At 44.5% G+C, this 55,675-nt stretch overlaps 1 protein-coding gene and 1 long non-coding RNA gene across 2 annotated transcripts; both read right to left on the bottom strand.

Moving 5' to 3' along the window:
- Positions 1-2,322: 2,322 nt before the first annotated feature.
- Positions 2,323-5,758, bottom strand: LOC117060954. Its single transcript, XR_004428045.1, has 3 exons — positions 5,638-5,758; positions 4,691-4,747; positions 2,323-2,404 (listed from the first exon to the last, which is right to left on the bottom strand). It is a non-coding gene; the product is annotated as an uncharacterized LOC117060954 (long non-coding RNA).
- A 7,621-nt stretch (positions 5,759-13,379) lies between these two features.
- LOC117051296 (membrane-spanning 4-domains subfamily A member 8-like) lies at positions 13,380-27,306 on the bottom strand. Its single transcript, XM_033157529.1, has 7 exons — positions 27,079-27,306; positions 21,762-21,968; positions 21,251-21,370; positions 20,289-20,345; positions 18,526-18,657; positions 14,830-14,943; positions 13,380-13,618 (listed from the first exon to the last, which is right to left on the bottom strand). The coding sequence occupies exons 1-7, from the start codon at positions 27,166-27,168 to the stop codon at positions 13,490-13,492; spliced, it is 849 nt and encodes a 282-aa protein (XP_033013420.1). The 5' UTR covers positions 27,169-27,306; the 3' UTR covers positions 13,380-13,489.
- Positions 27,307-55,675: the final 28,369 nt, after the last annotated feature.

The raw sequence follows: 55,675 nt of genomic DNA on the forward strand, positions 1-55,675 counted from the left end.
CCAAGAAGCAGTGCCCGCCTGAGCTCTGCTGCCTGCCCTGCTTCCAGCGCAAAGTGGCAGAAGTGGCGCTGGAAGCAGCGCCAGTTTCTAGCGTGATCCCATGAGATCTCACCAAAATCTTCAGCAAGGTCTTACCAGAAGTCAACACTGACACAAGCGTTTTGCAGGTGCCACTGGTGGTGCTTTGTGGACACCCCCATGCCATACAGGCAAGAGAGGCGTGGTACTGGTGGGGTGGTGGCGGCGACAAGGGGGCAGGACGGCAGCAGGGGGTGGCAAGCTCCTGTTTTGCCTCCAGCGGCAAAATGGGCTGCGATGCCCCTGATAAGGTGTCACAGTACATTGCCCAGATTTCCCTTTTTAACCAAAGACTAAGCCAGGCTTCCTCAAACTTGGCCCTCCAGATGTTTTGAGACTACAATTCCCATCATCCCTGACCACTGGTCCTGTTAGCTAGGGATGATGGGAGCTGTAGTCCCAAAACATCTGGAGGACTGAGTTTGAGGAAGCCTGGACTAAGCTAACAAATCATGGGACCAGGGTAGGGTTGTGGGTTAAATCACAGAGCTTGGGCTTGCCAATCAGAAGGTTGGCGGTTCGAATCCCTGTGATGGGGTGAGCTCTCATTGTTCAGTCCCAGCTCCTGCCAACCTAGCAGTTCAAAAGCACATCAAGAGCAAGTAGATAAATAGGTACCGCTCTGGCGGGAAGGTAAACGGCATTTCCGTGCACTGCTCTGGTTCGCCAGAAGCAGCTTAGTCATGCTGGCCACATGACTCGGAAGCTGTACACTGGCTCCCTCGGCTAGTAAAGCAAGATGAACACCGCAACCCCAGAGTCGCCTGCGACTGGATCTAATGGTCAGGGGTCCCTTTACCTTTACCTTTAAGCTAACAAGTAGCACCTGCCCACTCTTGAATATAAGTCAACTGGCATTGTTAAATTGCAATCATGTTGTCCTTTAAGAGCAATAGTAAAAGGTAAACGAATTCAAAACTGTCTGGGACTTCCTTCTCTAAAAAGATTCCTACCCTCAGGGCGGCAGTCTGATCATTCACTCTCACTTTAGATATAAGCTGGGTTATTTGTTTGGGGTTCATCTTTCCTTTTAAAGGAGTGTTTATGATCAACACTGGATTCACAGCACTACACTCCAGGTATGAACATCTATCTGCGCAAGTTTACTCACGACAGAAGTCCTCAGTAACAGGGTGCAATTTTTCTTGATTGTATTGTTTCATGTGTTCAAGGAAAATATTCCGCACATTTTTACACTTCTTATAACCATGATAAAATAATGGCATAGACATGTAGGTTCCCTGGGCAAAAAATGGCTAGTAAAGTTGTTGGTTATGAAGCTTCCTCGGTTATGAACAAGATCTGCTAAAACTCTAAGCAAGGTATTAAATGCTTACCTGGTCATTGGAACAGCAGATTAACTGGTACCCAAAATGTGCCAATGAGACAGCGATGCAGAACTCCAGAATGCTGAACAAGAGAACAATGGCAAGAGCAATACTTGCAGCCTATGGAGCACAGAAGCGTGTGGAAAGGCATTTATCATACAGTTCAAGTACTGTCAATTAAGTTAAGCTGAAACATAAAAGTGTCCGTCTCCATCTTCTATGTAACTTAACCTTCTGGGAATCAGCCTGGGAAAATCTGCTGGTAATGGTGACAATTTTGAATAATTTGATTAAGGTGTCTGCTTCACATACCTCTTGAAACGTACAATTTTAAAACCAAGGATACAGTGCCATAGCTACCTTTAGCTTTTTTATTTTTTTGCCCCAGATGAAGCCTCTAGAAGGCCACCATGAACCTGGGCAGAGACCTTCATAGCATGTTGGTGTTTTGCAGCATCCCAAAGCAGGGCTACCAACCCCTGCTTGACACTGTTTGGTAGACAATGGAACCTGGAATGCCTTCATATAACTCTACACATGGTCATTTGAGCTTCAGTTATTTATTCCAATATGCCCAGTAAAACAGCAGACACAAAAAAACTTGAAATAAGGTGTATCCCTCTTTCTGGATCCTGCCCATAAAGACATCAAACTAAATCATTGCAGTCATGGGAGGACTTCTGTGAGTACAACAGAACATCTCCCTCTTTTTCTTCCTCTCACCCCACACCTGCAGATTTGGAGGGGGGGGCACACAGGGAGAGGAGAGGAAGGGGAAGTTCCGCCAGGTTCACATAAATCATTTCTCACATACGCTGATTAGTTGGATACACTCCAAAGTTGTGTATGGCATTCTTTTCACTTACCTTTGTCCAATAATATTCGTAATCATTTGAACTGTAATTAAAATGACTGTCAGACAGCCCTACCAAATACAGAATGATGCCAACTAATGCCATTACAGCACTTGTGATATTCATTCCTACGCTGCCTCGCACCTGAAAGAAACAAAGAATGTCAGTTGCAGGCTCCAAAAAATACAAAGCAAGCATAGTGTTACACACCACCCCAGTCTCCAAGTGGTGCGGGATTCCAGGGGTCCAGGCACTTACCTGAAAACACCTGGGTCCATGTTTCATTTAGAAATGAGGCACAGCGGAGACTGTGATGTCTTTATGATATATGGTTTAATTACACGTATAGATATACAACCTGAGCCTGCAATGGGGAAGCTTCTAGGATTAAACGTTAACATTTACTAACCCCAAGTATGAGAAGAGGAGCCCAGGCACCCCACAGACTCATAACACAAGGTTACCTTAAAGTTAAATTAGCTGATAAGAACATGAAGTTGCCCATCTTGACTCTTCTGTGAGAGAGCTTCTAGTAGTTCTGGCAATATTTTGAATTAAGGTAACCCCCATAAAATAATTTCATGTTAGTTATTGAGCTCATTCAATATTGTGTCATTTTTGTTGTATACATTATACGTATATTACATATAACATGCAGCCCACAAAGCCCAATCTGTTTCAGACCTGCCGTGGGTCATTCCAATTTGATTTGTTATTTGGGTTAGAATCCGATTAGTGAAATCCAAAGCTGTTTTGCCCCCATATTCTATAGTGGAGAATCTAAAAATGGTTGCCATTTTTTTTTGCTTTTCACATAAATGGATAGGATTTGCATATACCAGTGAGGTGTAGTGGTTAGAGTGTCAAATTAGGATCTGAGAGATCAGGGTTCAAATCCCCACTTGGCCATGAAGCTCAGTGGGTGACCTTGCAAGTCTAACCTACCTCACAGGGTTCTTGTGGGGATTAATTGAGGAGGGGGAGAGTCATGTATGCAACACTGAACTCCTTGAAAAGAAGGTGGGATATTGTGGGAATATACCTTGCAGGTGCGCTCGCACCTGTGGTTATTTGTGTTTATTTGTGATTATTTGTGCTTAATTTTACTGTATCCTTCCACCTGGAAGGAAAGGTAGCAGCAGGATCCGGCAGGCGATTCACTGCTGGGATCACTCCACGGGACTATTAGTGGCTCCAAACTTTGAATTAGGCAACAGTCAGTTAATCTGCTTCCCGCCCAATTTAGGGCAGCAACAGAGTTGTGATTGGTTAATGTATTGATTATGACGTTGGTTATTCACTCAATAAATAGCTGCCGCTCCCTGTTTGTGGTGTGGAGATGAGCGGAGAAGCCCAGTGAGAAGAACGTTGCATGACAAGCCTAGGCAAAAGGAAAGCGAAACCATCCACGCAGGGCAGCTAAAGCCATTTTCCCATCAGACTGCAGTCTCAGTTGTTTTATTTTCACTTTTGCTTTAAAAGTCTTTTATTTGGCCGTTTAGTTTTGGCCACCTTTAGCTTTATTTTCCTCTTCGGAGCTTTTTGGACCAGACAGACGCTTGCAACCATTTACGAGGCAAAATCTTCACGGACTCACAGAACTCAACCCTCAGATTGCAGCCAGCGGACTCCCTTCTTTCACGGCGCGGTGGGAGCAGGCTCCAGGATTACCGGCCATCCCGTCCGCAGGCTACCCCAACAACCGGTGCCCCGTGTACAGCTACACGAGGGGCATCGGTTGTAATTATCCCCACAGGATATAAATGAAATAAATAAATGGCCCACAATTTGTCACAGCAAAATCCCTTTGATTTGTTTGAGAGCCAGCATGGTATAGAAGCTAGAATGTGGGACTAGGCCTTGGGAGACCACAGTTCAAATCCCCACTGAGCCATGAAGCTCACTTGGTGATCTTGGGCCAGTCACCATCTCTCAGCCTAACCTGCCTCTCAGGGTTGTTGTGAAGATAAAACAGGGAGGAGGAGAACTACCTTGAGCTCCTTGGAGAAGAGGTTGGATATAAATATAATAAATAAGTAGCAAATAAATAAATTTGCAGAGGAGCTACTTCAAGCCTCATGATGCAACATGTTCTAGCACGATGAAGGGAATATCAGAAGGGGCACAGCAAATGCACAGTTCCTTGCTAGAGTGATGAAAGAAGGGCAACAGGTCCAGCTGGTAGACTCAAGGCTGCCTCTGCGTTCTCCACTGGTCAAATAGGGTCCTCATTTCAGACAAAGGCTGGTCTGGTCAAGATGGATGTTTATGGGAACAGAGGGTGGGACTTGATGGAGGCTCCTTCTTCCAGAACTTGGGCTTAAAATAAATGAAGATCTACAGAGGAAGCTGCCAATATGGCCTTGGATTTGTAATAAGAAGGAAGCACATTAACTGAGATTAAAACTGTCACATTTCTCTCTCTCTTACCAGACAGGGAGTTGCACGTTTCTCAGCTAACACTGACAGGGATCCAGAAATAATGAACTGCACAAAACACAGAAAAAGACACATTTCATTCAAAATTTTCAAAAACATGCTCTCTAACTGGGTTATATCAGAGTTATATCAGGTAACAGAACCTTCAATCCCTTGAAGTTCACAAGTTTATCCTTCTAGGAAGAGAAGCATTATTTATATCATATTAGAAGCACATACATGCATAATTACACATATTCAAATAGTGGCCTGAATTGTATAAGTAGCTAGAGTAACACCATCCACACAAAAGGCACATGGGGGACGGTATAAGCAAGCTTGTGAAAACCCAGTGCAAAAAATATTTGGGGTGGGGTGATAGGAACTGAAAAGAGGAAGGAAAAAACCCAGATCAGCCTAGTGAGCACTGAGTCTGGTTGGCAACCTCAGAGTGCTGGCTGAAGTGGAATTCCCACAGAGGAGAGGGATGGAATGAAGAGTGCTCGAAGAAGGCATAGCTGGCAAGAGCCCTACAACTCCCAGTAGCCCTAGCCAGCATAGCCAATAGGCAGGGATGATGGGAGTTGTAGTCCAGGAACAACTGGAGAGCCACAGGTTAAACACCACTAGCTTACTTAATCCAAATGCTTTCTAGAAAAACTGCCTGATGATGAAAAAAGAAGCAGAGTGTTAGAAAATAAAGTAATTTCAGGTATAAACTCAAGGAATGAAGTCATGTCTACAATTCCAAATCTGTTATTAATCCTTAAAATGAGTAGAGTGCACTTCAGGGAAAGCCTTCTTAATGACACAACTATTCTGTTACAGGTTGCCCATTCTCCACACGCAAGGAGTCACCATCTGAACAGGGATTTGGATGCAGAACGGCAAATTCTAAATTCAAAATCATAGGCAATGATACAAGCTGTCGCTCAAAAGGAAAATGATATTCTACTTACAAATAGTCCACCCCAGAATGGGTAACCTAAAGTAGTAGCAAGAGTTGATATCCAGGTACAAAGAACAGCTGAGACACTCCCAAAGCCAATGTGTATGAAACCAATTAAGATCTGGATGGCCTGTAGGAACAAAATGCACAAAACAGCACACCAATTTCCCTTTGGTAAATTGAAACATATTCTCTCCACCTCACGATCTTGACCCAGGTCCCCTATTATAATGCATTTCTGTATGTCACTTTAATTAATATATGTATCTGTAGACACCTGTTCCCCTAACATGTGCATTTCTTTGGTTGGAGAACTGGATCACAAAATTCAGAGAACTGCATTTTAGTCTGCCTGTTGTTTTGGGAAGTGCAAGTTTGGTTGGTTTCCAGGGAAAATGCAAACCCAACTGGTTTTCTCCCTCACAGGTAGCAACGGTGCAATTATATGTAATATTCATTTAATTCATTGGGACTTATTTCCAGGTTAATATGTATAGAGTTGTAATCAAAGCTCCACTGAACTCAGCAAGACTTACTTCTAAGTAGAAAACATGACCCCAAGCATTGGACCTCCATGTTGGCAGATCTCAAATAAACTTACCCCCAGAGTCTTGTTCTCCACTTTGGAAAGTTTCTCCATCCACCCTGCTTGAGGCTGGTTGTTGGGGCTTCCAACCTGTTGGCCTGTTAATTTTATGTATTGTACCATCCCTGATGGCAGGGCAGCAGCACCAAGAACTCCCTGGCCTGCTTGGCTAACACTGGCATTAGTTTGGGGAATCAGCACCACGGTTGTATTAGCCATTATCTGCAAAAGGACAAACAAAAACCAAAGAAACCATTTTTAAAAATAACCACTCAGATTTTGGCAAATGTTACAAACCCTGCTGCCGCCACTGCTGCCCGAACACACCCAAACACAGACTCATACATGATATATACTAAAACTGAACTCGGGCAGCTCAGCTCCTGCCAGTGGGTTGGCTCATGGGGATAAAGTCAGCAGGGCAATTGTTTGTGGGTAAAGCCTGTGCTGCTCTTTGCACTTCAGAAGGAAGTTCCTAGACAAAAGGAGAATTAAAAAACGGTTCCCCCTTTTATGCCCCAGAAATACATACATATATAAATAAAACGTGAAGGAAGCCAAGTCTCCTAACAGTAGCAGATGGCATGGGATAGGGTGGACAGCTGACAGCCGAGTTGCTGCCATTTACCAGGAGGGAGAGGAGGAGGGGCAATCAGCTCAGTGTGGCTGGCCAGCACCCCTCCCCCATTGATTGATATTGCCATTCAGTGTGTGTGTGCCATGTCTTCTGATCAGGGTGGATAAAAATCCATGGTTTTTAAATAAAAAATAGGGTTTTTAAAATTTAAATCAATTTTTCTTTAATTTAAATCAAAAAAATTTAAATAAAATGCTTTCGGAGGAATTTCCCCCCCTTAAGATAGTTTTCTAGTTAAGTTACATTATAGTCCAAAGGCTATTCATCAGGAAATAAGGATTTGTTTTTAATTATGTAGCATGAGGCTTTATATGCAATGTTTAAATTTCTGGTAAATTAATTCTGTTAATCCGTTCACAATGCCATTCTCTTCCAGATGTTTCTATAAGATTATTTGGGGCAGTTTTTCTAACAAGAAGATGCTTGTATTTGCAGTTCTTAAAAGTGTGAATTTGTGGCTGCAGAGATAACATACCTTTTCTTAACAGGAAAGATGATATAAAATAAACATACAGAGTTGAGGGGAAACCTTAATCCCATTGTTCCTTTGCAGATTTATATACACAGAATCAACTCCTTACCTCTTAAATGCTAAATTCCAAGAGGTTCAATGAATAGTTTGTTTGGAGTGGAAGAGATCTGCACAAGTAGCTAAGTGTGAAGCAGGAGAAAATAAATATCCAACCTTGTGAGCAGAATACTCCACAAGTCTTGGGATCTTTGTGTAATAATTGTGCAAGTGTGCAACTCAGACTTGGGGCAAGTGCTGAAGGCACTTCAGGTCTGGCAACCTCTTTCCAATCCTACTGGGTTCCAACAACTGCACTAACACTTAAATGTACAGAATAGGCACCTGAATGCAGAAGCAAATCCAAAAGGTGGTGGTGGTGGTGGAGGAAATAGTAATCGGAATTGTTTTAAGTTAAACAAATTGTTTAAATTGTTATTAAGGAAATGATTTTTTTTCTCCTTCCAACAAAGTACAGCGGAAAAGTTGTCCAAATACGTATAAACAGTTAACTTATTAAAGCTCACAATAATTTCATAATTATCTGTCTATGTATTTCTTTTTTTAACCATAATTTTATTAGATTTTCTCATACATATATAACTTATAGATAACATTTGGATCTTATAATTCATTTCTTTATATACAAGAAATTCTAAATTTCTATATTACAATTTTATTTCATTATACATTGAAAGAAAGAAAACACACACACAACAATCCCATACCCCCTCTCACTTCCCCCCTTTCTTCCTGTTTTATTTTGTAATTCTACTTAAATCTCAGTTTTACACTTCTTTATTGCCTTTGTCATCTGTCATATATTATTACCCTAATAACACCTGTATAAACCCATTTCCAATTTATTCCCATTGAACTTACTTTGCATTTTTTGTAGATTTTACTTATATATGTTAAAATACTGAGTATTATATTTTTATTTCATTTATATACTCCAATCCACAATATTGTTGTTTTAATTCATTTTGTCTCTATGATCAATATCTTGTCATTTTTTTCCATTTTAAGTTTCCAATAAAGAATTTTATATTTAATTATCTGTCTATGTATTTCTAATAGTATAACCAAATCAGTAATTTTTGATATAACTGTAAAAGCTACTCTGAAAATTTATTACTCCAGGCCTTCCTTATTCTTCAGCCCTCTCTATAAAGTTTCATTTTGCATGCCATACCATGTAAGACATTGTCTCTCCCTTCCCTTTAGCATGGGTTCAGAAAAACTCACTATAGTAACACTGCAGAATGCTTTCTTTTTAAAAAATGTATTTTTATTAAAAAAATTCTTGATTTACAAAAGTATTGCAATGTCTCTCTCATATTTTTTTTTCATGTAACATTTTTACAAATCAGTTTCATTTGTTGAGACATTAGGAAGAAAAGGGGGGGAAACGATTTCTAAGGTGAGATGCTTGAGAGAGAGAAGCGACTTGCCCAGGGCTTAATTTTCCAAAGAAAAGACTTCTACACACTGGCAGGGATAAAATAGGGGCCTTCTGTTCCTTCTTGGGGTTCAGGAGCGGGAAGCTCTTTGCTCATGTTCAGCAGAACCATTTTATTCTTTCTCTCCTTTCCCAGTTGAGCCCTGGATCAAATCAAATACTGTCCCCAAATCAATTTAATTAACCCTGTCCAAAAGTACTTACGTTACACTCCTTGATCTGCTCACAGTGTGCGCCTCAGGTATCACCAGAAAGCAACAGAAAGTGAAAGCAATAGGTGTTAAAAAAAAGGGGTGTTACACAGCACAGGACCTCCCCTTTCCTTCCTGTTGTTTCATTTCACTGTTGATTACTCTGGACTTTTCAGGTTTGTTAAATATATATATAATATTATTATTATATTTTCCACAAAGATAACAAAAGTAAAAACAAACAGCAAAAAAAGAAAATAAGCACGAAAACAATATCAAATCCAAAAAATGGGATTCTCTGAATCCTGTGACTTCCCTCCACTCCCTCCCCTGGTTCCTTAGATTACCTTTTCAACTGCATATCGTTACTACTCCAGATTTCTTTTCCTCCTACTATCTCTAAAGTAACAAGTGGTCTTAAAATTCTGCCAGTGTTTTAACCTGTTTACAATACTTTTGCAAATACATAATAAACATTTCCCATTATTTTAAATTTCTTGTCATCTTGATTTCTGAGTTTTCCTGTTAATTTCACCATTTCAGCATAGTCCATTAACTTGGTTTGCCAATCTTTGGTTGGGACTGCTTCCTCTTTCCATCTTTGGGCTAAGAGTATCCGAGTGGCCATTGTCGCATATACAAACAAATTTTTATGGTCTTTTGGAACCTCCACTCCCACAATTCCTAATGGAAAGGCTTCTGGTTTTTTAACAAAGGTTTATTATCTGTATTGTCCCTGTTATACCCAATTGCAAATTCAAATGTATCCCTATCGTGTTTTATGACTTCCCTGAAATTGTATGTGAGCTGGAACTGGTCTGTGACCAAAATAAAAAAGTTATTTATTTATTTATTTATTTATTTATTTATTTATTTATTTATTTATAAAGGTTCCTCTGAACATTTTTTTCATTTCATTATAAATCATTTCCCCCTTTTTGGGGGGCAACCTCACATTTCCACCACATATGATAAAATCTACCCTCTGTTTCTTTACATTTCCAAAACTTATTAGATCTTGTTCTATATATTTTCATAATGTATTTTTAAATCTGGCAGGGAGATGCCACCTCTATCTTTAGAGTCTATTAACAACTTATGCCTTATTCTTGTCCGTCTGTCCCCCACCATATAAACCTTGAAATATCCCCTTGCCATTCCTTAAAGGGTCCTGCCCCGCTGACAACCAGAACTGATTGGAACAGAAATAACATTCTCGGCAATACATTTTTATCACAGAAATCCTTCCCTCAAATGATAAATTCATCCTGCCCCAAATCTCCAAATTCCTCTTTATTTCTTTCCACACAGGCAGATAATTATCCTTTTATACAAATTGATATTATTTGCTATCAGTCACACTCCTAAATATTTGACCTTTTTATTTATTACCATATCACTAACTTCTCATAGTTATTTTTATTTTGTTCTGTCATGTTTTTCACCAACAACTTAGTTTTGCTTTTATTAAGCTTAACAAAACAAGCCCGGCTAGTCTTTCCATTTCATTCCTGCCTGGAAGAATCTTCTGTCTCTGAATTCAGACCAGAGACAGCCTTGAGGAGCTGTGTGGGAATATGCTTTGCAGGTGCATTTGCACCTGTGGTTATTTATGTTTATTTGTGGTTGTTTGTACTTGTTTTTACTGTGTCCTTCCGCCTTGGAAGGAAAGGTAGCAATAGGATCCAGCAGGCGACTTACTGCTGGGATCCCTCCGCGGGGAAAAAGTGGCTCCAACTTTGAATTAAGCAACGGTCAGTTAATCTTCTTCCCGCCTAATTTAGGGCAGCAACAGAATTCTTATTGGTTGTTGTATTGATTATGACGTTGGTTATTCCCTTAATAAATAGCTGCTGCTCCCTGTTGGTGGTTTGGAGAAAGCCGAGGAGTAAGTGCAAGAACATCGTTGCGTGGCAAGCCCAGGTGCAAACAGAAAGCGAAACCAACCACGCAGGGCAGCGGTAGGCTTCTTCACCAAGACTGCAGTCTCTGTTGTTTTATTTCATTTTATTTTATTTTAAAGTCTTTTATTTGGCCGTTTGGTTTTGGCCACCTTTTAGCTTAGTTTTCCTCTCCGGAACCCTTTTTTGACCAGACAGACGCCTGCAGACATCCACGAGGCAACTTCAACACGAACTCAGATTCAACCCTCAGATTGCAGCCAGCGGATCCCTTTCTTCACGACGCGGTGGTAGCGGGCTCCAGAATTACCGGCCGTCCCATCCGCAGGCTGCCCCATAGCTGGTGCCTGATACGCGCCGGCTATCCCCGCAGAGCTGGGAAACGTGGGGGCCTCTTGTTTAACTTGCCGGGCCCCACATAGCTTTGCAAATGTGCCAGCAGTTTTACTGCTCAGATGTCCCACTGAAAATGTGGTAGTTGGGGGATGAGGGTGGGGAGACACCCGACACCACAAAAACAGGGACGGATTTAGGATTGATGAGGCCCTAAGCTACTGAAGGTTATGGGGCCCTTTATATGTCGTCCTTTGTCAACAACAAATTGTCACTTTTTGTGTTGAATATATGCTATATCGTTGAATATATGCTATATTTAAGCTGCTGTATTTGGAATCTCAGTCTTATCGGTTTCCATCAAAAGGCAGCGTTGTGATTGCTTGAAATTGTTCCCTCCAAAATGTATCCCTTTCGAGCAAGTTCCCCATCCCTATAAATGTAGCTTCCCTCTCCTCAGTCAGTCAGTCTTGTTGCCTGAATAAAGAATTGTTGCATGAAGAAACTGTCTCCTGCTTACTATGTCAGAGAGCTGAAATCACTTACCAAAATCACTAGCCCCACACTACAACAGGCCCCAAGAGAGTGGGGCCGCAAGTTATAGCTTTTTTAGCTTATACATAAATCCAGCACTGCACAAAAGCATGCTTGTGTTCTTTACAGTTTGCAGTCAACTGAGTTAGAGGCAGCACTTAACTCTGCTAACCAGAGAGGGGCTGCGCCCTTGATCTATTGTGGAATTGTCAGTTGGTATCTTGATTGGATCAGACATTATTTTTGTATATGCAATTAATTAATGTAACTCTCACCTAAAGTCCTTGTGCTACACTTGTTTTTATGTAGGGAATCATTTTGGCTGCTTTTTATACATCCTGTTGTGAAACCACTTCAGAATTTCACTTAATAGGAAGCAGTTCATAAAGCAAATAAATGATAATATAAGCCCTGCTTCTGCGTGTAACTGTGTCAGAGGAGGGAGGCTGTGATTGTTCAGTGTGGGGTGGGGAGCAGCAGCTCAGCAACACTTTCTCTTATGTAACTGTTCTTCCTCCTAAATAAGTCTGGACTTCAATTCAATGGCTGCTCTTGGGAGGCTCATGTGAGGAATATGCTGCTTTTCCATTATTTTTCTAATATTCAGGATGCTTTTAGTAATGCTTTTTGTAAAGGCAGTTCTAGAGACCTCAGTCCCTAAATTTGCCATTTTAGAAGGGTATTTTTAAGCAGCTACCTGATAGAATTAGGATGCACAGAATCTGATAAGGGTTGCAAAAGCTCTAAGATGACAGATATACATACTTAGCAGAACTCGTGATGAAAATGCTAGCCTGTGGTTGAGACCCAGATATAAAGGCTGCATATACCTGTGACTAGTGGTTAAAAAGGGTTTTGTCCTTGCTATTAGGGATGGGAGAATATCAATTTTGGTTCCTCTCACTTGTTCATTTCTCCCATCTTAAAATTCAGTCCCCCTCATTAGTTTGCAGTTGTTTTTAAAAAATCCAAAATGGAGTGGTACTATTATTCCCCTTGATGTGGACACTATACTTCTGTTGATGCAGCCTAGAATTGCATTAGTCTTTTTTTGTTGCTGTATCACACCGTTGACTAAGTTTTGATCTACTAAGACCCTAGAACCTTTATTTCAATATATGATTGTGGTGGCAAGACTTATATAAACGAAGATGGAAAACTCATAATTACCAACAACAGAGGAATAGTTATTAAAATTACTGAACTTAGCTGAGAGTGCAAAATTGACATACCAGTACTAAAGATTGGAAAATTTATAGATTTTTTGTGTGAAAAAGAAAATGAATAAATGACATTTGGGTTTGAGAACTGAAGATAATGTTGGTTTATAGAAAGTAGTTTTGACGAGTGTTATATTGGAGTAGATGAGTTGAATAATGTTTATATATCACTGATAGACGAAGAATCAGAAGTTCTTTATTTTCTTAACTCTATTTTTTCTCTTTTAATCCTTTTCCCACCCCTCTTTCTTTCCCCCCTCCCCCTTCTTTTCCTTTGGGTTTGTGTTTTCATCAAGATTAACATTTTAGTTTTGATTTTTTAAAAGATATTTGAAAAAGATATTTGATTTTTTTTAAAAGATATCTTTCTAAATTCTAATAAAATTTTATTAAAAATGGATATATGTGCCAAAAAAGACAGAAAAGCAAATGAATGTTAATTTCACTCCATTAGGAGCATCTCCCATATACAACTTCTTCCTTGGATTCTTCACTCATTCTTGGGGAAAGAATCCACAGTACTGTAAGCTGGAGGAGGAGCAGAAGCTAGAGGAGGAGGAGGAGCACAATTGCCTTCAGCGGGAGCCGCATCAACAGTGTAGGGAATATAAACCATTGCCTGTATAACAGAAGAGTAATTCATCAGAAGAAGACACATGCCATGTCATCACCATTGTCACAATCACCATCCTGGCAGCATTCAGGGGCCGCCACCACTCTGGTCATCATCATGAAGGAGGGTGAGAACATCACAGAAGGGGCAGGGCCAGGGAGCAATTCTGATTGTGTGAGGATCAGTGTTAAAATATTGGAAAAGGGCTGGTGCTGGCAGATTATCAATTTGCAACTGCACTTCCTGCTCTGCAGTTGTCCAAATCCTTGTGTTTTGCTCTAAAAGTTGCATAGCTGATAAATCCTGCTTAGGTAAAACTAGGATAAGGAATGAAGCCTTTGTCCCCATATTCTACTACTGCATAGTGTACATGTTGGTGTAATGTAAACAATGGGTTTAATTACACAGTGCTTGGGCTCATGTCTTGAGGAACACGCCCCCCCACCCCCACGTCTGAATGTTCTGAGATAAGGGTGCCAGACTTCGGCAAGATCTTACCAGGAGTCAGTGCCGACGCAAGCGTTTTGCAGGTGCCACTGCTGGTGCTTTGTGGCCACCCCCATGCCATGAAGGCAAGAGAGGGATGGTGCTGGTGGGGTGGCGGGGGCAAAGGGATAAATGGACACCAAAATGTCTGGGACTTCCTTCTTTAAAAAGATTCCTGCCTCAGCACAGTAGTTTGATCATTCACTCTCAGCCGAGTTTAGAGATAAACTGGGTTATTTGTTTGGGGTTCATAATTCCTCTTAAAGGAGTGTTTATGATCAACACTGGATTCACAGCACTAGACTCCAGGTATGAACATCTATCTGCGCGAGTTTACTCACGAGAGAAGTCCTCAGTAACAGGGTGTAATTTTTCTTCGTTGTATTGCTTCATATGTTCAAGGAAAATATTCCGCACACTTTAACACTTTTTATAACAATGATAAAGTAGTGGCAAAGACCTGTAGGTTCTCTGGGCAAAAAATGGCTGGTAATGTTGTTGGCTATGAAGCTCCCTAGGTTATGAAGCTCGCCAGTCACTCACTTTCTGCTTGAACTGCCTTCCAGGGTTGTTGTGAGAATATGTGGAAGTGGTGGGGCAGAAACCACGCCTGCCACTTTCAAGCTCTTGGGAAATAGGGTGGGATGGAAACATAAACTTTAAAGGAATAATCCTCTCCAAACCTCTCAACAAGATCTGCTTAAACTCTAAGCAAGGTATCAAATGCTTACCGGGTCATTGGAACAGCAGGTTAACTGGCACCCAAAATGTGCTAATGAGACAGCAATGCAGAACTCCAGAATGGTGAACAAGAGGAGAAGAACGGCAAAACCAGTACTTACAGCCTGTGGAGCACAGAAGCAAGTAGAAAGTCATTTATCATATACAGTTCAAAGTACTGTCAATTAAGTTAGCTGCAACATTAAAAAGTGTCCTAGTCTCCATCTTCTATGTAACTTAACCTTCTGGGAATCAGCATTGGAAAATCTGCTGGTAATGGTGACAATTTTGATTAATTTGATTAAGGTGCCTGCTTCACATACCTCTTGAAACGTACAATTGTAAACCAAGGGTAGAGAGTACAGTGCCGTAACTACTGGGGTTGGAGGGGTTAGCCAGTTCCACACACACACACCCCTCCGATGAAACCTCCAAAAGGGCCCCGTTGAGGCTCCCAGCCTCTGTGTATGTGTGTACGCAAATGTGCTGAGTCTTTGACCTGGGTGAAATAAAGCCTAGTTTCGCTTCTGGTGAATTTGAACCTGGACAGAGACCCTCATAGCATGTTTGTGTTTTGCAGCACCCCAAAGCAGGGCTACCAACCCAGGATTGACACTGTTTGGTAAGCAATGGAACCTGGAATGCCCTCACACAACTCTAGACATGGTCACTTGAGCCTCATTTAAGGGCTCTAATATGGGATATCTGCAAAAGAACAACCCTGTGCACATTCTCGTTAGTTGGTTTTACATTTGTATAAGACAAAGGAACAGCCAGTTTGAATCGCACATGTGAAAATATCCTCTTTGTTAACCCTCCTATGTCATTTGCAACACATCCTTGTGAAGGAAGAGCAGCAGCTGGGAAGAATCCTAAGGAGCAGAAATGTCAGTGAAATTCTCGTGTTGCATTTATGCATGAATTTAAGGTAACTTGGCACTCCAAAGTTTGCCCTGAAATGAACACCACCCCTTTGTCTTATTTGCTCTGTCAGCTTTCATGACAAATTAATCTTGCCTCCTCAAAAGGGGATTTCTTTTGTTTATAATGTAGTGACCCCAGTCATTATGCTGACGTTTCTGCCTTCAAACAACATCAGAACTCAGCACCCAGGGTGAGCATTCAAGAAACTGGAGCTGGAAAAATCCCATGTCTGGTTTTGTTGTTGTTGCATCTTCTCTCCACTCCCCAGCTCAAGGAAGAGGTGGAGTGAGATGTTCTGCCTTTCATGTACAATGATGCCACAGGAATTATCTAATGGGTGCCCATGGCGATTGCATAGCCATATTCCGAATAGCATTTCCCAACTGCAAGCTGTTGTTGGCATCAAGAGACAATGGAGTGTGCCTCTGGGGTGAAGTCAGACCAAAGTGACCTCCCCAAGGTACAAGCCTGGACAGTGTGTAGGAAGGTCCTGGGCCCCCTCTTGACCTCGCTGATGTGGTCCAAAGGAAAGCAGAACAATATGTTTGGCACCAGTTGGGCTGCAGGAGTTGCTGGAAAGAAGCATATAAAGCACCACCCAACCATCTTAGACTCCACTCTGGATTTATGTAGAGTTTGCTCCTTAGCATTGTCTTCTCCCGAATATATCCTGCAAGGCAGCAGAGGTTTAGGATCAGAGTTTTTCTTCTCCTAGATGGGCTACCTTCCCAGGCTGACGAGCTCACGTCCCTCTACAGCATGTGCAGAAACCACCTTCTTGACTGTTGGATCCACTACTGGTCACATCCGCTCAATTCACCAAAGCCTGTCTTCGCTTAACTCACCAAGGGTTTAAGACCCATCGGCTGCCCTCACCTGGTTTAACTGGCCAACTGAAGCCATTTTCTGGCATGTGGCTGCTGTCGCAGGCTGAAAGCTTCTAGGAGCTACAGGTGAGAGCTGAGTGCAGGGTGGGGACCAAGGGTGGACAAACTACCCAAGAAGGAGCATGATGGAATGGATAGCATTTTGTCAGGGACAAAATATTACAGCGCTAGTATTGGGGATATGTACTTTTTCCAGTAACAGAATGACTGCTTAGTGGAAAGATGTTTGCACAGCTAAGTAGCAAGCACGGAGCAGTAATAATAGCAGCACTAATAAACCTTCATTGAAGTTTTTTAAGCAGAGGTGATGGATGCTTTAGTTGAGATTCCCGCTTTGCAGGGGGTGGGATCAGATGACTCTCAGGGTCCCTTCCAACTCTGCGATTCTATGATTCTGAGGCTAAAATGAAGAACTTAATTTAAAAGCAAAATCACTGAGTGTACTCATCCCAAGAGTCTGGTAGCCTGCCTCCCCATAGCCACAATATTTCTAAAGTGCTGTGCGAATGAGGTAGAATGAAAGAAGCCTCTGTTGTGTGGGCAGAATTTCTTTGAGCAATTGGAGGAAAATTTTCAACACAGCACTAATAGTTGCTGTAAAAGGCCACACTGACTACCAGTTCTACCTTTAACAAGAATTCTAGAAAATCTGCCACCCCAAAACTTTGAAGGTAAAAAATGTTTTTAAAAGCCCAGTTGTTGCTGTTGTTCAGTCGTTCAGTCGTGTCCGACTCTTTGTGACACCATGGATCAGAGCACGCCAGGCACCCCTATCCTCCACTGCCTCCCGCAGTTTGGCCAAACTCATGCTAGTCGCTTTGAGAACTATGTCCAACCATCTCATCCTCTGTCGTCCCCTTCTCCTTGTGCCCTCCATCTTTCCCAACATCAGGGTCTTTTCCAGGGAGTCTTCTCTTCTCATGAGGTGGCCAAAGTACTGGAGCCTCAACTTCAGGATCTGTCCTTCCAGTGAGAACCCAGGGCTGATTTCTTTAAGGATGGCTAAGTTTGATCTTTTTGCAGTCCATGGGACTCTCAAGAATCTCCTCCAGCACCATAATTCAAAAGCATCAATTATTTGGCGATCAGACTTCTTTATGGTCCAGCTCTCACTTCCATACATTACTACTGGGAAAACCATAGCTTTAATTATACGGACCTTTGTCGGCAAGCCCAGTAAAACAGCACAAATAAAAACTTTAAATAAGGCATATCATTCCAAATGGCAGGCAAAATCAGAGCCTGTGACCAAGAGCCACATTGTCCACAGGATGAAGCATGTAGCATGTAGCTCCATCTACATGATGGGGGAGGCTTTAGAGTAGCAGAACTGATGCCCATTGGGTATTCATCTGCTTTTGAAAGAGAACAAACTATAGTAAGCTATGGAGAAAGAACAGCTTAAGACTAAATGGTAAGGCATTTCTGTCCAGACTTCAGAGCCTGCCAGAATGCTGGGTTTTCAAAGCTACAAACCAAAATGCAAAGAAGGTACCTGGGTGGGTAGGAGTACCATGTGAAGAGCTTCAGCTTTGCTTGCTATTTTCACTGCTGAAGAGACAAGTTACCTTTTAAACTAAACTAGTTTAGCAGTGAGAAGTGATGTGAAAACAATAAGCAAAACTGATGTTGACTGGGATTTCTCCCTCTTTCTGGATCCTGCCCATAAAGACATCAAACTAAATCATTGCAGTCACGGGAGGACTTCTGTGAGTACAACAGAACATCTCCCTCTTCTTCTTCCTCTCACCCCACACCTGCAGATTTGGAGGTGGTGGGGGCACATGGGGAGAGGAGAGGAAGGGGAAGTTCCGTCGGGTTCACATAAATTGTTTCTCACATACGCTGATTAGTTGGATACAGTCCAAAGTTCTGTATGGCTTTCTTTCCACTTACCTTTGCCCAATAATATTTGGAATCATATGAATAATAATAAAAAGGACCGACTGACAGCTCTACCAAATACAGAATTATGCCAACTAATGCCATTACAGCACTTGTGATATTCATTCCTATGCTGCCTCGCACCTGAAAGAAACAAAGAATGTCATTTTCAGACTCCAAAAAATACAAAGCAAGCATAGTGTTACACGCCACCCCAGTCTCCAAGTAGTTCGAGATTCCAGGGGTCCAGGCACTGACCTGAAACACCTGGGTTCGTGTTTCATTTAGAAATGAGGCACAGCGGAGACTGATGTCTTTATGATGTATGGTTTAATTACACATACAGATATACAACCTGAGCCTGCAATGGTGAAGCTTCTAGGATTACACTCCAAAAGTCCCATTTCTCCCATGACTACCACCTTGGATTCATACTGACATAGTGCTCTGACTCCCCGTCTCTTAAGCTTGCTGTGTTTGCAAAATACAACTATTTTTCCTCCTGCTTACAACAGGGAAAATGCAATCCTTCCAAAAACTGCTCTCCCAAGGTTTGTCTTTCTACTCACACAGCTCAGGGAGGGGCTTTTCCTATTTGCCTACTGGTACAAAATTTCTGCTTTGTTACTGGCCTGTCTACTTGTCCTTTGTTTGCATTACAGCCCGGCCATTCCTTTCCTCCCGCTCTCCACCATGGTTCCTCTGCCATGCAGGTTTCTGGTCAGGAAAAAACTGGTTTGGCCTGTATTTTAGCACTTTCCTAAATCCAGCGCCTGAAATCCCATTTCAATATTCTAAGCAGTGATAAAACGTTAACATTTACTAACCCCAAGAATGAGAAGAGGAGCCCAGGAACCCCACAGACTCAAAACACATGGTTACCTCAAAGTTAAATTATCTGATAAGAACATGAAGTTGCCCATCTTGACTCTTCTGTGAGAGAGCTTCTAGTAGTTCTGGCAATATTTTGAATTAAGGTAACCTCCATAAAATAATTTCATGTTAGTTACTGAGCTCCTTCAAATTGTGTCATTTTTGTTGTATACATTATACGTATATAACATGCATCTTACTATGTATTGTTCTACCTATTTTGATGTTTAAAGGAAAGGAAAGTAGTTGTTCAGGAATGTTCGTCTATTGAGTTTTTAGTTTGTTGAGCAATCAACTGTCACAAACCTGGCACCCTCCTAATGTTTTCAGACTCTGATTCCCATCAGCCTCAGCAACTATGGCAAGTTCTGTTGTAGTTACAGGTGGGTAGCCGTGTTGGTCTGCCATAGTCGAAACAAAATAGAAAATTATTTCCAGTAGCACCTTATAGACCAACTGAGTTTGTTCTTGGTATGAGCTTTCGTGTGGAAATAATTTTCTACTGGAAATAATTTTCTATTTTGTTTCAAGTTCTGTTGTGTTTGGAAGTAGCTGTTTCAGGCCTGCTGAGGGTCATTCCGATTTGATTTATTATTCAGGTTAGCATCCAATCAGTGAAATCCAAACCTGTTTTTCCCCCATTGCCTATAGTGGGTAATCTAAAAATGGTTGAGGGTCCTCATTTCAGACAAAGGCTGGTCTGGTCAAGATGGATGTTTATGGGAACAGAGGGTGGGACATGATGGAGGCTCCTTGTTCCAGAACTTGGGCTTAAAATAAATGAAGATCTACAGAGGAAGCTGCCAATATGGCCTTGGATTTGCAATAAGAAGGAAACACATTAACTGACAGTTCCTGGATCATAGAAGAGATTAAAACTGTCACATTTCTCTCTCTCTTACCAGACAGGGAGTTACACGTTTCTCAGCTAACACCGACAAGGTTCCAGAAATAATGAACTGCACAAAACACGGAAAAAGACACATTTGACTGAAGTTCATTTAGAAATTTCAAAAACATGCTCTCTACCGTAAAAAAACTGGGTTATATCAGATAACAGAACCTTTTCTCTCTTGAAATTCACTAGTTTATCCTTCTAGGAAGAGAAGCATTATTTTTATCATATTAGAATCACATACAAGCATAATTACAAATATTCAAATAGTGGTCTCAATTCTCTCAATGTCCCTTGTGTAGCCAGAGTAACACCATCCACACCAAAGTTGGATAGGGGGACGGAATCAGCAAGCTTGGGAAAACTCAGTTTCAGAAATGCAAAAAATATTTGGGGTGGGGTGGTAAGAACTGAAAAGAGGGAGAAAAAACTCAGAACAGCCTAGTGAGGACTGAGTCTGGTTGGCAACCTCAGAGTGCTGGCTGAAGTGGAATTCCCACAGAGGAGAGGGATGGAATGAAGAGTGCTGGAAGAAGGCATAGCTGACAAGAGCACTACAACTCCCAGTAGCCCTAGCCAGCATAGCCAATAGCCAGGGATGGTGGCAGTTGTAGTCCAGGAACAACTGGAGAGCCACAGGTGAGACATCACTGGCTTACTTAATCCAAATGCTTTCTAGAAAAGATGCATTTAAGCCTGGTGACTGAAAACTATATAATCAAGATGACTAAAAACTATAAACTCAAGAAATGAAGCCTTTTCTACAATTACAGATCATTAAAATGAGTAGAGTGCACTTCAGGGAAAGCCTTCTTAATGACACAACTATTCTGTTACAGGTCGCCCATGCTCCACACACAAGGAGTCACCATCTGAACAGGGATTTGGATGCAGAACGGAAAGCCTAAATTCAAAATCATAGGCACTGATACACACTGTTGCTCAAAAGGCAAATGATACTTTGCTTACAAATAGTCCACCCCAGAATGGGTATCCTCCAAGAGTAGCAAGAGTCAACAGCCAGGAACAAAGAACAGCTGAGACACTCCCAAATCCAATGTGTATCAAACCAATTAAGATCTGGATGGCCTGTAGGAACAAAATGCAGAAAACAGCATATCAATTTCCCTTTGGTAAATTCAGAACTGAAACACATTCTCCCCTCCACATTTTACATGCCAATTTACTTTACTATAACACATTTCTGTATGTCACTTTAATTAATATATGCATCTGTAGACACCTGTTCCCCTAATATGTACGTTTCTTTGATTGGAAAACTGTATCACAAAATTCAAAGAACTGCATTTTAGTCTGCCTATTGTTTTGGGAAGTGCAAATTTGGTTGGTTTCCACATTGAAAACGGAAGCCAAACTGGTTTTCTCCCTCACCCCCCTGCCAGGGAGCAAGAGTGCAATCATATGCAATATTCATTTAATTCACTGGGCCTCCACATTGGCAGATCTCAAATACACTTACCCCCAGAGTCTTGGTCTCCACTTTGACAAGTTTCTCCATCCACCCTGTTTGAGGTTGGTTGTTGGGGTTTCCAACCTGCTGGCCTACATATTGTATGTATTGTACCGTCCCTGGTGGTAGGGTAACAGCACCAAGGACCCCCTGGCCTGCTTGGATAACACTGCCATTAGTTTGGGGAATCAGCACCACGGTTGTATTAGCCATTATCTGCAAAAAGACAACCAAAAACCAAAGAAACAATTTTGAAATATAACCACTCAGATTTGGGCAAATGTTACAAATTCCCTGCTGCCGCCACTTCTGCCCAAACACACCCAAACACATATTTATACAGGTGAAACTCGAAAAATTAGAATATCGTGGAAAAGTCCATTTATTGTTTTCATTAGCTACTGGAGTTTAATATATGAGATACACTCATGACACGCAAAGCGAGATATGTCAAGCCTTGATTTGTTATAATTGTGATGATTATGGCATACAGCTGATGAAAACCCCAAAGCTGAAATTGTTAATTTGGGGTTCTCCTCAGCCGTACACCATAATCATCACAATTATAACTAATAAAGGCTTGACATATCCCGCTTTGCAGGTCATGAGTCTATCTCATATATTAGTTTCACCTTTTAAGTTGAATTACTGAAAGAAATGAACCTATCCACGATATTCTAATTTTTCGAGTTTCACCTGTACATGATACCATATATACTAAAACTGAACTCGGGCAGCTCAGCTCCTGCCAGTGGATTGGCTCAGCAGGGCAATTGTTTGTGAGTAAAGCCTGTGCTTCTCTTTGCACTTAAGAAGGAAGTTCCTAGCCAAAAGGAGAATTAAAAAACAGTTCCCACCTTTATGCCCCAGAAATACATTCATATATACCTAAAACATGAAGGAAGCCAAACCTCCTAAAAGTAGCAGATGGCATGGGGTGGACAGCCAAAAGCCGAGTTGCTGCCAGGGAGAGAAGGAGGGGCAGTCAGCTCAGCCCAGCCCCCGGCTGATGGACACTGCCCTTCAACAGTGTGTGTGTGTGCCATGTCTTGTGATTGTGTGGGGCAGGGCTTACCTGCCCCCCCTATATTTTATTCAATTTACACCCCTGCTCACACCCTACAAACTCATGACAGTATCATTAAGGTCAAAATCTTTTGTGTTTTTGATGTTTGAGAGGGTTATGGTATTGAACTGCAGGGACTTGGCTGTCTCCACCTCCACCATGCTGTTCACCGCTGCGTCCTAAGGCAGAGACTACAATAAATTATTTTGTCTGAAACTACGGAACAGCCACAACAAACTACAAGCGCAGGCCTTGCTCGTTCTTCAGCCCTCTCTAAAATGTCCTAGTTTCCTTTTGCATGCCATACCATATAAGGCATTGCCTCTCTCTTCCCTTTAACATGGGTTCAGAATGACATTCACTATAGTAACACTGCAGAATGATTTCAAAAAGTTTCATAAAGTGTGGCAACCAAGTTAATTTTCAGGATTGGGGAGGGGCAAGGAGGTACTATGCAGATGTTTACATAGGGGTAAACATCTGCTCTTGACTACACTCAAAGTTCAATTCGTCAAGAGGGGGAAAGTGTATTTTTTAATGTATTTTTATTAAAGATTTTCTTGATTCACAAAAGTATGTGCAATGTCTCTCTCTCATATTCCCCCCCCCCCCCCATGTACCGGTAACATTTTTACAAGTCAGCCTGGAGGCTCAAATTGACGTTGACTCATTTCCTGAAACCTCAGTGACTTCCCTATTGAGGAGAACAGTTCCTACCTGTGGGCCGTGAGGCTGCTGAATGGAAGACAGCAACATTGCAGCTGACGTTCAGGGTTGGTGGTCGTACGACAGCACATAGAGTGTAACAAGAACTGAGAGATTGGGGGGGGGAGGGGGTCTCATTTAATCTCACTGTAAACATGTGGTACAGTGACAATAAAGTAATTCTATTTTTTTTTCTATAAGGGGGAAAATAAAAAATAAAAAACAACCAGTAGGGTATAGCAATTACCTTGGAGGAAAGGTGGTATACAAATGTAACAAACACCTATAATATATATTTTTTAAATGCTTTTGTGGGTACAATAGCCACTTTTGAGGGGATAATGTCTGCCAAGTTTCACACAGATAGGTGCAGGGATGGGGAGGGAATTGTGATAAACGCCTTTAGTTTGCCTTTAAAAAGTATGCTCTCTTTCCCACCCCTGGGGGTATTGCGCAGTGTTTGTTTTGTGTGACTATGTAGCACACACGTTCACACACTCACGCTCATAGTGTTGCAGTTGTTACTAAGCACTCCTTTAAAAAAACCCACACCTGCTTTCAAAGCCCTCGGCACCCCAACTCCCTAATCATTGTGGCTTTGTTTTACTCTTCCTGACAAATCAGAGCAGGCAGGAATATCAGTGGGCATCTACCAGTGGACCAGATGTCCTCCTCTTGGACTATTCTATCTCCTGCCCCTGCTTGGCTGTGGGACCCAGAGGTACCCAAACGGGCCATTGCCGTTGGTGTACTATCTGGTGGAACAGGTAGAGGAGGTGCCCTGACCCTGCTGCTCAGCCCAATGGCAGGTTGCCTGGGAACACCTGCCTTGCCCAACAGATGATGTGAATCCGAGTGAAGGATCAAGGTAGCAGTGAATTGCAGGCGGCAGAGCTTGATTCAGGATATGGAAACATGGGACATACACTAAAGCTGTTATTTAATCAGTACTCTAGATAATTTTGGAACCACAGACTGTGCCAGACAAACATGAAGAGCAGAGAACAGTTTCTGCTAGGTTCCTTTTGGGTTGTGTACTAACAGGCCTTTTTTCCCAGCCAGAACTCAACAAAACTCAGTTCCGGCACCTCTCAGGTGTGCGCCATTGCCATTATAAGAGAACAAGGGGACGTTCATCGTGACTTACGGCACCTCTTTTTCTAGAAAAGTAGTACTGTGTACCAACTATACCAATTTCTATTCAGGGCTTCAGAGACACGGAAGGGAAGGAGGAATCAGCATTACTCTTCACCTAATCTAGCTCTCTCTTGACCCACTTAAACTTTTATTACCCATGCTGGTGCCCACACAGACCTCTAAGCATGAGACAGGGGCATACAACAGCTTTATGTATCTTATCAGTAAAGTGTTTCTTGCTCCCCCCAGTGCCATGGCAGGGAAGGAGATATTGCTCTGAAAACATGGTTGTAAAGATTCATATCAGAATTTGCATTGCCACTGTGAACTTTGATCTTAGTCTTGATGACTGTGCTGAGGTTGGTGGCAGAATTGACATCCTGAAAGTTTCTATCGGGAAGAGTTTGAACAGGAAGAGACTTTTTTGTTGTTGTTGTTGTTAACTGCATTCTTTAGTTTATAATGCAGCTCTTATGAATTGTTAGGAAGGGAAGGGAAGAACCCTCATCAGGGGCTGAGCAAGTTCCAGCTGCTCAATCCTTTATCAATGCCTTTATCTCAGAATATTTTGGTGGGAGCTGCTGCCTGGTATGGCACCAAGGAAAAAGGCGGGTACACTATGTGATTTCTGTTCCTGTATTAGATTTGAATGTGGTTTTCTTCTGAGATTCATCCAAAAGCTGCTCTGAAAGCCTCTGTGCTATAAACCGGGATAGAAGCTTTCTAAATTGTAGAACAATAATTCTAAATATAATTGTAACATGTAATCCACACGGCCTAGGGATACTTACCCAGTTGTACTTTGAGAGGTGGAACTAGTGGGGGGGGGGATGAAACACCAGGCTCTCTGCCACTTGTTTCCTTTGTAAATTCAGAAAATTTAGGGAGGGGAATGACACGATTAACATGTCCCCCTCCCCAACATCCATTCCATGCTTTACAACTGCTTCCACATGCCTGACAAGTTAACGCAACCCCCCTCCACACAAATACATTTGACCAACCCTGTTAAAGAAGAAAGACCCTGAACATGTGCAGTTGTATAATTTTTTAAAAAACCACATAGTACCAGAAAGGCAACACGAATAAAATGGCATTTGATTCTGCTGCCCTGGTGCTGCATATGCTTATTTGGGAATATGCAAACCATGTTGTTGTAGGAAAGGATTATTTATTTTAAAAGTAGAAAATAGTAAAATGAACTTCTGTAACCATAGACATGCCTGGATAATAAATGTTGTTTTAAAATGAAGAAAGGGTAAATGGAGTATCCGCTGGCATGCCCATGACAGTCAAAGTGCTGGGTCTCTGCCTCTGCCTCCATAATCTGCTACTCTCCAGGTGATCATTGGGGGGGGGGGCCTTGGGAGAGCTGGATCTTAGCCCTGAGATTCAGCCCTACAGTTTTGTACAGTATTCCTTTCTAAATGGAATGCTTTAACCCCTAGCTAACATTACTGAAACCCTGAGAAAGAACCTTTGTCTTAGTAAGTATCTCTTAGATTATGGGATGAACAAGTGACATCAGAAATGGTCTCGAACAATCTAGCTCCAGGCTTTTTCTGATGCAACATCCACTTCGAATATTTAAAGCACTCTTATATCCAGTGCTTTTCTTTTCCCAGCTGGAGCACACCAGAGCACAGTTCCAGCAATGTTCCAGTGATCTTCACTGTGGGCCGATGATTTACTATAAGAACTTTATGGTGAGTTCTGGCACCTATTTTTCTTTTAAAAAAAGTACTGCTTATTTAATAATCATGGTTTCCTCCAAAGAGTCCTGGGAAGTATAATTTGTTAAAGGCAGGGGTGGACTTTGGTAATATGGAGCCCTGAATGAGGACAAAAATTGCCCCCCCCCCCAAGCAAACAATATATCTTATTTTCACAATTGTTAATTTTGGTACAGTTGTTTTTTATGGATATTCTCAGCTGGTATCCATATAAATAAAAATATTATTATTATTATTATTATTATTATTATTATTATTATTATTATTATTATTCTCCTTAGCTTGTTAGGAGACCCCTCACAAAGCTAGAATTCCCAGCACCCAAAAGAAATTACAGTTCCCAGGATTGGGGTAGTGGGGGTGGGGAGCCATAACTGTTAAAGTGGCATAAGAGCATTTTAAATGTCTGATGTGGTTGTGGCTGCTATTCCTCTCCAAGCTGAGATGCTTGAGAGAGGAGGAGGAGAAGCTTGCCCAGGGCTTAATTTTCCAAAGAAAAGACTTCCACACATTGTGGCAGGGATTAAAGAAAGTTCCTTCTGTTCCTAGTTGGGGTTCATGAGGGGAAAACACTCTACTCATGATCAGCAGAACCATTTTATTCTTTCAGGCCTTTCCCAGTTGAGGCCTGGATCAAACAAAATACTGTCCCCAAATTCAATTAACTCTGCCCAGAAGTACTTACATTACACTCCTTGATCTGCTCGTCCTCAGCCTCACAGTGTGTGTCTCTGGTATCACCAGGAAGCAGTGAGAAGTGAAAGCAATAGTGCATAAAAGGGGTGTTTACACAGCACCAGACTCTGACTCTTCCCCTTTCCTTCCTTTTGTCTCATTTCACTGTTGATTACTGTACTCTGGACTTTTTCCATTTCAGATATTCTCCTCATTCCTGCCAAGGAACTCCAAAATTACTTTCTGTGTTCCGTCTTGGCTTGCCTTTTTATTCTGCATTGAGACTGGCCTGCATGTGTGTTGTGTGTGTGATTTGTTTGATCTCATACGTATTTTTTTCCCACCTCCCGCCAAAGAGATCTTCCAAACTTGTGCAAAATGCTCATTTTGGACTACTGTGGAGCTAAGCGAATCTCTTAAATCCTGTCTTTTAGTCCAAGGCCACTTCCACACCATGAGTTTAAAGGATTACTGTACCACTTAACAGCCATGGCTTCTAAAGAATCCCGAGGACTGTAGTTTGCTAACAGTGCTGAGAGTTATGAGAAGACCCCTACTTCCCTTATAGTAGATCTCTGAGGGAAATAGGGGGTGTCCTCATTTCCCCCCACAGAGCTAGATTCCAGACCCTCCAAGTGTCCCTATTTTCCAGGGACAGTCCCAGATTTACAGAAGCTGTCCCAGTTTCTGATTTGATCCCAGGATGTCCCTATTTTCATCGGAGAAATGTTGGAGGGTATGGAGTTATCAGACCCACAAGCCATCTGAAGGCAGTTCTGTATAGGGAATATATATATATATATATATATATATATATATATATATATATATATAATGTTTTATTATGTTTTTATATACAGTATGTTTGAAGTTGCCCCAGAGTGGCTGGGGCAACCCAGTCAGATTGGTAGTGTATAAATCGTAAAATTATTATGAAATAGGATGTCCTGGAATGTCCCGCTTTTCCTTAGGATGTCCCTATTTTCATCAGAGAAATGTTGGAGGGTATAAGATTCCAGACTTCCCTGCGAAAAGTGATGGACTGTTAAACCGCTCTGGAAATTGTAGCTCTGTAAGGGGAATAGGGAGCTCCTAACAACTCTCAGCACCTTTAACAAATTAAACTTCCTGATCAAGTGGTACCTCGTTTTTGAGTGTCTCAGAAGCCGAACGTTTCAGTTTTTGAATGCCAAAAACCCAGAAGTAATTGCTTCCATTTTCGAACATGCCTCGGAAGTTGAATGGCTTCCACTGAGTCCCCCCCCCCAATTTTCTCAATGGAAATTGCAGACGGCCCTTTGTGTCTCGATTTTCGAAAGTTTTGGAAGCCAAACTGTCTTTCAGAACAGATTATGTTTGAAAACCGAGGTACCACTGTACTCTTTGGGGTGAGCCAAGACTGTTACAGTGCTATAATACTGCATTAAATGTATAGTACATATGGCCCTAATATTTCACTAACAGAAGTCTCAGTAACAGAAGATAGGGCGGATTGGAGGAGTGGGTAGTATATAGCCTTTGTTACAAAACCACTGCAGCCTCCATTATGGTGCAGGCATGTATGTTGGTGTGGAAAACCATTTTGTGATGACAGCCATATGATGTCCTAACGCCTTAAGAGTCACAAGAGGCTGGAGATGATGGCAGTGTTGAAGGGGAGCCAAGACAATGTAATCAGTGGGACCCCATAAGATGTAGAAGACCTGGCATCTGCTCAACAGTCCCTTGCCTACAGCAAGAAAGATCTTAAGAACATTCAAATTACTTCTTTGTAATTTGCTAGAAGTTGAAAGTATTTAACTTCTCACGAGAGAAGTGCTGGAACTTTTAGTTTATTCTTAAGCTCAACTGTTCAGTTCTAAAGAGAATCTGCTTTGCAGATTCTCAGAAACGCTCAATTAGTTAACTATTTGTGATGGCCTGGGAGTCAGACTCTGATGCTGAACCTGAGGGATCCCAGCCTGCACAGGATTCCCCGCCTCCAGAACCAGCTGAGCCGGGGCCAGGGCTTGAGCCTGAAGGATCCCCACCTGTGCTGGATCCCCAGGTGCAGGCATCAGCAGAGTCTGCTCTGGCTCCTGATGGGAGGGAGGACCCATTGCCTGCAGGTGCTCCACTCCCAGCCTCTTCAGAGGAAGCTGAGGCATCCCCTGGGTCCAGTAACCCACCAGCCTCTCCTGAGCTACAGAGGCTCAGGGCAGAGAGGCGAAGGGAGTTAAGTGTCTGCAGGAGGAGTGCTCGCCTCCAGGCCCGGAGGAGAGGCGAGTCTCCGGAGGATCGGGACCGCCCTAAGCATAGGGCCAGATAAAAGCCAGCCAGACCCAGCCCAAGTTGCGTGAGCAACTTAGTTGCAAGCGTGTGCTCAACCTGCAACCTTGTGCCTGAACCTGCCTTGGACCTTGACCTGCTCCCTGCCTTGCTCCCCGCCGGATTGACCTCCTTTGGACCCCTAGACCCAGGACTGGACGTGGACCTCGCTTCATGGACAAACCCTTGGGGCCAGCACAGTTTGCTCACGCCACACCCGCACTCCCCCTTCGCTGGGGTGCGTTCGGGAGGAACTAGTAGCCATGGCTGACCAGGCGGCTGCGCTAGTGGCATTGGCCCAGGAGAACCAGGCCTTGACCCACACCGTGCAGCAGCTAAGCAATGCGGTTACGGCGCTTCAGCAGCGTTTGGATGCCCTACCGGCTCCTGGGGCCGCCGCCCCAGCTCCTGGCAAGTACCCAGTGGCCCTGCCAGAGAAATTTGATGGGTCCCCAGCCAGCTTTCCCATGTTTCTCGCCCAGGCCAAGCTGTACATTCAGGGGCGAGCTCGGGATTTCCCTGACGACCGCACCAAGGTGCACTTCCTGATCAGCTTGCTGAAGGACCAGGCGGCCAAGTGGGCGTTGCCGCTGCTCCGGCAAGACTCCCCCTTGCTGACAGACTATACGGGGTTTTGCAATCATCTGGAAACCACGTTCGCCAACCCTCAGAAGGGGAGTCAAGCCAATCGGGCAATTCGGCGGTTGAAACAGGGCAAGTCCACAGTGGCCACCTACGCCACGGAATTTCGGCTGCTGGCGCAGGACTTGACCTGGAACGACTCTGCGCTGCGGGACCAGTATCTCGAGGGACTTTCAGATGAGATACTGGATCAGCTGGCCACGTTGGATCGCCCTGCCACACTGGATGCCCTCATCCAACGGAGTCTGCAGATAGACGATCGGTTGGAGGACCGTCGCCAGGCCCGGGGCCGCCGGCACTCCGGGCTCCCGGCGCCGGTGCTTCCCTGCAGTTCCGTGGCCAGAGCTGAGTCATTGGAGGAGCCGATGCAGCTCGGGGCAGCGCGGCCTCGCCTCTCCCCCTCGGAAAAGACTCGGCGTCGGGAGGGGAACCTGTGTCTCTACTGCGGTGGGAGTGGACACTACGTTCGAACCTGCCCTGAGAAACGCCAGCCGCAGGGAAAACTGCCAACCCCAGTAGCCGATGGCCCAGGCTACCTGGGGACCCAAGCATCGCATGATGGGCCCTCACCAGTGGAATTGCAACACCTCATGATACCGGTGCGTCTATACCCCCCCGGTGGGCCCTGGATTCTCACCCACGCTCTGGTGGATTCGGGGGCAACCCGCTCCTATATGGACTCTGCCTTCGCCACTCAGCATCAGGTGCCGCTTCGGAACAAGCCGGAACCAGTACAGGTGGAGGCAATTGACGGACGGCTCCTACGCTCGGGCGCTGTTACTCGGGAGACCCAGCCCTTGGTCCTGTGCTACCAGCAGCACCGGGAGGTGCGAACCCTGGACATTGCCACCATGCCCCGGTTTCCCCTGGTGCTTGGGATGGACTGGCTGGAGTCACACAATGTTCAGATCGACTGGGTCAATCGGACTGTACGCTTCCCAGACCCGGGTTCCCGTGCTCAGTCCGAGTTAGTAGCAGCTGCCCCCATGGGGCAGGCTGTGTCAACGCTCCCTGCCGTGTACCAGGACTATTTAGACGTGTTCGAGGAACAGGGAGCAGACAAGCTGCCGCCTCATCGGTCCTTCGACTGCGGCATAGACCTACAGCCTGGGGCGCCCCTGCCTGTGAGCCGCCTATATTCTCTTTCGGAGCCAGAGCGTGAAGCCTTGCAGGACTTCCTTCGCAAGAACCTGGAACGTGGGTTCATTAGACCCTCTACCTCACCCACTGCCGCTCCTGTACTCTTCGTTAAGAAGAAGTGTGGGGAGCTTCGCCTCTGCCATGACTACCGGGCCCTGAATAAGATCACCATCCCAGACCGGTACCCCTTGCCCCTTATTGCAGAATTGCTGGAGCGGGTGCAGGGGGCGCAGATGTTCACCAAACTGGACCTCCGAGGGGCCTACAACTTGATTCGGATCCGTGCTGGGGACGAGTGGAAGACTGCATTCGGGACCCGGTATGGGCAGTTTGAATACCTGGTTATGCCGTTCGGATTATGCAACGCGCCCGCCGTGTTTCAACGGTACATCAACCACGTGTTCCAGGACTTGCTAGACAAATACGTGGTGGTGTACCTAGATGATATTCTGATTTATTCCCGTGACCCAGCCCGTCACGAGAGTCATGTTCGGTCCGTGTTGCAGCGCTTGCGGGAGCACTGCCTGTACGCCAAGCTCAGCAAGTGCGAGTTCCACCAGCGGTCAGTGGACTTCCTTGGACACCGACTCTCCCCTGACGGGGTGCAGATGGACCCTGGGAAGGTGGCTGCGGTTCGAGAGTGGGCAGCGCCCCGGAACCGCAAGGACTTACAGCGGTTCCTAGGGTTCGCCAACTATTACCGGACCTTCATTGCAGATTATGCTCATCGCACCACCCCATTAACCCGACTGCTGCGCCCCAAGACGCCCTTCTCCTGGGATGAGGAGGCTGAAGTGGCATTTCAGGGGTTGAAAGCCTGTTTCCAGAGGGCGCCGATTTTACAGCACCCTGATCCCTCTCGTCCCTTCGTGGTGGAGACTGATGCCTCCAGTACGGCTCTCGGTGCCATCCTGTCTCAGCAACACGGACCCGATGCGCCACTGTTACCCTGCGCTTACTACTCCCGGCAGCTCCTTCCGGCAGAGCGTAACTATACCGTGTGGGAGCGGGAACTACTGGCCATCAAGGTGGCCTTTGAGGTCTGGCGCCATCATCTGGAGGGGGCACGACACCCGGTGGAAGTGAGAACGGACCACCGGAATCTGGAGTACCTCCAGACCACCCGCAAGTTGAACCAAAGGCAGATCCGGTGGGCGCTGTTTTTCTCCCGGTTCCAGTTCCGGATCCGCTACATCCCTAGCTCCCAAAACCGGAAAGCGGATGCCCTGTCCCGGAAACCTGAGGACGTTGCAGACACTGTACAGCAGGCAGTACCGACGACTATCTTACCACCAGCCGCATTCCTGGCCACTCAGGAGGCCAAGCCGCTGCAGGCTCGGGTGCGAGAACAGCAACGGGTCGATGCTTGGGCACAGGAACGGCTCCGGGAACTGTCTGACGGGTCATGCCCTCGATATCCGGGGCTGGCCCTGCACCAGGGCCTACTGCTGCACCAGGGTCGTCTATACATCCCACCAGGACCATTGCGGGCTGAGGTTCTCCAGATGTCCCACGATGCCCCAGCAGCAGGGCACTTTGGGCGGTACCGGACCACCCATCTGGTAAGCCGGGAGTTCTGGTGGCCCCGCCTGAAGGCTGATGTGGCACGCTATGTTGCTGGTTGCGACGTCTGCCGGCGGGCCAAGGGTCCTACCGGGCGACCCCCCGGTCTGCTCCAGCCATTACCAGTCCCACCGCGTCCCTGGCACACGGTCTCGCTGGACTTTGTGGTGGACTTGCCCCCATCTCGTCACTGTACCTGCCTCCTGGTTTTCACGGACCATTTCACTAAGATGGTGCACTGTGCCCCCTGCCCGTCCATACCCACAGCTAAGGAAACGGCTCAGCTGTACTTGCAGCACATCTTCCGCCTGCATGGCCTGCCCGAGCGTGTGGTTTCTGACCGCGGCGTCCAGTTCACATCCCACTTCTGGCGAGCCCTGCACCAGACCCTTGGGACGGAGGTCTGTCTATCTTCGGCCCACCACCCGCAGACCAATGGCCAGACGGAAAGGGCAAATGCGGTGCTGGAGCAGTACCTCCGGTGTTACTGCAGCTTTCAGCAGGATGACTGGGTCGATCACTTGCCATTGGCGGAGTTCGCCTACAACAATGCAGTGAACGCCTCCACCCAGCAGACCCCGTTCCAGGCCTCCTACGGCTACCATCCACGTTTGTTCCCGGACGTGCTGCCAGCTTCCGCGGTCCCCGCAGTGACAGACTGGCTTCAGGAGCTTCAGTCCCAGCAACAATTATTGATGGAGCAACTGCGCCAGGCCAAGGACGCATACAAGGCCCAGGCTGACCGACATCGTCAGGAGGGGCCAGAACTCCATGTTGGCGATCGGGTGTGGCTCTCTACCCATCACCTGCATCCTTCTCGGCCCTCACGAAAGCTGGATGCACGGTTTGCCGGCCCATTCACCATCACTGCGCAGGTGTCGCCGGTGGCGTTTCGCCTCCAGTTACCTCCATCGCTCAAGGTTCACCCAGTATTCCACCGGTCCCTACTTAGTCCAGTCGCCCCGCCCGACGAGTTCCACCCGGACAATCCACGACCGCAGCCAGTTTTGGTTGAGGGGGAGCCTGAGTACGAGGTGGAGCGCATTCTCGACTCACGATACCGCAGGGGGAAGCTCCAATACCTCATCGACTGGAAGGGGTATGGGCCTGAGGATCGTTCATGGGAACCAGCGGGAAACGTCCACGCACCTGCCTGCCTCCGTGATTTCCATGCAACTTACCCCAGCAAGCCTGGTCCGGCCCCTCGGTTGAGGGGGAGGCCTGGGAGGGGGGATGGTGTGATGGCCTGGGAGTCAGACTCTGATGCTGAACCTGAGGGATCCCAGCCTGCACAGGATTCCCCGCCTCCAGAACCAGCTGAGCCGGGGCCAGGGCTTGAGCCTGAAGGATCCCCACCTGTGCTGGATCCCCAGGTGCAGGCATCAGCAGAGTCTGCTCTGGCTCCTGATGGGAGGGAGGACCCATTGCCTGCAGGTGCTCCACTCCCAGCCTCTTCAGAGGAAGCTGAGGCATCCCCTGGGTCCAGTAACCCACCAGCCTCTCCTGAGCTACAGAGGCTCAGGGCAGAGAGGCGAAGGGAGTTAAGTGTCTGCAGGAGGAGTGCTCGCCTCCAGGCCCGGAGGAGAGGCGAGTCTCCGGAGGATCGGGACCGCCCTAAGCATAGGGCCAGATAAAAGCCAGCCAGACCCAGCCCAAGTTGCGTGAGCAACTTAGTTGCAAGCGTGTGCTCAACCTGCAACCTTGTGCCTGAACCTGCCTTGGACCTTGACCTGCTCCCTGCCTTGCTCCCCGCCGGATTGACCTCCTTTGGACCCCTAGACCCAGGACTGGACGTGGACCTCGCTTCATGGACAAACCCTTGGGGCCAGCACACTATTATTTCTGCTGAAGAATTCAATGAATGCACTGATTATTATTTTGTCTCACTATTCCTCAACTGTAAAATGGAACCAATCTCTTTTAAAAAGTAGAAATGCAGTAATGTGCATGTGAGAGTTTTACTTTTCTGAAACCCTCAGAGCACAACCTGTGACTCTTCTGCCATTGAGAAATGGGAGTAAGGTTGCAAGATATCCCATTCTATAGGGATAGGACTCAGACACCTATCTTATCACGGAGACAATGAACACCTTTTTGGCTTTCTGTTTTCTTTCTGTTTTCCCCTTATGCTTGTATCACCAGACCCTTTTCTCACTGTCTGTTACACTGGAGTTCCCTCTAGTGTCCCAATGTTCCTATTTCAATCTTCCGATGATCTGCTTATTTCCTTCTCCTGTCCAGAAACAACCCCCAAAGGGAGGTGAAGGTGGGTAACTTTCTAGCTCACCACCCAGCCCAGCACAACGAGGCTAGTTCTTCCCCTTTCCTGACACTGTTGCTGCTCCTCTCCTCCATTCTGCCCTCTTCAGGCTTGCTATTACCTCTGTGGTTTAAATAGCTTTTCTGGGATTGGGGTAACACTGTGCTGCTGGCCACAACTGCACTCTGTTGCTTTTGACCTGGCCTATGGTTTACTTCTATCAGTCGAGCCATCGTGCCAAGCAGATGCAAATCTCAGCCATGATCACTTCCTGCATTGCATAATTGTGTGCTTTATGTATTTGACTTGCTGTGTGGTTTTTGGTTTGCTTCCCTCATAGCCAGCAGCCATATACCTGCATGCACTTTGAGTTCCTGTTTCCTACTTGTGGCATATCTGAGACACTTTGCTTTCACTACACCTTTATCTAACAGGTTGCTGAACTCCATCTCCACACACCTAAAGGATCAGATCTGCAGTCCAGAAGTGCTAATTGATCCAGCACTGACACATGATTTATGTGACTTGAAGCACCTTTTATCTGCTTTGGCTGATATATCAGCTTCAAACAGGGTGGCGGTAGCTTAGCCACAATTACCAATGCACTTCTAGCTTAAACTATTATAACGTGTTGCATGACATGTCCTTTAAAATGGTATGGAAATCGCAGCAGAACCCGAGCAGGAACACAAGATTTTTATGAGTTTTTACGAAATTAAAGTTATAAAACGAGTAGATTAAAAAATGTGTAAAAGTTACAAGCCTCATATTAATCCGTTCATGAAAATATTTACATTAAAATGTGACGTGATGGTTTTGCAGGAAAGCAAACAAAATAGTTCAGCCATTGTTAAGAAGTTGATGTGGTCAGGATCATGGCTACGAATCAGTTCTTTGGTATAAATTTCAAGGAGAAACTGAGCTAACATCATCACAGTAGCTCATGTCTCATGGGTGGACATGGGAAGAAGGATGTTTTGCAAGACTTGTGGCTATGCTGTCATGGTGAAAAACTGTGAGGCAATAAAAGCTTGGAAACCAAGACTCTTTCCTCTCATTTAACGGCAAAAAATGCACTGATAAGTCTGTCAGGATTATTTTGTTCAGAGTATCACAGTCCATGAGAAACTTGACATAAGGCTACCTGGATATTAGAACAGAGATTGAGAAAAAAGAGGCAAATGAAGAGTGACTGTTGGAATTTCCCATAACGCTGGAAGGTTCCACAAGACATTTTGACAGAAGTGTTGTTCTGTTCCCACACTAGTTTCCTTCACCATTATACACGTGAAGAGAACTCCCCATGTAGAAGGGGAAGTGGAGCAGCACCCAGGGGTGTAGGAAGCGGGGTGCGGTGGGGGCAGTCCGCCCCGGGTGTCATCCCAGAAGGGGGGTGAGTAAATCCCCTGGGTGGATCACACCACCACGCCGCAATTGGACTCCCGCTGGATCACGCCGCCATGCCACAATCGGCCGCCCCCCCTGGGCGGTTCGCCACGCCACGCCATGATCGGTCCCCTGGGAGGATTGTCCCACCCTGTGGGCAGATTGCCACGCCCCCATGGGCAGATTGCCCCGCCCCCGGATGCACGGCATATGCGCCACTCCAGGTGCTCGAGCGGCTGGCTCCACCGCTGGCATCAATGCCAGGGTCCTCCCTTGTTCTAACCATAGCATATGAAAAAGGGAAACCTACATCCGAATATTTTTCCATGCATAGGCTTTCCTACAATCTGGAACCTTGGCAGTATCAGGGGTCCAGATCAGGTAGCACTATATATGTGTAGGCTTCCCTTATTCAATCAACTACACTCAATGCATGGAAGTTGGTGGTGAGCCAAAGGCACACTAAATGCAGCCCCACTCTGCTCATGGGGTCATCTTTGACATATAAGGCATTAAAGAGGCTTATTCATTCTGTTTTAGCTTTTTTTATTAATGACATTAAACTTCATTATATTTCTCAGTCAAAGGAACACAGGATGCTACATTATACTGAATTCGGCTGCATTCACATGCTAGTTTATTCCATTTCCATAACTGTTCCCTTCTGCATTTTATTTGAAGTTTCCTAAAAGCCACTTCAAGGAATACAGTGCAAGTTTAGCGCTAATTTCCGCGATAGTTGAAAATGGATTTTTTCCCTGGGGTTTTTGTTCACTAAAAGATGAGAACTGGAAGAGATTTCCTCCCCACCCCCCTGTCCTCGTAGATGAAAATAACCAGGAAGAAATTCCAGTGCATGTATGGTAAGGACAGAGGAAGAATTTGTTTTGCAGTGGACTCAACCAATCTGACAAGGCTAGGGTTGCCATAAGTCCATAATTTCCCAGACATATCCGGAATACTGCAGTCGCAAGCAGTGTCCAGGCGGAAATCGGCTAAATATTCTGGAAAATCCATGTCAGCAGGGTCGTTTTGTGTTGATTTCCCTCAGGAATAGCTCAAAACTTTACCAAAAAAAGTTCAACAACTTTTCTATTCGGATTTTCACTTTTTGAAACATGGCAACCCTAGACAAGGAAGGCTGGACTTGTTTGCAGATCGGAATACAACTCCCAGTCAGATTGCACTTTAATAAGGATTCTGCAGTACATTATTGGTGCATGTAAAGGGCACACATATTTAAATTTTAAAATTTGTACAAAATTCACATTTTACAGGAAAATCCATGGAAAAGTATTGGGAAATGCATATTTGATGAAAAGAGTGTGTCAATTTGACATAAGAGGTACATACAAAATGTGCACAATTGAAATAGAAACTTTTTGTCCATCCTTTGCGCAACAAAAAAAATCTATACAACAACTGCATGGAACAGACCTATGATTTGGTGCCAGCAAAACTGAGAGAGGACAGAATCAGGCTGATCAGTCTACCGTATCTCTGGCTGAAGAATGCGTACAGAGCAACAGTGGAGTTTCAAAGAGACATGCCTTTTTATTCCCAGTCCTTTCTCCCAAAACTATGTACATGACACAGTAAAGACACATCTGAAGTTTGTGATTGACTTGGCATTCCAGAGGACCTGAATTGGGTATAATTGTTCTTAGGAGTCTCATCTTTGCTTTTCTATTCTCCCTGGCTTGTGGGTTCATAGCACGGGTTGGCATGTGCTTCATAAGATGGAGGAGGGCCTATTGGCAGAAGATCTCCTTGGTGTGGTATGACTGCATCTGGCTCATCATATATTGCCTGGAAAGTAGATTACAACAAACAATTAGAAGGTCTCAGATGCTATTATTACGCTTTGCAACCTTCCAGATGCCACCACTGACTTAATTTTCTCCCAGTAGCATCTCCTTCTCCTTTTAATTCTCTAGAGGCCATCTAGTTCCCATTTTGCCAAGGAAACATCTTACAAGTTTCACCCCCGCACCCCAGAAGAAGTCCCATGGAGATGCTTACCTCTTCACCTCGATGGGATATTGCGTCATACCCAAAACTTAGAGAGACCATTCCAATGAAGAACTCCAGGATGGCAAAGATCAAGATGACATTTAAAAGTCCTTGGGCTACTCTCTGCCAAACATAAAGCCATGCCGTCAGATCATATTAAGGGTACACAATTAAGGATAACTGAATCACCACAGAAAACTACAAAAGTAATAGATAATAAAATAAAAGACCCATTGTTTGTCTTCAGATAGCAATACTGTTCAATTGTAATAGTAAATAATATTTTAAATATTAAACATAATTTGCCTTAAACACTGTTGCAACTTGTAATTCAGCTTCCCAGGTCCTATGGTTCTGAAACACACTCATAAAGGAGTTCTGACAACAACAACATTTGGATCACCAATTTTTAGATTTGGCATTTGCTAATGTGAGATGTATCCGGCACCCAAAGGGAGAAAAGTAATTTCCTCATTTACCTGAATGCTTTTTATACAGGCAATGGCTGATTTACATGTGCCCAATTGATGTGCAACCGCAAGCACATGCATCACAGCAACCCGGAAGTGGCCAGAAAGGAGGCAGGGTGCGGTGGGCTTATGTGTGCTCCACCAACATGCATGGCAGTCAGGAACATAGCCCCCACACTAAACAATCATTCCCTGGATATATATAAATAATGGAAACAAGTTAAAATTAGCTCCGATCTTAAGAAATCACAATTGTGGGCTTATGCACGCTTCCATTTGCCCTGCAGCTTTCCCCATGGTTCAGTGCTGAATCGGAGCACACGACAATCAGGTTTTCTGCGGATTGCCAATTGTTCTGATTTATCACTAAATAGTGGGTTTTCTAGGGGGAAAGGGGTGTGGCAAACACAAAACCACTTGGACCCATGCCTAGAAAGCACTGGCCAAGCAGAAGCACAGATGAGCCCTCTGTTATCTATTAAATGTCAGCAGCTGATTCAGGCGCCACACAGGTATTAAATAAGTCAGGTTTATTTGCAGAGCTTGTGTTTTTAACACACCAGCCTGTAGCAGGGTTTCTCTGTAGTCCAAGTGATGTCTGAGGGGCTTGGCTGTACCTGAGAGCACGGTACACAGCGAATTCACTGTCCCTGGTTCCAATATATTTGCCATTGAAGAGCCAAACTAGTCCCTATATGGCTGAAATGTTAAATTCAATTGTTGCTAGACCACTTATTAACATTAGCATTAGCCTTATTAGTATTATTAGTGCAGTCAATGATATAACTCTACTTCTGCATGGTCTGTGCAGCAGTGTTGGTTCTGGGACCCTCTGCTCCTGCTTCTTAAGGACATGTAGTTCGTCTTGTGAACTCCTTTCCTGTCAGTGGAAGGAGACAAAGCCTTAAAAAGTTGTAAGGGTGCCCTTATATTAAACCAAGCTCCCCCTGATTCCTTTATGACTCAGGTGACTAAGAAAGGCCTATTTTATCTCCCTGGCTTAACCTACCCTCCTGCCAGATCCTCCTATCCAGTAGCAGTTTCACTTCACACCACTTGGTAAATGGCAAGGGATACAATGAGGGCAGAGCAAATAAAGGATGAGGAAAACAAACAAACAAAAAATTTCAGGAGTTTGGCAGCCAACCCCATTTGCTACATCCAGGTTAAGGGAGCTTTCAGATGCAGCCCATTCAACTGCTGCTAAAAATAAGTTCAGAACTCAACATTCCCAAAAACAGGCTTACCCGGCGTATAAAGCCAGAGGTTGTATAATCAACAGGAAAAACATTTTCATCTATGAGGAGAACAATTATCCCAACAGTTGCAGCAAGAGTGCTCACAATGTTCAGGCATGTGCTGACTTTCATCTGTAAGAAACAAATACACCCTTAGGGTACAAGCTATTCTGGTCATGCTGCATAGCAACCTGACAAAAGCCTTATTCCAGGGATAGCCAGTAGAGTGCCTTCCAAGTGTTGCTGGCCATCCCAGCATCCCTGAGCAATGGCCCTGCTGGCTGGGGCTGATGGGAGTTGTAGTCCAACAACATCTCAAGGGCACCATGTTGGCTACCCCAGCCCTATTCAGACATTCTTAAACATGGTGGGGGAGGTGGGCTGTGCACATTGCTCCCAGCCCCTCCACCCACCCCGCATCTTCCTGAGTTGAGTGGGAAGGTTTAAAGGAGGAAGCGCTTTTGACCGGATGCAGTGACTGTCTTCCCTATGAACAAGAACCTAGGGTTCTTTGTGGTGGAGAGAATTGCAAGCGTGCAAACCAAACATGGTTATACCCCTTACCCCACTTCAAATCTTTCTGTACACTTCCCACGACCCTTCCACAGATACAGCTAAAAAATCCATGACTAGAACTATTGACACCATCTCTATGAATGGAATTGCAAGGGTTTGGGGTTGTTGTTTTGTTTTTACCTCCTTTTGACTATGTGAAAACTAGTGCTGTCTTGAAAATGGCACCGCAAAATTCCCCCATGTTATTTGTGAGCATTAAAAGAAGTGGGAGTTTTGCAAATATTATCCGTGGGTGGACTGAAATTCTCCAAGTGTTCAGGAAGAGCTTGGAAAAAGAAAACGTATTGTTTTCTGATAAATTTTGGACAAGCCTACTTTCTACATCTATTATGCAGGGATGAAATACTGCTTCAGTCCAAGATTTTATCACGGGTCAGACCTTAGAAAAAACTGCCAATAGAAGTCAGATTATTTCCAGGAATCTCTCTAAGAAAACTCCATTTTATTTTATTAGGATATTTGTGCAGTAACTGCAGAGAAGGCTCAATGATTAGAAGAGTCTCAGCCATGCTATTCCAAGACCTCTCTGAAGGAGAGAAGGTTTGGGGCTCCGATAAGAGTTGGCTGCTCTTATCTGGGGGGGGGGGGGGCGGGATTCTGAACAAGGAGGATGCTACAGATTCTGTAGCCCTGAAGTCCTGACAGGAGGATTTTTAGAAGTCTTGTGTGAACTGTACTGAGCTCACAAAGAAAGTGTGAGATAAAGGTGCAATAAATGGTAGGTTGAGAGGCAGGGCAGGATGTGAGGAACCAGACTCACCTGTAGGGATGATCTTTTATGCTCAGTCATCACCAATGCAGATCCGGAAATGATGAACTGGGTCACACAAGAAAAAATCAGCATCAGAGTAAAACTTCACTCCAAATTCAGGTGGGAAAAGACTGAATAAAAGAGGATGCTGACGAATGGGGCAGGCTGTCTACAGGAGTTATGAGGCAAAAGTAAGGGGCCAGGGACAAGATAATTAGAACAGGGGAAAATCACTACATGCATTTCCTAAATGTGATTTTTTTTCCTATTGTAGATACCATTACTGTCTCTGATGCATAACCCACCATCTCCTGGAAAGCATAGGAAATTGGAGTTCAGCCTTGAGCTAATAAGCTGTCATTCCTCAGTGTAGTGTTTGAGCATTCAAAGAAATGAAACTCTCTCTCTCTCTCTCTCTCTCTCTCTCTCTCTCTCTCTCTCTCTCTCACACACACACACACACACACACACACACACACACACACTATATCAGTTACAGGTAGGTAGCTGTGTTGGTTTGCCATAGTCAAAACAAAATAAAGTAAAAAATTCCTTCCAGTAGCACCTTAGAGACCAACTAAGTTTGTTCTTGGTATGAGCTTTCATGTGCATGCACACTTCTTCAGATATACAATATTTAAGGGTCTGGTGACTTCTGTTTCAGTGTATCTGAAGAAGTGTGCATGCACACGAAAGCTCATACCAAGAACAAACGTAGTTGGTCTCTAAGGTGCTACTGGAAGGAATTTTTTATTTTATTTTGTTTTTACACACATTATATGTTGGTATCCCTCCTGGATTAAATTGTCTGAACTCAACCTGGCAAATTATCTGAATTCAGTTTGCTATTCCTAAGAGAAACTAGCAATTTTGAGTTTCTTATACAAAAGACCGCTAAATTTAGGCTCAACTTGGGAGCTACTTCCATGTGGGTTCCAAAATGCACGGAAAGCATTTGATCCCAGAAACCAAGTGGACATGGCCAATTTTCCACCTAGTTGGTACCCTCCCCGCTGGTCAACTGTTGGATGTAAAAAGACTAGGCAATTAGTAATCCAAATGTCACATTCAAGTTCTATTGAATTCATGAAACATCTAACTGCTATTTAATTCCCTATTCTTAGGGTTTCTTGAATGGTGGGGTTCTCTTTCCCTTAGAGCACTGGAAAGGTTGCCTGCAGCAATCACTTGTCAAACGGGGAGGTGGCTGGCATAGTTTGCATTTCTTTGAACTGAACTGAAGCTACTTACGGTAAGTCCGCCCCAGTACACATATCCAGAGGGCACAGTGTATGATGGGCTTCTGTCCAAGAGAAGGGTCAAGAGGCTCCCAAAACTAATGTGAACCAAGCCAATCAGAATCTGGATGGCCTGTAATAATAGAATTGAATAGAATAGGTGAGATGAGTTCTAGCATCTTCGACAGTCCTTGTTTGGGGAGACAAATTCTGTCAATTTGAAACTGAAGGAACTGTCCAGAGCACTGACCAGCTTTTGTGTCATCATAAAACACCCTCCCCACTCCCAAAGAGCAACATTTCAGAGTTTTAAAAATCCATTTTTTAAACACGCCCTATATATTGTGCAAATGTATGGTTGTAAAGACGACATTTTAAACAAACGAAAGGGTATGCACTACACAGCCCACAGAGGAGTGAGAAAATTGCCACGGGTTGGTTTGCTTATTTTACAGTTTCATATCCTGCCTTTCCATCATTTAGGCTTTGCTATTGAAACAGCTACACGTGTTGTTTTTTTGGGGGGGGGAGCTAAGCTCACCTGACCTGGGCCAAAGAGGTGCTACCAGCTCCTGGTTTGGGGTACATCTACCGCACCCAGTGCAGCAGCAACAACTCTCACGCAATGCCTCATATCAAGTTCCTCCCTTCCTAACAGCAGCCAGAATTAGGATTGCGGAAGCAAGGTGAAGGGGTGTGTGTGTGTGTTTAAATAGATATAGATATAGATATAGATAACTTTAACACACTTACGGAGGGAGGAGCAAAGAGGGTGAGAGAAGAAGTGGCATACAGAAAACATTGTTTTGTGTGACTGTGGGGCAGGGGAATTCCATTGCAACTCAGTTTTTAAAAGCACTGCTGAGAACTGGCAGGGGTGAGGGGAAGAGGGAAATCTGGACTTTCCCCAAAGCAGATGTTCCAGGTGTTCAGTTTGGATGGGACCATTTTTAATTTCTCTGTTTCTCACTTTTCCAATATTTCAGTTCTCCACATTTCCCTGCAAATCACAATTTCCCCCCGTCCCCCAAAAGTTTTCTTTCAGTGTGAATTTATCTTTTGTTGCTCAGTCGTTCAGTCGTGTCCGACTCTTCGTGACCCCATGGACCAGAGCACGCCAGGCACCCCTATCCTCCACTACCTCCTGCAGTTTGGCCAAACTCATGCTAGTCGCTTTGAGAACACTGTCCAACCATCTCATCTTCTGTCGTCTGCTTCTCCTTGTGCCCTCCATCTTTCCCAACATCAGGGTCTTTTCCAGGGAGTCTTCTCTTCTCATGAGGTGTGATCTTGCAGTGATCATGCAGTCGCCATCTGCAGTGATCATGGAGCCCAATTTATCTTACCACACACATTTGAGCATGCAGTTTTGCCAAACATACACATTTAGCACAGCAATTGTACCCTATTGGAAAACATTTTACGGTGAAGCATATTTCAGAGAAGTGTGCAATTTGAAAGATGGTTGCATTTCGGTGTGCATATTGTGCCAAAGAGTGTGAATTAGGTGAGTTGAGTTCACCTTTCAATGCAGACTGAACTGAATTATTTCCCCACATCCTTTGACATGAATCAGATTATCAGAGCTGGGGTGAGTGAATTGTGACAGAGAGGCAATGCTTGGTGGATAAGCTAGTCCACAAAGAAACCATAGAGGAAGATACTTCTGTTCTTTACATAATTATTTTTGCTATATAACTCTTTATTGGTGATCACAATAATCCCCATAGTATGAGATGGGTCACTTACCCCTAGTACCCTGGGTTCTCCTCTGCGTTCTGTACGTAAGTTACTAGCTGGCTCAGTTCCTACATAGAGATGGCTCCTTGGATAGACTGCTCCGAGTGGCTGGCCACTCAAATGCATGGCACCACTTGGGTACAAAATCTGGTTTGGGTGGCTGGCCATCACACCATGGTGAGGAATAACCACGAACACTTGGTTGTCCATGCTGAGCAATGCAGCTGCTGTAACAGAGTGGAAAGAGAAAAGAACCCATGAATTCATTCATGAAAAGTGCACATTGTTCTTCCTTGCTCTGAGTTTGATATGGGGTCTCTCAGGCATATGCAATGACAGGAGACAGTTCTATGTTACTATGTTGCTGGTAGTAACAAGCTGGCTGGGGCTGGTAGGAGTTGTAGTCCAAAACGTCTTGAGAGCATCAAGTTGTGGAAGACTTGGTGTACAGCAGGGGTGGAAAAACTTTTTTCAGCCACATTTGTAGGCAACCTTCTGGGAACTGCATGCTACTGGCAGGCAGGGCCAGAACCACAGAGCAATGGATGTGGCTCTTACCTTTGTACAGAGGTTTGTACACACACACACACACACACACACACACACACACACACACACACACAGCTCCCACTCAGGCAAATAAGAGACATTATCACATTTCCTGGCCACATTCTAGCCAGGCAAAAGTACTCAAGGAGAAATCACAAACTGATGCAGAAATGGGACAAAACATACCTATGAACAAATGAATGAAGGAAAGATCAAACGAATGAATCAATGTACAACTGGTTATAGACTGTTCTCTAAATACAGCAGAATTCCACGCTCTCCAGTGCAGTAGTAGTAGCTCCAGTGATTTTTACAGATACACTTCATGCATGAAGCATATATACAGATTAGGGATGGACGGTTCTCTCAATTTCATTCTCTCGGTGTCTCGTTTTCAAATTTCAAATTCAGTTTTCCACATTAGTTTGCAATTTTTAAAAAAGTCCTCATGAAAATTCATCAGCATCGTACTACAAAATTGCTCCCAGTAAGCACATTTTGGGTGCAGTTGTGCCTAACACACACAAATATGGAAAGCACTTTCGCCTTATATTATGCATTTTTGTATGTTATTTTCCACGAATATATGTTACCTGGCTGGAAAACTACACTGCAAAATTTGGAGAAGTGTGAATTTGGAAGGCTGATTGCATAATGCTTTGTGCATTGTTTTCGAAAGTGCAGATTAGGTAGATTCACCTTTAAATACAAACAATTGAAATTCTCCCCCATCCCTAAAAGAGAGTAAGAAATAGGGGTGGGATTTAACTATGTTGTTATATGTGTGAGATGAGGTATACTCATAGCTGTCAACTTTCCTCTTTTTTTAAGGGAAATTCCCTTATTCCGAATAGGATTCCTCACAAGAAAAGGGAAACGTTGACAGCTATGGGTATACGTGTGCAGTCCCCTCCTTTCCCCTGGCCCAGGGGCACCCTAATAATAATAATAATAATAATAATAATAATAATAATAATAAAATTTTATTTCTACTCCGTCCTTCCCAGCCAAAAACCGGGCTCAGGGCAGCTAACACTAATTAAAATCACAGCAAAAACATAAAAACAATCAATTTAAAATACAGATTAAAATACAAATTTAAAAATTCAAAATTAAAACTGCAGTCTCATTTTCAAATAGCCCACCAATAAAAGAATGAAGCAACCTTAAATCATTGTTGGAGGGTTAAAGGAACCTCCAGAACTGGTTCAGGGGGTGCACAGGAGGGAAAGGGGGGGAGAGAAGTCCCATTGTGTGAGTTGAGCTTGTTCCCTATACCCCACTTAGTGCTACATTGAGTCTCACTATAGGTATTCTATTGCCTGTTTCAAGGGCAAATGGGTTCACATCCACTGCCACCTCCATCCCACCCCATTTGCCCTATTTCTAGCAGCATGGAAAAGATCTAATTATTTACCCTGGAGACTCTCCCTCCCTGTCTTTCTCTGTACCCCTCCCTCCTTCCTGTGAGTGGCCTCGGGCACCAACAGTGACCAATGATCCTCCTAATAATGACCCAAGGTACCAAGAGGTGATAGGACTCACTGTATTTCCCGACCTTGCAGATTCTGCTTTCCCTCTGGGGTGTTTGAGTTCCACTCAGTCAACCAGGAAGCTTGCTCAGAATTTTAAAGAAGTGCCGTTCATTGCTGTTAGACTTTTGACCTTATTTGCTTGGTCATATCCATGCACCCCGCCCTTCTCCTGCAGGTACGTCCCAGTTCTACCTTCATCAGGGTTATGGTTGCCATCATCCCTTCTATTAAAGAGCTTCTCTATACCCTAGAGCAGAGTTTTCCAAACTTTTCATGTTGGCGACACACTTTTTAGATATGCATCATTTAGCAACACAGTAATCCAGTTTTACTAGCAAACCAGAGGTTAACTAACCCCTTTCCAGCCCCGGCAGCAGTTTGAAGAGCGTTGAGGTGACACACCTACACACCGTTTGGAAAGTTCTCCCTAGAGCATTGTTTTTATATTTTTATTTCATTTAAAATATTTCTATACTGCTTTTTTATTCGCTGGATGTTTTCCAGCACCTCCTTAAAACACTGTTGTTCAGGCAAGCTTATCTAGACTAAGGTTACCAGATAGCCCCTGGATTTACAAATCAGTCCCCTGACAAAAACCATCTATTTAGTAGGAAGTTGAAAAGTGTCCCCGGATTCATTGGAAAAAAATCTGGTAACCTTAATCTAGACTTCTCCTGTCAATGTGTCTTTTGATGTTTATCATGTCAATGTTTTAAAATGGTCACTCACCCACTCCAGCGGTGGGCGTCAGTTGTGACCCAGCATGGGGCTTCCTCACCCTCCCACAGATGCCATATCCCCCTGAGCATTGCTCCCGTCCCCTGGCCGTTGCAGTGCCTGATGGGTTCCCGCCAAACCCAGATTCAAATTCTGGCCTATCAACGGCAGTCTGGGGGTGGGGCAACAGGAGCAGACTGCATTTTGTGAGGCTTCTCTCCGGTCCACTCCCAGAGCTTAAAAGGGGGGGGGGGTCTGAAGCAGCCACATTTATTAAGAATTTAAATATTTGAGGTGGGGTGTAAGCTGCCTAGAGGTTTTGTTACAATCAGAGCTCGCGCTCTCTCTCTCTCTCTCTCTCACACACACACACACACACACGTTAACCGTGCCTTAAGTAGTTTACAGCAATTCAGAATAGCTGGAGTGGGGTCAAGGGTGCCAACTTGAATAAAATATTGGGGGGGGCAAGCCATGCTCTGCATAATCAATCACATGACACAGTGCACACACCCCATTTGAATGGCAATGCCAATCAATTGGGGGGGTAAGCCCCTCAAATATTTTATTGGGGGAGCTGAAGGGACCTTGGCTCCTAGGAGTTGGCTCCTATGTGTGGTCACAAGCCCTTGTAGGAAACCTTCTGAGTATGGCAGTGGCTTGTGGGTGAAGAGGCAGAAGTAAATAGAGAAAATGATGTGGCTATCACATTCATACAGCAAGCAGAGCCATAGCTACCGGGGAGGCTGGCCAGGTTTTTTGCCCTGTGTGAAGAAGAAGAGAAGAAGAAGAGTTTGGATTTGATATCCCACTTTATCACTACCCTAAGGAGTCTCAAAGGGGCTAACAATCTCCTTTCCCTTCCTCCCTCACAACAAACACTCTGTGAGGTGAGTGGGGCTGAGAGACTTCAGAGAAGTGTGACTAGCCCAAGGTCACCCAGCAGCTGCATGTGGAGGAGCGGGGACACGAACCCAGTTCACCAGATTACGAATCCACTGCTCTTAAGCGGGGTGCCATTGAAACTCCCTGCTTGTGTGTGTATATATGCAAATGCACGTGGGTGTGGTTGTGCCAAACTGGGTCTTTGACCCAGCTGAAATAAAAGCTAGTTTTGCCCCTGCAGTAAGCCACACGTCCCTTCATGTGGAAGTCAGGTTTCTATACACAAACAACCATTCATTTCTCTCAATTTTCCATCCAAACAAGCAAAGGGCATGATCACTGCTCAAGGACACTTCAGCATGGTAAAAACCACTCAAGGAGCAAGGCCAGTGAGGGGTCCTGGTCTGCGGCAGAAGGGTGGTCCTAGGTAAGAGTCCCAGGGCCCAGAGAGAGAGACACCTAGAGAACATATTCACTGCTCAAGCCTGAGGAGTCCCACCCCATCAATAGAGCCTTACAAATCACAGTGATTACTACTACACTCTTTAGAACACTGTATATCCCTAGAAATGGGTGAGCCCCAGCTGCAATTTAGAATGGAACTGACACAAATGAGTTAATTTGGGCCAATTATATTTGCCCCACTAGTTAACTTACAATTGGGCCTCCTCAATGGGACCCTCTACAACCCCTTCCTTTCCCTAACATACTCAGCGATGAGGCTAGTGAGGTTTGCAGGAGAGCTTTTGTCAGGCCCACATACCACTGGAAGTGTCGTTCCTTTGGTTCTTTCTAGATGACTCTGGGTGCTGATGCAGCACGCTTGTGGCAGCATTTGGGATCCTCCTGCGAGGGCTTGATGCCACTGCGTCAGCTTTGAGTAGGCAGTGGAGCAGTGGTGAGGGCATGACCAACTGGGTGGACCCAGGCCTCCAATGAGCCTGGGCCTGGCTGAGCAGGGGCTTGCAGGAGCCAGAATGCAAAGGTGACAATTCCATCAGTGCAAGCATTTCTCCTGGCCAAACAGAACAATCTCCCTGCCCTCGTGTGCTGTCCTGGGGGTTCTCCTGACCCTCCTGAGCAGATTTGGAGAGGGCATGAGGATCACATGGGGTTTGGGTTCCACAAGGGGCTCCTTGTGGTGGCTTTGCTCTGCACATTAAGGCCTCCTCTGCACGGGGTCATCATCAGTAAGGAAAATGACCCGAAGAGTCAATGTCTTATTATTGTAAAACCTGCAGGCTGCTTCACCTTAACTTTTGCCAGCTCGAGGCTTAGCTTACCATTGTCACATGTTATCATTCATTGTGGCAGCTTTTTCAATATCTGAAGAATGATATAAAATGATTTCTTTACACTGCTTGCTCCAGCTTTTCTGCAGCTGGCTTGTATCCTAAGGCCACTTTCACTGATGAAGCAATTTCCCACCATTAGTAGGAGAGGCTGAGTTAGCACCATTTACGTGGCGAAGCTTCTCTGAGTGATAAGGGATGGGTGCCAGAAACAGAAACTTGGAAGGAACACGTCATTGGGGTTTAAATGCAACATTTCACAGTTCTATCTCTGGGACAGCAGAGGGCAGAATATCGTTTTCTTTATTCAAGTATCTGCATAAGAAATGTGATGTTAATAGACACATTTCCCAGCAAGTACCCTTTTTATCAACCAATGTAGACTTTTGCGTGTTCAGACCCAGAAACATCCCCCCTAAATAAATTCACACTTGACTCAAATTTTAGTTTGGTTTTTGGCAGAATTTAGGCCACAACTTTATTGATTACAGAAAGTGAGTGGTTGTATAGGCTCTGGTTCGACTAGCTCCCTGCCATGCAGGTATCGCTGACCCAGAGTTCCAGCATAGGTCAGCCAAGGGTGAACACCTGGATAAGTGGAAAGCCGGGCACAGGTTATCTCCGCCACCCAAATGTCCACCTCTCAGGGCTTGACCAAACCATTGAGTCCCTGGATTCCTTTAACGGAATACCCTTCACATAGGGATGGCAAGAGCGTTCTCCCATCCCTATCACCTGAACCAGAGCCTATCCACAACCTTACAAGTTGTGATGATTTGCTACGCAGAAGGCAAAACCCAAATGGCAACAGCCAATCAGCCAAGTGGGGAAAATTCCTGCCGTGCCCCTGTCCCAACGACAGACGACACACGACCGCATAGCAAGGTCAAGCACAAAAGCCCTAAAAGTAGGGAGAAGTGGGCAGGTGTTCCGAATGCATGCGCCAAAAGAGGAAGCTCTGGGTCACGTGCATGGGTATAAATAGGTCTCTCGATCCGTTTGGACTGTGCCCCATTGGCCCGATTGAACCCAGCATCGAGGGACCTTCCAATCAGGTGTTGTGCCTGACCAACCATACCCACCCACAATACAGGGTGTCGGTTTCCAGGTCTCACCGCAATACGTGCCCCCTTTGAGGGAGGACCCGATTTATCAACCAATGTAGAAGAATTTCTACTGTATGAAGGTCACAGACTATGGAGAGAGACCATAGTATTTGCAGAACCCATTGCAGTGCAGACACAGACCCATTTCATGCATGTTTACTTGAAAAAAGAAGTCCCACTGTCTGATTGAAAATGAAAATGGCCTCTTTAGGAGAAGACAATTAGAGGCTTGGGCTTTAGAAATTCTGTAATAAGTAGATGGATCAGTTATTATTGTCCTTTTGAACATAATCTATGATAAGATTTGATAGAGATCTTAAAAGCTTAAATTTTAATAACCTCTTTGTCTCACAGGTTCTCATTCACAGAACGTGAGAAATAAGGGGGGGGGCTATGGTTTTTATAATGCCTTACTTATTGTGATACAAAAGTTCTTTTACTGTCTCCCAACTTTATTTCATGATTCTTTTCATCCTGCTAATGGGACTGATAGGGCAATCTTTGTGGTTTTCAAAAATCACATTGCATCTTTAACTGGATTACCAGTGCCAGGATTTATGCTTTCTCCAAAACTGCTCTGTTAATTTGTAACAATGTCAATAAATAGCAATGGAATCCACTCTTTGCATTTTCCGCATTTCATTTCCTTCTGACCTCACTGTTTACAGTTCCCTCCCAGCAGCCATGCCTATCTGAAATCACATGAATGTGAAGAATAATTACCGAGCTTTTGGATTAGATGTTACAGTTTTGGCTAACAGCAGGGGCACTCTTCATTAACATTCAGTGCAAATCTACACACGTCAGAGTCATAAGTTAGAGAATGCATCCTTCAGGTGGCACTGGATATCCATTTCAATGTTTTGACAAAGAAATATTTGGATGGGCACAGAGTAGGGCCACCCCCATATTAGAGGAGGGGGGAAGCTTAATGAATCACACAATTGAATTGAACAATCTGTTAACCTGTTTCTACTGTAATTATTTGTATGGTTTTAATAAATGCCCTCTGCATTTCATTTCTTTCTGACTCTCCCGTTTACAGTCCCACACCTAAACCATGTACGTGTGTGTGTGTATACACATGCAACTCAGGATAACACTTCATGCATCTGATGAAGTGGACTGTCATTCACAAAAGCTTCTGTCATAATAAATTGGTTAGTTTTTAAGATGCCACAAGACTCTCTTGTTGTTTTGATTTTGCTATCACTCTGTATTTGGATTTAGTCTTCAACTGCATGAATGACATGTTATACATTTTGTGTTAAATGGTGGGTGAAAATACAATACAAACAACTGTACCTTAACATTTCATTAAGAACTTGCATGCCTAAAAGCCCAATAATGAATCTTGAAGATCTGTAAAAACATCAATGCCCAGAAGCCCAATAATGAACACTCCCTTGTCTGAAAACCTTCTATATATTTACCAGCTGAAGTTAGCATAATGGAAGGTATTGCCTTACCATGTTTTTGTCACTGGAAACCAGATGCAATTTCAAGGCAGAATGGGTCAAGCAGAGGGTTCTGCATTATGCATTAGGGTATCACAGCACTGACTGGGGAATGAAGTCCAAGACACTTGGGCTAAACGCTCCGTTTGTTTTATGTGTTTAGCACCACAATCCACAGAAAGCACCGGGGAATATACCACTAGAACTCAGGTGTTTGCATACATGTGCAACATAATGAAACAGGTGGATCTTCCCCCCCACACACACACACCTCCAGTTTAAATTATTGTCTGAAGCCACTTCTCTGCATATCCCACATTAGAACCCACACATCCCATGGTTTGTCTTTCCTTCCATTCACACCTTGTCATCCCTGCAGGTCACATTTCAACCTCTTCTAGACTGCCGGCTCTGCAAAGAGATTAGATTGCGTCGCAGTGGCCTGCTGCCGCGCAGCTAAGCTTCCATATGCTTCCCTTCTTTCACCAGGGTTGGTGGCAAAGTAAGCCATTGAGAGAGAAATATGACCATGCACATGGAACACCAGCTGGGCTCTGATGAGATCTCAGGTGAAGAGAGATCCCTGCAAAGAGAGTGAAGAGAGATCCCAGGGCAAGTTCTGAGGCCAGAGGAAGGATTTCCTGCATCAGGCAGGGTGTTGGAGCTCCATATGGTCCACAAGGCCTCCTCCAACTGGATGATCTGCCTTTATTTATTCTAAAAAAATATTTACATCCAGCCATCTCATAAAATATCAGGGCAGTGTGCAGCAGTAGGTATACAATAAAACACAAAACACCATGAAAAAATGGTGCAAAATAATCACTGAAATGACCACATTGGCTTGTCAGCATTAAAAGGTCTTCAAGAGATGTCTGAACATCAAAAGAGGGGGTGCCTGTCAAATCTCTGCTGGAGAGTCCCTGGAGTTGCAGGTGTGGCTAGGAGAGACTTTTAGCAGCAATGGCTTGTAAATACATTCATGGCCATTCCCTGATCAGAATTGTTTGACCACAGTTGTCCATGCATTCTAACCTCGTGGTTGGATTACTGCAATGTGCTCTATGTGTGGCCACCCCTGTGATTGGTCCGGTGGTTGCAGCTGGTGCAGAACAGAGCAGCTAGGTTGTTTGTGTGGGCAAACTACTACCATCATAACAACACTTCACTTGCAGGATTTGCACTGGCTGCCAAGTTTGCTACCAGGCCAAGTTCAGGGTGTTGGTACCAACATGTAAGTCCCTATACAGCTCAGGACAAGGTTGCTTGAGAAGCGCCTTATACACCCAGTAGATTGCTGTGTTTTGCGGGAGAGTTTCTCCTGTGAGTTCCACAGACCTCAGAAGCCCTCTCCACAGTAACTCGGAGCAGGGCTTTTCATGTGGCTGCCCCTGTTATGTGGAACAGCATTTATGTCGAGATACAGCAGGCAATCACTATCTGCACTTTCCAGAAACAATTGAAGATAGTTATTGTTCTGACAGGCTTTCCTAGCTGGATAAATGAGTATTCAGCATAAGTGTCCACTTTTTAGGATTTTAGTCTTGCTTCAAATGTTGTTTTTGTGTTCTTAACTGTTTTCAATTATCTTATGTGCACATTGCCTTGAGGCAGTGGTTTAGAAGGCAATTAATAAAACAATAATAGCAAATTTACAGCAGGCTCTTGCTGCTGATTGTAATAACCAGAGAGAAGGGCAGCCAAGGTATGAACAGAAGCAGCAATAAACAATACCCAGACCTAGATCAATTAAAAACTTAAGCCATTTTTAAACTGAAGTCAGCAACTAGTGTTGCTGCTGCTTTTCAGTTCCTAGGAGGTGAAAGAAGAGAAAATTATTTGAGATCACAAGGAATGAAGGAGAAATAGTCTTATAGGTACAATGAAGCAGGATGTATACTTTTGCTCTTAAGTAGTAAATGAGGTACATGAAAGGGGCCAGGGGGAGAGACAATGTGACTGACCCCCATGAGGAATCTCTGGCAGCCCCATATTTCTCCTTTTATCCCCAGAATGGCAGGCACCCACCTTGCAACTCCTTCACCGTATTTGCACCAAGTTCAAACCGTAAGGCTGTGTAAAAATGCATCGTCCAAAGTGTGGCAATTCCCTTTTCTAGGGCACTCATCAAAACCTCAAGCCAGATGGAACACAAGATCTTCTTGCTCATCTTGGCATTCAGCTAAGCTGGGAGATGTATTTTCAATTACTATAATAGGATGCAGCACAGCTTCAGCACTAAATGATGTTAAATAGTTTTAGCAATGATAGCATTATATCCTGATCTTCTTCTAAAACCTGTCAACATATGGCCGGAGCCTCCAGCAAAATACAAGCTGAAATCGATACACAGAAAACAATTCAGTTAGGGTTTGTTTTCCCCTCCAGCATTTTAAAGCACAATAACAACCGAAAGGAGCACACTACAAACCTGTGTCCCTTCTGCTTTCAGGCCTGATTCTACAGCATTGCAAGGAAGACCACATCTAATTATGGGTTGCAAAATTTCCATAACAACAACAAAACACCTCCTCCCTACAAATCATATGTCCAAACACAAATAATAAACCAAACACAAATCATATAGCATGTCCCCTCATAGGACCTTTGCTTTGCTGAGACTGGTTCAGGTGCCCAAGTGTGCTTTCCTGGGTGACGGAAGGTCAGTTAATCTCTACTTAAATACTGCCTTTTCACATTTTGCATGCTGTATAACCACAGAAATTCCAGTCAAACAACTGTATTTGACTAGAAGGCTGAACAGAATGTTTCAATCACTAGGCAACGGGCCTGTTAAAATTTATTCGTACCATCTGGGCAATTGACATCAGGACAATAATAGACTTTGATTTCCAGAAATCTGCTCTGTGCTGAGTCCAGTTTCCTTTTCCCTTGCAGCAGAGGTGGAGAACCTGCAGCCCAAAGGCCACAGATGGCCCATAGTCCAGGGTTGGCACTACTATGAGCCTTTCTGATTTGAGGCAGTCACTTCAAGCAGCAATCTGGGAGGAGTGGCAGGTTTGGGTCTGGGTTCTGCGCCCAACCTCCCTACCTCCTGCCTGCATAATCTTCTACCCGGGATGGTTTCTTCACACTTACAAATCCCATTCTATCCTTTCTCTTTCCACTCTTTGCCCTCTCAAAACATGCCTCCTCTTTCCATTCCACCTACCAACCTCTCTCTCGCCTTTGCACCATGGCTTACTATCTGGATACTGAAGCTGCTGTCTTGCAAAGCTAGATGCCTGCCTGTCGGGAGGCAGCTGCACATGCAGCTTGGAACATGAGTGGGACTCTGTGGCGAAGTGATTTGACAGATGTATGGAAAAGAAGGGACAGTAAGACACCATGAAATGGGGAGGGTCAATGCTGTGGTGAAGCAAGGGGGACAAAATGGAGGAGGAAAAGGTGGGGAGGAGAACGAAAGCGTTTTCCTGGTACATAAAAGCACTTTTAAGCTTTCTGCCTTGCTTACTGGACTCTGGGAAACTCTCGTGCAGGCTCTAGCAGCTTTTGTGAGATCTCGAGGAGGCCACCAAAGCCCACAAGATTGTTCCTAGAACTCAGCAGGAAGGCTGAAATTGCGCTAGTTAAAATTGTGTAAGTTGCGAGTTAACGGTATCCCAGAGACACCAGCATCTCCAGTCACCCTCATTCCAAGCAAACCAAAACCAAAGTGTGCCCTGGCATCTGTGAAATCTCTCGCCACTTGGACATCGGGGTGCATGTAACAATATTAAGA

Source organism: Lacerta agilis, chromosome 1, assembly GCF_009819535.1.
Source record: "Lacerta agilis isolate rLacAgi1 chromosome 1, rLacAgi1.pri, whole genome shotgun sequence".
Classification (NCBI taxonomy): domain Eukaryota; kingdom Metazoa; phylum Chordata; class Lepidosauria; order Squamata; family Lacertidae; genus Lacerta; species Lacerta agilis.

What these genes read in the sequence shown, in the direction of transcription:
- LOC117051296 (XM_033157529.1), bottom strand. Translation starts at nt 27,168, where the DNA reads ATGCACTATTGCTTTCACTTCTCACTGCTTCCTGGTGATACCAGAGAC. An exon ending in AACGTGTAACTCCCTGTCTG is followed by an intron (nt 18,658 to 20,288) that starts GTAAGAGAGAGA and finishes TGTTTCTTTCAG; the next exon opens with GTGCGAGGCAGCATAGGAAT. An exon ending in CCTGCTGTTCCAATGACCCG is followed by an intron (nt 13,619 to 14,829) that starts GTAAGCATTTGA and finishes TCTGTTATACAG; the next exon opens with GCAATGGTTTATATTCCCTA.